Source organism: Saccopteryx leptura, chromosome X (genome assembly GCF_036850995.1).
Source record: "Saccopteryx leptura isolate mSacLep1 chromosome X, mSacLep1_pri_phased_curated, whole genome shotgun sequence".
Taxonomy (NCBI): domain Eukaryota; kingdom Metazoa; phylum Chordata; class Mammalia; order Chiroptera; family Emballonuridae; genus Saccopteryx; species Saccopteryx leptura.
In genome coordinates, this window is record NC_089516.1 from 62,168,137 (window position 1) to 62,240,225 (window position 72,089).

The following is a 72,089-nucleotide window of genomic DNA, read 5'->3' on the forward strand; positions in this document are numbered from 1 at the left end:
AAAAAATAAAAAATCGAAGAGTTGTTTTTTTTAAAAAAAATTAATAATGAAATAAAGAAAAATAAAATAAAATAAAAATTTTTAAAAAAAAGGAAATTATTCTCCCCCTCCTTTTTTCCTCTCCTCTCCTCTCCCCTCTTTCTTGAGAAAATCTTGTGGTGGACTGTGAATTATAACAAACAATGCCTGTGATGGAGGGCCTGAATTAGGGAAAAGTAATAAAGGGGAATAAAAAAAAAAAGAGCGTATGGACCCACAAAAAGCATATAAGGAAAAAATTTGGGTCAAGAATAAAATGATTTGCTTTTAGGTGTTGGTTGTCTAAGAGTTATGATGAGAGGATTAAGAGGAAAATGGAAAAATGGGGGAACAAATTAAAAAATTACTATTGTATTTAGTGGAACAAGAACTAGATAATATGGAGAGCCAGGGATGGGAGCACTGCTAGTGAGTTAAAAAGGTGAAGTAAAAACCCCCCAAAATGCCACAAACATAAGTTTGAGTCCCAGATAAGATAATTTGTTTGTTATTGAGGTTTGAATGAGAGGAGATGTAAAGGAGAAAGGAAGAAACTAATATAGAGGGAGAAAAGAAAGAGAGAGAGAGAAAAAAAAAGAGCGAACCACTAAAAGAAGAAAAAAGAAAGGAGAGAGAGAGAGAGAGAGTTAAGGGTTTTGGAGTGCAACCCTCATAGAGAGAAAGGAAGAGAAGAGAAAAGATAATGGAAGATGTAACACTTATGGGTAGTGTAGTTCAAGGAGAGGAGAGAGTAAGACTGGCAGAGAGTTAATCGGCCAAATTGGAGGAGGAAAAAAAAAGTATCAAGAATGAAGATAAGAGAAACAAACGAACAAATATAATAAAATGGGATAGGTTATAAAGTCTGCAGATTATTCTTGATTTTGAGAGGTTATCTTCTTGCTTTTTCTTTTCTCTCCCTCTTCCTGGTCGGTGACTCTGTACCCTGGGTTTTGCCCCTTTGGCACGCTCAGGTGGAGGTTTGCAGTTGATAAGTCTCTATGGCAATGTCATGTATTGTGCTTTAGTCTCATTGGCAGTCGAAGCTCATTAGCATTTATAGGCTCCGACAGTGAGAAAGTCCGTGTTCCTGGAGCCTTTCTCCTAATCTTTCCTTCCTCAATTAGTAGCCTGATAATCCAGCTATGGGGTTTCTGCTGCCTCTGCCTGGAAAGTAAGAGGCTCAAAGAGCTGGCAACTCCCCACTCTATTCCCACTCAGCACAGGGCTCTGGGTAAGGCTCAGTCAGTCAGAGTTGCTAGCATAATCAGGCGGGCTTTCCGCCCACTCAAAGACCTCTGGCTCTGCCACTCTGTCTGGTAACACAAGCAGGCGCCCACTTCCGGGGCGCTTGGAGGAAACTCTCACTCACTGTCTGCGACCAGGATATCCGGCCAGCAGTCTCACGCTCTGAGTGAAACCCCCAACCGCAGGGAAAAGTTGCAGCATTGGAATTGAGTCTCGCTCCGTCCCCGTGCACGGCTTTTGCAAGGCACTGGGGCGGCCCGAGATTCCGCTTTGGCCCACACAAAGGCCCCTGACTCTGCCCCTCTGTGCGATAACACGGGCGCACACTGCCGAGGCACTCGGAAGAATCGCTCACTCCTTATCTGCGTGCGCAAACCAGGATATGAGGCCGGCCGCGTTTCCCTCTGAGTGAAACACCCTCCAGCACGGAAAATCTCCACCATTGGAATTAGTTCTCGCTCTGTCCCGTGCACGTCTTTCCCAGGGCACTGGGTTGCCCAGAGACTCTGCCCTCGGCCCACAGAAAGGCCTCTGCCCCTGCCTCTCCGTGGGGCAACACGGGCACCCACTCTCGGGGCCTAGGAAGAAATTCTCACCCACTAACTGCGCACCGATCAGGAGACCAGGTAAAATGGCCGCGCCGCTTGTCTTTCTTTGTTTGGGTTTGGCGCGAGTGTTAGCTTGTATTGCCCAGGTTGCCACAGGATCAGATTTTCCTCGGCTTGGATCTCCGTGCCACAGCCTGGTTCAGCCGTTTGTGTCGCGGCCTGGATGTATTCACCCCCTTTGCCCGCCTCAGTTTCTATATTCACAGTTACCAGAGAAAGCCGCCCTGTTTAGGTTAGTGAGGAAGGCAGAGCATTTCTTACTCCCTATTTCCTTTGGGGTTTGGTTATATTTTTAGCCAATTTTTTACTCAATCATACCTTTGGGTGTATTGCGAAGCATCTGGAAGCTCCAAGTATAGGTTTTTCTGTTTCTGGTTGAAGATCTTGTTGAGTTTTGGGGGAGATTTATCGGTATCACTTCCTACCCCGCCATTACTCTGACGTCCTGATGTCACCTTTTAATGAATAAATCACATCTAAGTTTGCTCACCTGTGTATTAATATTATCATTGACAAAAAATACTAGAATACATCATATCAATAATTTCAAGAAAAATACTGATGATTCAATTTGATAAACCTTTTAAAAAATATTTTATTCTTATACACACTTTAAATATGGATAAACAATATCCAAATTACCTGGCACACAAGATAATATGAATTATCATTTTAAACATCCCATTCAATGAAATTTCAAAGTCAGTTATTAAATGTCTACAAAGGACAGAAACAGAAGTAAAGAGTAGTTCTTGACAATCAAAGCACTGTAGAAGTTCATACTTCATGGTAAGGTTGCTCAGAAAAACTTATTACACTTAAAAAACACTCAGATCCAGAGGTTAAACCATTGAACTTTCTCTAGTTATCAAGTGAAACAACAGAAGGCTTACTTTCCAAGAAGAAGTTTAATTCATTATCAAAATAGAAAAATAATGTAATATGGAATTTACATATCTAATAGTCATTTGTTAAGTTGAGAAAATGTCTTTCCATTGATATCCTAAAGTATTAAGAAAGGTTTTATTGGTTGCTATAAACTTAGGATTATCTATCTGGAGACTAAGCATGAGCATTCTCTAGGGAACAATGAATAAACAGTCATTGGATAAAAAAAGGATTAATATAATCTACTTGTACTATGAAAATCTGAGGCAGTCATTTGGGTTGGAAGGAATAGATTGTGACTTAAAATCAATCAACTGATAATAATCTTCAAAAGTTTCTAATTTGGTGCATGCATTTTAAAACAGTTGAATTTATTTTATTTTTAAAATTTATATAATAAAAAAGAGAAAGTGTACAGCTTTGCTACCCATTTTGTAAAAAAAAGTTTTCAAATATAAAACTGAAGCTTTGTAGGTCCTGACCAGTTAGCTCAGTTCGTTAGAGCATCTTCCCAAAAGGATGAGATTGTGGGTTCAATCCCTGGTCAGGGCATAAATGCGAAACAACCAATGAATGCAAAACTAAGTGGAAAAACAAATGAATGCTTCTATCTCTTTCTCACTCTCTTTCTTGCCAAAGCAATCAGTGATAAACAATAAAGCTTTGAAAACCCAAAAAAGAAACAACAGAAAATTCTCATTTGAAGCCAAATTCATCATATGCTAATTAAAATAAACAAGAGTTAAGTGCCTATGGCATCTCATCAATGTTATGATAAAACAGCACTGAACAAAATTAAGTTATTTGAGGACCTACTATATATGACAGTTTCTCATAACAGATATAGTTTTGGCCCTGGTCTGTTGGCTCAGTGATATAGTATCAGCTCAGCATGTGGAAATCTTGGGTTTGATTCCTGGTCAGAACCAGCAAGAAAAGCAATCATCTGCTTCTTCATCCCTCCCTCCCCTCTTCCCTTCCTACAGCCTTGGCTCAAATGAATAAGTTGGCTCTGGTTGCTGATCATGGTTTCATGGGCTTTCCTCAGGCACTAAAATAGTTTGGCTGCTGAGCAATGGAACAGCAGCCCGAGATGGGCAGAACATCAGCCCCGGATGGGGGTTGTCTGGTGGATCCCTGTTGGGGCGCATGCAGGAGTCTGTCTCTTCCCCTTCCTTACTCTCATTTGATTTAATAAAAATAATAGCTTCACCTTATTGACAAAAATAATACATAAAAAGTTCAAAATTTTACTTAATCTTATTGCAGGAACTCATACTTTTGATATCTAAAATGTCTTAATTTTGTAATTCTCCATTTATATTCAAGCAAATCATAGTTACTGTTTAATTTCCAAAGTAGTTAGTGGTACAATATAGGTTCCTAGAATGAAATGAGCACTATGATGACTTAGAAAAATACAATGTAATTTCATTTAGGTAAATGAAAGCACATCAATGTAATTTACTTGTCATGTTTGCATACTGTTTTTCCTTTAAAAATTCAGGCAAGTCAGCAAAATATTTCCATTTAAATTTACTTTAAAATTTGTATGCTGTGAATATGGGGGAGGGCCAAAATAGGTTTATAGTTGTAATAAAAATAAGTAGTACAGTAATTAATAAATAGTAATATAAAAATAAACTGTGTCTTGTGTACCCACAACTATAAAACTACTTTATCTATCCCTTGTATATACAGATATTAAATCATTATGTTGTACATCTGAAACTAAAGTGATAAAAATACACTTAAATATATCTAAAATACATTTATAAAGGTCAAAGATAATTATCTTTCTGATATGATTATTTGATTAACAATAAGCTATTAGAAATATTTAAATAGTTAATGCTGAAATGTGTCACCCCAAAATGTTTACTTTTGCATGTAGATTACTTTTATCTGAAGGCAATCAAGACCCAGCTTACTAAAGAAAAAATTTTACCTCTCCCTTTACTACCTAAAACAGTTTAGATAGGATGGCCCAGGAAGAAAGCTATTACCTGAGATAACTGAATGATCTATCTCAGGGAACGGGAACCAATGGCTCAGGAGCCAGATGTGGCTCTTTTGATGGCTGCATCTGGCTCATAAACAACTCTTTAATTAAAAAACTAATAACTTTTAAAAATACAAAACATTCTCATGTATTACAATCCATTCATTTCCTTCTGCTCATGTTCATGGTTTTGGGTGGCTGGAGCCAATCACAGCTGTCCTCTGGGACAACACCAAATTTTTATTGGATAATGCATAACATACATGGGTCATTGTATGGCTCTCACAGAATTACTTTTTTTTTGTGGCAGAGAGAGAGAGTCAGAGAGAGGGACAGATAGGGATAGACAGACAGGAAGGGAGATAAGAAACATCAATTCTTCGTTACGGCTCCTTAATTGTTTATTGATTGATTTCTCATATGTGCCTTGACCGGGGGCTACAGCAGACCGAGTGACCCCTTGATCGGGCCAGCGACCTCTTGCTCAAGCTGGTGAGCCTTGCTCAAACCAGATGAGCCAGCGCTCAAGCTGGCGACCTCAGCGTCTCAAACCTGGGTCCTCTGCATCCCACTCCTATGCTCTATTCACTGTGCCACCACCTGGTCAGGCTCACAGAATTACATTTTAAAATATGTGGTATTCATGGCTCTCTCAGCCAAAAAGTTTCCCGACCCTTGAATTCTATCTGTACGGAAGAGCAAATATCTAATTATCAAATATCTGCTGTTCTTATACTATATCTTTCTTTTCTCTTCTTGGTTGCTTGAGTCTCTTTTTCCATTCTTTAGCTCAGGGTGGTGTATAAGTCTCAATTTCCTGGTTGCCTTTGGAGCACATATATTTGTGGGTCTCTTTGACATACAAAATTATTTTTTTTCTCCTCTTAATCTGTCATATGTTGATTTAATTATTAGGCCATCCAAAGAACATATAAGTGTAGAAAGAAAAATTTCTCTCTCCTATAATGCTTATTAGTCTCATTCAAAAAAAGACTACTTCACAATTTCTGTTGGAAATTTTAAAGTAAAAAGCATCCATTTAAGAGTAATATTTTGATCTTTTCTAACTTTGAAATCTAATGCAGTCTCCAAGAAGTATTTATCTCTCATTATCAATGTGTGAATGTACAATTATAAAAAAAAATCTGAAATCCAACTGAGTAATTTATACTAACTTGAATGAGGTTATAAAAGAAAACATGATTCAATTTGGAGGTAGTATGGACAAAAAAAAGGGGGGGACATATACTAAACCTGACAAGCTCAGGGAGACCTGCATGGCAGACCTTGCAAACTCAGAGACCTATAGAACCACATAGTGAGAGGAGGAACTCTAGAGTTGAAATTTTAGCTTGAGTACTTGTGGCTTTGGTCATGGCCAATGGACATAATGGTTAATGGAAGTGAAAGCTTTGTTCTAGGAACTGAGATATCTGAACAGACCAACAGGACTTAAGGAGTTGGGCTAGTGATCCACCTGTGCCCCAAAAAGAGTGCAAATGATACCTGTAAGGTCAGTGGATAGAGGGATGGTCACGTGGGGAACCCAGACCCGGGAACTTTGGCTAGGACCGCCCACAGCAAGCGTGCCAAAAGAAACTTCCTAGGAGTCCTTGGAAACAAAAGCGATTGACTGTCAGCCAGTAAGATTTCTCTACGTCATATTAGCCCAGCTGCCCTAGAGGAACCCCTTTTTTTAAATATACCCGCGAGGTCTCTCCGGCCGCGATTTTTCCTGACCTCCATCTTGCAGGCCAGTGAGTCTCGTCCGGGGAACGCTTTGTACTGAATAAAGCCTTTTGAACTTACCACACTTGGTGGCTCCGAGACCTCTTCCTTCCTTCTCCGCGGGGAAAAATACCTTACAATACCCTTTTCTTTAAACAATCCATCTTTGTGGCCCAGGTGACTGCAAGCAAAACTTTTGTACTCCAAGGATGAAATTCTTTCTGACTACAATCTAATTAACTTTGACTATGATCTGATTAGCTCTCCCTTTAAATCCCAAACCTCCCCACCTACCCCTTTTTTCTTTTTCCTAATGAAAAGGATGGCTAGGGAAAAGGAGTGGAGATGATTTGAGAATGTAAACCCTGTTTCCCCAGATTGCTAGTTGTTGGTCAAATAAGTTTGTAAATATGATATAGGTAAGGTCAGTGGAAATGGGGGATGGTCACGTGAGGAACTCAGACCCGGGAACTTTGGCTAGGACTGCCCACAACCACGTGCGCCAAAAGAAACTTCCCAGGAGCCCTTTGGAAAAGAGCAACTGTCTGTCAGCCAGTGAGATTTCACTACGTCATATTAGCTCGCCCACCCTAGGGACCCTTTAAATATCTCTTACAAGGTTTGATCCTTGTGACTTCCTTGGCCTCCATATTTCCTCAGGCCAGGGAACCTCGTCAGGTGGGATGCGTGCGCTGTACTAAATAAAGCCTTTTATTATTCCACACTTCATGGCTCTGGCCCCTTCCTTCTTTCTCGGTGGGGAAAAATACCTTACAATATATATGTTTGCTCGCTTATAGTTTGCATTGGGTGTGGGAGACAGGCTGTAAGCAGGCAGGGTCGTTATAGCCTAAGGCTTAGTTTTAAAACTAAGCCTTTCTCCACACCTTTGACTGTGGCATGATGTGGGGTGGTGCACTCTCATGAAGAATACCATTATGCCTCAGATAAGTGACTTTGTATCAGAGACTTCCCTGTTTGTATATTGGATTAAAGGTTTTGATTTCTATACTATAAAATGGAGCAGAGGAGCCCGTGCTGGAGGAAAGCAGGGAAAGGCCATGTGGAGGAGAGTAGAAGCAGCCAAGATGGCGGAGTGCTGAAGGAGAAGCCAGTTTGTGCAGAGTTTGTGCAGAGAGACGGAAATGGGGAACAAAGGTGAATAAGTCTGGTGAGGTAAAAACCTTTGATTCTAGGAAACTCAGAAAAGTCAGTGGATTTGGGAGCCCTGAATGGAAAGGGAAGTGTTTTCCCACTGTGTGTATTTCTTGCCCACCTGGTGCAAGCTAGGATTAAAGCTAATGGCCTACCCGTTCTTGGCTCTGTTGTTTCATTACCATCTGTCTGAATCTAATGCGAACCTGCATGGGCCAGGTGGCAGTGATGGTGGCCGCGGCTACTGGCCATACACTGGTTATCTGAATAAAGCACCCCTAAAAATCTAATCTCTGTCTCTGAATCGGTGAAAGGCAGCATAAACTCTGACATATTTTCTGGTTTCATTAAGTTAATCTTGTGGACACAAAAGGGGCCACATGTTGAACCTGATGAGCTAAGGGAAAGCCTGCGTGGTGGCCTTGTAAAATCAAAGACCTACAGTAACCACACAGGATGATCTGAAATTAAACTTTCTAACTAAAAGCAGTTCATGGTGAATAGTCATGTCCTAGGGAGGTATTTTTCTCTAACAAAGGTCAATGCTTACCTTAATTAGCCTGTATGTTGTCTTTTGCATATATAATTACTAATAACAAGGCCTTTGAAATATAAGGATAATCTTTTCCTGCCCCCCCTCAGGACAGGCATCCTACCAGAGCATAGACAAACAAACCCCCTCATTGTTATTATTATTATGTTAATTAACTATTAATTGTCATTTCTGCCTATGTAAAACAAGTTTCAATTTATACATTTTTACTTTTTATCCAACCAGAGATTTTCCCTCTTATGCTTTATCCTAAACTATGACCAGTCAATTTCATGTTACCACCTTCTATCTTTCCCTTTGATTTTGATGTATTAAATAAATGCTATAAGTGCCATTTTTTCAGAGTATTTCCTCAGTCCTTTGAGACTGCTTCCCAGCAATTGTCAACAGTTTAACTCAAATAAACTCATAAAAATTTCTTATAGGTTTGGATGTTTCTTATGTTGACAGTCTTAAATTAAAACTGTTAAGTTAAAAGCAAGTCATGGCAGTTATTCATATCTTAGTTCACTATATTCAGAGATAAATATAAATCTTTACCTTAACTGAGTTTGTCAATTGTCTTTTTAAAAAAAAATTATTGAATTTATTGCATCTGCAATAATGTAACTGTCGGGCAGATAAATTATATTTTGCTCTTCCTGTTAAGATGGCTGCTGCCCACTTGGGGTGGCTGATTATCTTCTTGCTGGAAGGGGTGTGGTTATGCTAATATTTTTATGGAGGATTTTCATGTCAAAAAATTTTAAAAGGTGGAGCCAAGAGGCCATTTTAGGAGGAGAGTGATCACATTCTTGTAGAGAGAAAGAGCCCATGGTGTATCAGGACAAAGAAGCCACATGTAGGAGGCAGCCAAAATGATGAAATGGAGGAAGGAGAAGCCATTTCATAGAGGAGAAGGAGATGAAGAGTAGAGGTGAATAAGACTGGTGAGGTAGAAGCCTTTGATTGTAGGAAAACTTGGATGAGTCAGTAGGTTTGTGAGCACTGAATTAGTAGGTTTTGGAACCCATCGTGTGTTTTTACTCACTTGCTGAGTGCGAGTCTAGAATAAAGGAAAATGGACCACCAGTTTCCGGCTCTGTTGATTCCTTACCATCGGTCTGAATCAAACCTGAACCTGCTTTGGCTAGGTGGCTGTGATGGTGGCCATGAATACTGGCTCTACAATAACTTTGGAATGTCAGGGTAATTTCCTTTTTTCTAGACCCTTCCCTACACCAGAACAGAGAATGCACAACCCTTCATTGTTATTTCTACTGTGTTCATTAACTGCCAACTATCGTTTTTGTTTTTGTTTTTGTTTTTTTTGCACAGACAGAAAGAGAGTCAGAGAGAGGGATAGATAGGGACAGACAGACAGGAACAGAGAGAGATGAGAAGCATCAATCATTCAGTTTTTCGATGTGACACCTTAGTTGTTCATTGATTGCTTTATCATATGTGCCTTGACCGTGGGACTACAACATAGCAAGTAACCCTTTGCTCAAGCCAGTGACCTTGGGCTCAAGCTGGTGAGCTTTGCTCAAATCAGATGAGCCCACCGTCAAGCTGGCGACCTCAGGGTCTCGAAACTGGGTCCTCTGCATCCCAGTCCAATGCTCTATCCACTGCACCATCGCCTGGTCAGGCAACTGCCAACTATCTTATACCCACAAATGTAAAAGAAGTATGTGTCTATTCATTTTACCTTTTATCTAACCCCAGAGATTTCCCCAATGTATCACCAATGGATTTCTTATCCCTTTCTCTCCTTTTTGATTGTAGGGTATAAAATGAGGTGCAAAACTGATAAGAGGAAGTCAAGAATTAAAATTTTAGCTTGGGTAATGGTGGATTTGGTTATAGTCAGTGGGCTTAATGGTTAATGCAAGTAAAAGCTTTGTTCCAGGAACTGAGGTACCTGGAGAGGCTCATAGGACTTAGGGAAATCTGCAAACAATACACTTTTGTGCCCCAGGAGATCTGTGAGTGATCCACCATTGTGCTTCAAGGGTTTGCAAGCAAAATCTTTGTGCTCCAACTATGGGATGCCCACTGACTATGGTCCAGTTAACATTGACCATGATCTGATTAACTCTGCCTTGAAATTCCAAAACGCTTGCCTACCCCCTTCTTCCCCTTATAAAAAGGTTGATTGGTGATACTAGTTGAGATAGCTTGGGAACATAACACCACCTCCTCAGATTGCTGGCTATTGAGCAGATAAGTTTTTTGGGGTTTCTTTGTTTGTTTTTTTACAGAGAGAGAGTCAGAGAGAGGGATAGATAGGAACAGACAGACAGGAACACAGAGAGATGAGAAGCATCAATCATTAGTTTTTCGTTGTGACACTTTAGTTGTTCATTGATTGCTTTCTCATATTGTTGCATCCACCGGGTACGAGAACAAACGTCGGAGACTTTCAGGAATTAAGATGTTACTTTATTGGCCAGTTTAACCTGCGCAGGGGCGAACTCCCGAGATGTCCAGAGACACCGTGCTCACAAGGAGCTGTAAATGGGAGCCGCAACTGGAGCTTACAGCCAGGCCCTTATATATCCTAAGTGAGCAAGAAGCAAATGTGGCAGTTTAGCTGTTGGCTAGGGAGGTCGCACGCAGCATAGCAACAGGGGCTGGCATAGCAACAGGGGCCGGTTTTAGCTTAGTGGCGAATTTCAAACCTAAACTTCTGATAAGGGTCTCTGACCTTCTTTGTTCCCAGCCTCACAGGAGCCATATCAGCACTTACTGTTCCTTCAATAGTTACACTCTTTGCAGCCCCAGTACTCCCTGAATCTAACATTCCCCCATCTCTTCTGGGCATAAATCAAACCCTTGATTCTTCATCAGTGGGGAGAATGGTATAAGGCTGGGGCTCATGAGAATTTTCCACTTTGCTGTAGCTATAAGCTAATTGGGTCTTATACACTGGCTAGTAATTAGCCTACTATGCCTCTTACAATGGTCAGCGATGAGCTCAGGGGGAGAGGGGTATTTATAGGCGAAACCTACAAAGTTACAATGTTTTCAGCACATTTGTACAATATCTTTGCAAAAGTACACAAGCACACACTGTTTTAAGATAATAAACTACTTTCCTGTAATATCTGCAGGGCTGATACACAAGGAATGTGTCTTGCCTTGTATTTTTATTCTCTGCACTAACTTCTTACAACTTGCACAAACCTTCTGCAACTTACATAAACCTTTAACTTTTATGTACTTTCTTATCTAGAAATAACTGGCCTTTATAACAACTTGCTTTTCCCTTTTCTTTTCAAAAGTACCTCTACACTTTATACTTTCTATTATTAAAACTATACAATTCCTTTCTTTTTTTTTTTTTTTTTTTTTTTTTGCATTTTTTTTTTTTTTTTTGCATTTTTCTGAAGCTGGAAACAGGGAGAGACAGTCAGACAGACTCCCGCATGCGCCCGACCGGGATCCACCCAGCACGCCCACCATGGGGCGACGCTCTGCCCACCAGGGGGCGATGCTCTGCCCATCCTGGGCATCGCCATGTTGCGACCAGAGCCACTCTAGCGCCTGAGGCAGAGGCCACAGAGCCATCCCCAGCGCCCGGGCCATCTCTGCTCCAATGGAGCCTTGGCTGCGGGAGGGGAAGAGAGAGACAGAGAGGAAGGTGCGGCGGAGGGGTAGAGAAGCAAATGGGCACTTCTCCTGTGTACCCTGGCCGGGAATCGAACCCGGGTCCTCCGCACGCTAGGCTGACGCTCTACCACTGAGCCAACCGGCCAGGGCTACAATTCCTTTCTAGTTAAAACTCTTGATTTAAAAATCTTTAACCTTTAGTGACAATTAAGTTGACTTTCTTTTTATCCTAGTTTCCCTTTTCCTAAAGCCTGATTAAAAGCGTCCTTAGTTAGTTCCTCTAGGTATTAGCCATGCATGGACCAGTTAACTTCTGGTTTGTGGCTAAAGCAGGGCATGCTGTACTTCTCAGGGTTAGCTTACAAGGGTTGGCGGGGTCAGTCTTCGCTGTCTACAAAGGTGTCTCTGCTGGGACTGCAAGCTTTAGCCGGCTGTGGTGGACCTAGGCGGGTATGCCTTCTACCTTGGCAGTAGTGGGGATGCTCAGGATCATGGTGTGTGGACCCTTCTACGTGGGAGTCAGTCCTTGGGTGGTGTACTGCTAGAAGTGCCTCTTGGACAGTCTTTGAACAGTTTGCTGAGTAACCTGTAAAACCTTCTCATGTCCCTCTTTCCTCAGCACAGACGTGTCCCTTGATGGGGCCAGGAAGCCAAGGCTTCAGTTTAATGACCTTTCTTTCTACTCTGGAACAGGGCCTGCAAGGACTTGAGGAAATTATGATTAGAAACCTCTAGTTCCCCTCTGGTCAATCGAGGTACAAGGGGCACAGGTTGCCCAAATAAGATTTCATAAGGGGTCTATTTATTGAGATATGGGGTACATCTAGTTCTAAAAAGGGTGAAAGGGAGGAGCTCAACCTAGTTTCCGCCGGTCTCCCCTCTCAGCTTAATTATAGTTTTCTTCAAAATCCTGTTCATTCTTTCTACCTGTGCTGAACTTTGGGGCCTATAAATGCAATGTAATTTCTAATTAATACCTAACTTAGTGGCTAATTCTTGAGATATCCTGGATATGAATGCAGGTCTATTGTCTGATCCTAGGGCTAGGGGAATGTTATATCTAGGTATGATTTCCCTTAATAAGACTTTGCAGACTGTGGAAGCAGCTTCTCCTCGTGTGGGGAATGCTTCCACCTATCCTGAGAAGGTGTCTAATAATACTAATAGATACTTATAAACTGACTTCCCAGGGGTCATCTCTCTGAAATCTATTTCCTACAGTTCTCTCAGAGCTTTCCCCTGATACCTTACAAAGGGGGGTAGCTTCTTATTCTGCGCATTTACTCTGGCACAGATGCTGCACCTCGAGACAATGGAATGGACAATATCCCTGATGTTGGGCCCTACATAATACTTTCTGATAAGTTGTTCTAGCTTGTTTTGTCCTAGATGGGTACTAGTATGAATATTTCCTACTACTTCTCTTACTATTCCCTGGGGTAAATAGAGCCGGGAGTCAGGAAGCTCTATCTATCCCTGCTGATTTTTCTCCCTTTCAACTGTATCCCTTCCTGCTCTTCTTCTGGGGAATATCTAGGATCCGGAGGTAGCATTGGCTTAGGCAGCAATAGCAGAAGGCTTTCTTGTGGCCTAGTGGCTGCCCCTCTCTGGTGTCCTTTGCAGTGGATGATGGCAACTTTGGTAGGTAGCCAAATGGCGTTTAGGAGGGCAAGAATTTCATTGTGATTTTTAATGTCTTTCCCCCCTGCTGTCAGTAAGCCTCTCTCCTTGTATATGGCTCTGTGGACATGGGCAGTGGCGAATGCATACCGGCTGTCAGTGTAGATGTTGGCAACTTTTCCCTCTGCTATCTGTAAGGCTCGGGTTAGTCCTATTAGCTCTGCCCTTTGTGCAGATGTTCCTGCGGGCAGTGATTTCTGCCACAGGACCTTATTTTCCGTGGCTACTGCTGCCCCTGCATGTCACTGTCTATCCTTAATAAAACTGTTCCCGTCTGTAAAGAGGGTCAGGTCTGCCTTCCCATATGCTTGGTCCCTTAAGTCCGGGTGGGAGCCAGTTACTGTGTCAAGGATTTGTTTGCAACTGTGGACTAAAGTGGAGTCGCTGGGTTCAGGGCAGCAGTTTTGAGGAACTGAACAGATGGAGGGTTCAGCAGCTGAGCCTGATACTGCATTAGCTGCACATTAGATAGCCACCTGTCAGGAGGTGCTCGCAGCACTTGCTCTACGTAGTGTTCCTCAATGACTTTGATGTCCTGCCCTAAAGTTAATTTACTAGCCTCCTTGACTAGTATGGAGGTGGCAGCAAGTGCCCTCAGACATGTTGGCCATCCCGAGGCTACAGGATCAAGTTTCTTGGACAGATAGGCAACAGGCCTCTTCTACTGCCCAAGTTCCTGGCTCAGTACCCCTAAGGCTACCCCTCCCTTTTCTGCTATAAATAGCTGAAAGGGTTTGGCCAGATCTGGCAGGGCCAAAGCCAGGGCAGTCACCAGGGCCTCTTTCAGTGCTTGGAATGCTTGCTTCTTCTTATCTGTTCATGTGAACTGCTCTTCCTTACCCCTGGATAGTTCGTGCAGGGGTTTAGCTAGTTCTGCAAAGCCTAATATCTACAGTCGGCAGTATCCTACTGCACCCAGGAATTCTCATACCTGTCTCTTGTTAGTAGGCTTGGGGATCTGCAAGACCATCTGAATTCACTGGCTAGACAATGTCCTTTGCCCTCCCTGTAAGTTATACCCCAAATAACTTACAGTTTGCATCACAATCTGGGCCTTCTTGGCAGAGACTCGATACCCCACTCGCCCGGGATCTTGTAGCAGGTCCGAGGTGGCTTCCTCATACTCTCCTTCGTCCTTGGCAGCTATGAGGATGTCATCCACATACTGGAGCAGTACGATCAATGGATAGGAGGAGCGGAAAGCCTGCAGATCTTTGCTGAGGGCTTTATTTAAAATGGTGGGGGAATTCTTAAACCCTTGTGGTAGTCTGGTCCAAGCGAACTGCCCTACCAGTCTATTATCTGGGTCATTCTATTCAAAGGCAAAGATCCCTTGGCTCTGAGGTGCCAGGGGAATACAAAAGAAGGCATCCTTCAAATCCAGGACAGAATAATAGGTATGGGTTGGGGCAATGAGCTCATTAAGGTATATGGATTGGGCACCGTGGGATGAATAGTCTCTACCTGCGCATTCACCTCCCGCAAGTCCTGGACTGGATGATAGTCTTGGCTCCCCGGTTTCTGGACGGGAAGCAGTTGGGTGTTCTAGGCTGATTGGCACCTGCGAAGGATGCCTGCCTCCAGCAGGCATTGCAAGTGCTGGGTGATTCCCTGTCTAGCTCGGGCTGGGACCGGGTACTGCCTGATCTTAACCGGTCTAGCAGTGCTAAGCAGTTGCACCAGGACAGGCGGTTGGTGAGCAGCCAAATCTGGGGGGTTGGTTTCTGCCCAAACCTCAGGTACCCAGGCATGCAGGGCATCTGGAACCCTTTCCTCAGCCTCCTTACCTTCTAGGATGGTGGCAAGTAAGTGTTCTTCAGACAGTGGGACACTTACTTCCATGCTGACCTCTGCCTCTTTGTTCCCCATAGGGCTTTCCTCCCGTCAGAAGGTTATGGTGGCCTGAAGTTTCTGCAATAAGTCCCTTCCAAGAAGTGGGTGATGGTGCCTCGACCTAAGTCAATAATTCTTGCGGTGGCCCATGGGTAGGCTTCTGCTTTGTCTATTGCCCCTATTATCTTAGTAGTTGTCTTCTGCATCTGGCCCTGTGGTTTCTTTAGGACTGAGTAGGTGGCTCCTGTGTCGACTAGGAAGTCTATTGGCTTTCCTTCGACTGTTAAGGTGACCATGGGCTCCTGGGAGCTGACGGGAATGGAGCCCTGGCCCTTTTGCTGTCCCCCTTTCCCTTTCGGAGGAGGTTTCTGGGCAGCAATCAGAATTTTGGCAACTTCCAATGCCCTGCCAACCTCTGGATCATCCCTATTGACATACACCTTCTGGGCTATCTCTAATAGCTTGCTTCTATTCTCTCCTTTAATTCCCTCTATCTTCTGAAGCTTTTTCCTAACGTCTGAAGCGGACTGAGTCACAAAGCCTATATTTACTAGTCTCCTGTTCTCTTCTGCCTCAGGATCTAGAGGGGTATATACTCTATAAGCCTCTATGAGTATCTCTAGAAAGGCTGCTAGGGATTCCTCTCTTCCCTGGATGACTTCACTTACCTTGCTAAAGTTGGTTGGCTATCTAGTTGCTGCCTTGAGCCCCCTCAACAGAGCTCAGCGATACTGGAGGAGCGCGTCCCTTCCCCCAGTGGTATTAGGGTCCCAGGTAGGAGGTTGAGATGGGAGAATATCTTCTATTTCCCTTCTTCCCTCCCGAGTTTCCTTTTCTTCTCCTAATACCGCCTTAGTAGCTTCTCTCATTATTCTGTCCCTTTCTTCAGAAGTGAAGAGGGTTTGTAAAATCTGCTGACAATCATCCTATGTGGGCTGATGGGTCCTAAAAATGGTCTCAAGGAGAGATATTAGTCCCTGAGGTTTCTCAGGAAATGGGGGATTTTGATGTTTCTAATTGTATAAATCACTAGTGGAAAAAGGCACATAGATGAGGTGAGGAGGTGCCCGTGGGCCAGCATCTGGTGCCGGCAGCACCTCCTGGAGAGGCAAAATGGCTGCGCCTCCCAGAGGAGGAGGCAAAATGGCTGTATCTACCTACACATCCATATACAGGTATTGGTCTGGGTGGGGAGCCCTATAGACCGTGGCTCTGACAGCAAACAAAATTGGAAGGTCAAAAGTGCCCTCTGTGGGCAGTCCTACATTAAATGTAGGCCATTCCAGCTGGCTCAAGGTCCGGAGGAAACCTGGACTCGGCTGCGGACTTCCGTACCCCTGAGCCCTCTTCTGGAAATCAGAAAAATTCTTCAACAGGCACTCAAGCAGGGATCCCAGCACAGACTCCTGTTGTCCCATCCTAGATGACTCAGGAATAATGAGAAAGGGTAGGATACAGGCAACACACACTATTAACACAAGGAACACACTTGTCTCTCTCACACTCAACTCAGTCATTTGAGCTCAGACAAAATGCAGTGCAGCACAGCGCAAAACAGATTCCTAATGTGACTGGTCACTCCAAAGTTAACAAATCCAAATATCCAAATTTCAGAGAGCGGCGTCCCGCTTCTGAAAGCCCTGGGTGGGTTACCGGCAGTGTCCCACCTACCACCTCAGGATTGTGTGCTCCAGAGCCCAAAAGCCAAACCAAATGAGGATCCTCCATGAATACTTACTCAGCTCGAGCTGTCCTTCCGGTCTCCGACCCAAAACTCCGCCAAGGGAGAATCCCGGGCGAGCTTCCAAAATGTTGCATCCACCGGGTACGAGAACAAACGTTGGAGACTTTCAGGAGTTAAGATGTTACTTTATTGGCCAGTTTAACCTGTGCATGGGGCGAACTCCCGAGATGTCCAGAGACACCGTGCTCACAGGAGCTGTAAATGGGAGCCGCACCTGGAGCTTACAGCCAGGCCCTTATATATCCTAAGTGAGCAAGAAGCAAATGTGGCAGTTTAGCTGTTGGCTAGGGAGGTCGCACGCAGCATAGCAACAGGGGCCGGCATAGCAACAGGGGCCGGTTTTAGCTTAGTGGCGAATTTCAAACCTAAACTTCTGATAAGGGTCTCTGACCTTCTTTGTTCCTAGCCTCACAGGAGCCATATCAGCACTTACTGTTCCTTCAATAGTTACACTCTTTGCAGCCCCAGTACTCCCTGAATCTAACAATATGTGCCTTGATAGTGGGCCTTCAGCAGACTGAGTAACCCCTTGCTCGAGCCAGAGACCTCAGGTCCAAGCTGGTGAGCTTTTGCTCAAACCAGATGAGCCCGTGCTCAAAATGGCGACCTCGGGGTCTCGAACCTGGGTCCTTGGCATCCCATTCCGACGCTCTCTCCACTGCACCACTGCCTGGTCAGGCCAGATAAGTTATTTTAAAGCTTACTCTGTTAAAGATGGCCACTGTTCTCACGTGGTGATGTTCTCAGGTGATACAGGTAATTGCCCTTTTTGCTTGAGAAGCGGTTTGGTTATGCTAATGTGTGTGGGAAGAAGGGGATGTCCTGGGAAAAAGTTTTAAAAGGAGGAGCTAGGAGAACATTTTGTTAGAAAGTAGCCATGTTCTTGTAGGGAGGAGGAGCCCATGCTGTAGCAGGGCAGGGAGGCCACATGGAGGAAGTAGCAAAAATGGTGGAATGGTGAAGGAGAAACCAGTTTGCAAAGAAGAAGGAGATGGGGAACAGAGGTGAATAAGACTGGTGAGGTAGAAACCTTTGATTCTAGGAAATTCGGATGAGTCAGCAGCTTTGGGAGCCCTGAATGGAAAGGGAAGTGTTTTTCACGTTGTATTTACTTGTTTGGCGGTGCGAGCTAGGATTAAAGGAAAATGGCCCACCAGTTTTTTGCTCCGCAGTTTCTTTAACATTTGTCCGGATCAAATGCAAGCCTGCAAGAGCCAGGTGGCTGTGATGGTGACCGCGACCATCTGAATAAAGCACCCATAAAGAATCAAGCCCTGTCTTTACTTATTTGTTGAAATGATGACAAGCTACATGAACTCAAATATTTCCAGTTTCAAAACTACCATTCTCTGGAGTATTTTCTCTATCCATTGAGATTTTGCTTTAGGCAATTATTGTCAGTTTGGCTCAAATAAACTTATAAAACTTCTCTACAAGTTTAACATATCTTACATTGACAGTGAAAAATTAAAATTGCAAGTACTTCAATTAGACACCAGAATGTACATTATGCCTCTCAAAAGTAGTGAAGGAAAACAGAATCTGTCAACCCAAATTATGTATCTTTGGCATAAAGATTATTTTAGACTGATTATTTTTACCAAAGAGTAGACACAGGAAAAGCTCTGAAAACTGAATAGAAGTTATTCTTTATAAGAGGCATTTACACATTTATAAGAGAAATTTTTATCTGTAAAGGTGTGGCCCTCTCTGTCTCAAGAAAAGAATGGCTAAATCTCTAGAAAATCTTATCAATGGAGAAGGCAACAGACTTAAATATCTATAACACTCATAATCTTGTCTAGTGTACTTAAACGGAAGTCCTGGAACCCCTACCCATCAACTATTATATTTAGCTGTAAACAGTATTTAAGGGCATGATTTAGGACATTTTGGAAATTTATTCTTTTCTTGGCTGTTTACCACATGTACAAGAGATATATTTGCTATAAAATTAACCCTCTATTATTAGGTCATAATTTGCTTTGATTTAAAATATACATGCTTTAAAATTTTTCTACATAGCCTGACCAGTGCAATGGATAGAGCATCAGCCTGGCATGCTGTGGACCCAGGCTTGAAACCCCGAGGTTGCTGGCTTGAATGTGGGCTCTCTGGCACGGGTGCGGACTCACCAGTTTGAGCATGGGGTGGCCTGCTTTAGTGTGGAATCATAGACATGATCCCATGGTTTGGGGCTTGAGACCAAGGGTCGCTGGCTTGAAGTCCAAATTCGCTGGCTTGAGTCCAAGGTTGCTATCTTGAGCAACAGATCTCTAGTTCTGTTGGATCCTTCCCACAACCACCCCAAGTTAAGGCATATATGAGAAAACAATCAATGAACAACTAAGGTCCTGCAAAGAACTGATGTTTCTCAGAGCCTGCCAACACTCACCCCAAATTAAGGCACATATGAGAAAACAATCAATGAACAACTAAGGTCCTGCAAAGAACTGATGTTTCTCATCTCTCTCTTTTCCTGTCTGTCTGTCCCTGTTTATCCTAGTTTCTTGTAAAAAAAAAAGGAATAATAATTAATAAAAGTAATTCCTACATATATAATGACATAAATTATGAAATGGTTATATAATTGACCCAGTTCTCATTTACTCTTTAACCACAGTACATCAGTTTAAAAGAATCTCATATGTTATTTTTAATAATATTATCTGTTTGGTCTAAATTACCACAGCCCTCCCAGTATCATATGATACGTATTGCCTAAAAATTGGAAATCAATCTTATTTTAGAGAATTTTCAAAATTTGTAATGTCTAGAGAGTTCAAATAATAATGAATTATGTACATAGAGAATATGAAAAAGTTGAGTCCAAAAATATGTACAGAATATTTTAAATATAAATTGAAGTTATTTTTCAACTATAACATAAATGGAAGAGAAATCTCTTGAGTCTCACTGCATTTGCAAGCCATTACCCTTGATAACAGTGCCATAAGAAATACTGGGTTCAGTTCTCAGGTCTATATACATAATAAAGATCAGTATCTCCCTGACTTCTTCTGTTATTCATTCTCAATTTCCGCTTAAACTACATAGTATGTTTTCCTCTATCAAAGTTAAGTATTATAATTAGTTAATATCAATATACTACCAATGAATGCATATATATATATAACATTATAAAAAATAGAGCTACAATAATAACAACAAATAATATACAATAACTTGGAAACATACTAGGAATTAAATCTAAAAACAAAACAATGTATTAAGAAATATTTATATGAGTTACAAGAATTCTGTTGTAATACTGAAAAAATACACATTTTTAATATTTAAAAATATTTTATCATCATATCTCTAATACCTGTTTGCATATTTCTTTATATGTTTCTCTTTTTTTTTGTATTTTTCTGAAGCTGGAAACTGGGAGGCAGTCAGACAGACTCCTGCATGTGCCCCACTGGGATCCACCCGGCACGCCCACCAGGGGGCGATGCTCTGCCCATCTGGGGTGTTGCTCTGCCACGACCAGAGCCACTCTAGTACCTGGGGCAGAGGCCAAGGAGCCATCCCCAGTGCCCAGGCCATCTTTTTGCTCCAATGGAGCCTTGGCTGCAGGAGGAGAAGAGATAGACAGAGAGGAAGGAGAGGGGGAGGGGTGGAGAAGCAGATGGGCACTTCTCCTGTGTGCCCTGGCCGGGAATCAAACCCAGGACTTCCGCACGCAAGGCCGATGCTCTACCACTGAGCCAACTGGCCAGGGCCTCTTTATATGTTTCTCTCCTCCAATTAAATTGTAAATTTCTGGTTGGCAAGAACAGTTCATAATGTATGAATTTCAGTGCATCCTGCCTTGTACATAATCGATGGTCAGTCAGTTTTAGAAATAAATAAATGTCACTGCATTCACAGTGAAAATGAAAATAGCCCCCCAAACACTATATTTTCATTGTACTCTTTTTCTGACCACAATTAAACAAAACCTTGCCTGTATTTAATTTTAACTAATACTTACTTTTTTCTGATAATATTCTATCATCCCAGAAGATTATGTTTGTACTTCCAAGAGTACACTTAATTTATGTGATGAATATGTGTTTTATCAGCAGTTACTGAATTTTACCAATTTTACAGACCTACAACTGGGTCTCTTTCTTCCCTGAATCTGTTGACTCAGTGGCAATTCTAATATCGTATAATTTCATTTCACAGAAAGATATTGCAAAATATATGATAGCTTAAGCTGAGCAATAGTATGCACAGAGGTTAATAGTAACTAGAAATTAATAGTGAGGTACCCAGAGTGAAAAACATTGAAGTCAAATTGGGCCATAACTAAAGGGTACACTGAGGTATCTATGATGGCTTCTGTTTAACTCTCCAACCACTGATTTCAAATAAAAGTACTTTCAGGAATAGATAAAGTAAACCTGTTCTTTCCCAATTGTTTTACTTAATTTGAATTCCACCAGAAACAGTGTCTCTTAATCTAACAATTGGAAAGTAAATGATAATTGGTATGGATAAATGTTAACATCTTATTCATTTGATACACTGTTTTAAATGGAAGTTCTCTTTTTTTCTTTTATCAAAAAACTGAGAGAATTCATTAATAGAGTTGGAGCAATTCATGAGGTGAAGCTGCAGAAGAAAAAAATCTTAATAAATTTAAAGGTAATAATCAAAAAGAATTGTCTAAGATTTGAGTTTTAAAAAATGGTAATGAATTTGAGTTTTTCTGTTTCTGCTACAAATAAGTAGTAATTAAACTTAAGCCATTTTTCTCACATCTTTAATAGGTTAGTAATAACTACTAAACTAAGCATTTTTTATATAGAAAGGGAGGGCTTTATTGGTGAATTTGCTTTTTGTATTGTAGTAATTTAATTCACTATAAAATACATTCTTCAAGACACCTGAAGATGGCAGCAGAGTAGGCAGAAGCACAGACTCCCAGCTTATACAACCAAACTGGAATAAAAATTAATTTAGAAACAATCAGCATGAAAAACCAACTCTGGACTACAAGAACAGCTCTTAAAAACCAAGGAGCAAAGAAGAAGTCACAACAAACCTGGTAGGGAGCACCTGAATCTCCCCTGCTTACAGGAACAAAAGGGGGAGGTGAGGTTGAGAGCCAAGAAGGGCTCTCACTCCAAGGAAAAGAGCAGAAAATACTCCTCATGGCCATGTGCCTGGCGACCAGGGAAAGAGGTGTGTTTAAAGGGCCAGCTTCTCTTTCAAAAAAAAGGGGGAGAGAGAGAGACAGATGGTGAGGGGCAGAGGAATGCAGGGAAAACCTGAGAAGTTGACTTATCCAGTGCTGGAGGCGGCCATAGCTGGAGGAGGGGCTGATACTTCCACACAAAAAAAGACTAAAGTGCTTCCGGGTCACAGATCTTCAGACATCTCTCCAGCTCCAATCAGTGAAACAAGACACAGATAAAAACAAGAAGTTGAGAGGAGGGGCAGTAACTCAGGTCTACATAGAGATCTGAGATACACCTCCCCCTACTGAAGCTGAGAAAACACCCTGCCCCCAGAAAGAGTAACTGGCAGAAGAGGCCTTTAGAATCTCAGGTTACACCCACCGCATTCCTGGATACAGTTTCAAATAAGCCCTGGGTTGAGATCAGTAACCAAGACTATCACCTGTTAAGAAAACAAACAAATCAAGACTTCAAAGTGGCCCAAATCCAAAAGTGGATTACAAATAATAGCTGATGCCAACCCAAGAAGACCTAGAAATAACACAATTGAAAACTGGAGGCAGACAACACCAAGACTAGACTCAACCAGCTCTACAAACAAAACACCCAAACACACAGACATAATGAGAAGACAGAGAAGTGCAATCCAAATAAAACCACAAGAGAAACCTCCAGGAAATAAACTGAGTGATATGGAAATAACCAAACTTTTGGATGCGGAGTTCAAAATAATGATTGTAAGGATGCTTAGGGATCTTAGAACAAAAATGGATGGTCATTATGAACACCTAAATAAAGAAATCACAAGTATAAAAAAGGATATTGAAATATTAAAAAAGAATCAATCAGAGATGAGATGACAAATACAATATCAGAAATGAAGACCACAATGGAAGAAATTAAAAACAGGATGGATGAAGCTGAGGATCGAATCAGCAAGTTGGAGGACAAGTTGAATGAAGGAATGAAAGCAGAAAAGAAATAAGAAAGGAGACTCAAAAAGTCTGAGGAAACTCTTAGAGAGCTCTGTGACAACATAAAGAGAAATAATATCTGCATCATAGGGGTTCCTGAAGAAGAAGAGAAAGAACAAGGGATAGAGACTTTGATCAATCATATCATAGCTGAAAATTTCTCTAAATTAACGCAGGAGAATCTCTGACAAGTTCAAGAAGCACAGAGAATTCCATTAAAGAGAAACCTAAAGAAACCTACACCAAGACACATCATAATTAAAATACCAAAGCTAAGTGATAAAGAGAAAATATTAAAAGGTACTAGAGGAAAAAAGGCTATAACCTACAAAGGAGCCCCCATAAGGATGACATCAAACTTCCCAACAGAAATACTTGAGACCAGAAGGGAATGGCAGGAAATATTGAAAGTAATGCATAACAAGAACCTACAACCAAGACTACTTTATCCAGCAAGGCTATCATTTAAAATTGAAGGGGAAATAAAAAGCTTCTCAGACAAAAAAAAAAAACCCAAAAAAACAAAACAAAACAAAAAAACTCAAGGAATTCATTACAACCAAAGCATTGTTGCAGAAAATGTTAAGGGGCCTGTTATAAACAGATCAAAGTGGGAAAAGAATATAGCAAAACAGGAATACAGCTTTAAAAAATAAAATGGCAATAAAGACTACATATCAATAATAACCTTAAATGTAAATGGATTAAATGATCCAATCAAAAGACATAGAGTAGCAGCGTGGTTAAGAAAACAGGACCCATACATATGCTGTCTACAAGAGATACACCTTAAAAGAAAAGATGCACATAGACTGAAGGTAAAAGAATGGAAAAAACATTTCATGCAAATGGAAATGAAAAAAAAAAAAAGCTTTGGTAGCAATACTTATATCAGACAAAATGGATTTTAAAACAAAGAATATAGTAAGAGATAAAGAAGGCCACTACATAATGATAAAGGGAGCAATCCAACAGGAAGATATAACTATTATAAATATCTATGCACCTAATATAGGAGCACCTAAATATAGAAAGCAGACTTTGATGGTTATAAAGGGAGAGATCAACAGCAATACTATAATAGTAGGGGATTTCAATACCCCACTAACATTACTAGATAGATCCTCAAGAAAGAAAATTAACAAAGAAACAGAAGACTTAAAGGACACTTGATAAATTGAATTTAATGGATATCTTCAGAACTTTTCACCATAAAGCAGCAGAATATACATTCTTTTCAAGAGCTCATGGTACATTCTCTAGGATACACCACATGTTAGGGCACAAAAGTGGTCTCAACAAATTTAAGAAGTTTGAAATCATATCAAGCACTTTCTTCAGTCACAATGGCATGAAACTAGAAATCAACCACAACAGAAAAACTCAAAACTTCTCAAACAAATGGAAACTAAATAGCAGGTTGTTTAATAATGAATGGATTAAGAATAAGATCAAAGAAGAAATAAAAAAATTCCTAGAAATGAATGATAATGAGCATACAACAACTCAAAATTTATGGGACACAGCAAAAGCAGTATTGAGAGGGAAGTTGATACCACAACAGTTACACTTTTAAAAGCTAGAAAAAGCTCAAATACACAACTTAACCCTGCATCTAAAGGAACTAGGAAAAGAACAGCAAGTAAAGCCTGGAGCTAGTAGAAGGAAGGAAATAATCAAGATCAGAGCAGAAATAAATGACATAGAGGCTAAAGAAACAACACAGTGGATCAATGAAACTAGGAGCTGGTTCTTTGAAAAGGTAAAGAAGATCCATGAACCTTTAACTAGACTCATCAAAAAATAAAGAGAGAGGATTCAAATAAATAAAATTAGAAATGAGAGTAAAGAAATAACAACTGACACAACAGAAATACAAAATATTGTAAGAAAATACTATGAAGAACTGTATGCCAAAAAACTAGACAACCTAGATAAAATGGACAAATTTCCTGAAGCATACAATCTTTCAAAAATCAATCTGGAAGAATCAGAAAACCTAAACAGACCGATTAAACCAAATGAGATAGAAACAGTTATCAAAAAACTCCCAACAAAGAAAATCCTGGGTCTGATGGCTTCACAAGTGAATTCTATGAAATATTCAAAGAAGAACTATCTCCTATCCTTCTCAAGCTATTTCAAAATCAAGAGGAAGGAATACTTCCAAGCTCCTTTTATGAGGTGAGCATAATTCTGATTCCAAAACCAGGCAAAGACAACACAAAGAAAGAAAATTATAGGCCAATATCCCTGATGAATATAGATGCTAAAATCCTTAACAAAATATTAGCAAACCGGATCCAACAATATATGGAAAAATTCATACACCATGATCAAGTGGGATTTATTCTGGGGAGGCAAGGCTGGTACAATATTTGCAAATCAATCAATATGATTCATCACATAAACAAAAGGAAAAAGAAAAACCATCTGATTATTTCAATAGATGCAGAAAAAGCAGTTGATAAAATCTAGCACCAGTTCATGATCAAAACTCTCAGCAAAGTGGGAATACAGGGAACAAACCTCAACAGGGTAAAAGCCATCTATGACAAACCCACACTCAACATCATACTCAATGGGCAAAAATTACAAGCAGTCTCCTTAGGATCAGGAACAAGGCAGGGGTGCCCCCTTTCACAACTCTTATTCAACATAGTCCTGGAAGTCCTAGTCATAGCAATCAGACAAGAAGAAGAAATAAGAGGCATTTAAGTTGGAAAAGAAGAAGCAAAACGATCATTATTTGCAGATGATGTGATATTATATATAGAAAACTCGAAAGTCTCAGCCAAAAAACTACTGGATTTGATAAATGAATTCATCAAAGTGGCAGGATATAAAATTAATACTCAGAAATCAGAGGCATTTTTATACACTAACAATTAACAGTCAGAAAGAGAAATTAAGGAAACACTCCTTTTCACTATTACAACCAAAAAAAATTAAGTACCTAGGTATAAATTTAACCAAGGAGACTAAATACTTGTACTCAAAAAATTATAAAACATTGATAAAAGAAATCAAGGAAGATACAAACAAGTGGAAGCATAACCGCGCTCATGGTTAGGAAGAATAAACATCATTAAAATGTTTATATTATCCAAAGCAATTTATAAATTCAATGCAATACCAATTAAAATACCAATGACATACTTTAAAGATAGAGATCACATATTCCAAAAATTTATATGGAACCAAAAGAGAACACGAATAGCCTCAGCAATCTAAAGAAAGAAGAATAAAGGGGGAGGTATCACACTTCCGGATATCAAGTTATATTACAAGGCCATTGTACTCAAAACAGCCTGGTACTGGCATAAGAATAGGTATATAGATCAATGGAACAGAACAGAGAACCCAGAAATAAACCCGCAGCTCTATGGACAACTGATATTTGACAAAGGAGTTAACAGCATACAATGGAGTAAAGACAGTGTCTTTAATAAATGGTGTTGGGAAAATTGGACAGCTACCTGCAAAAAAATGAAACTGGACCACCAACATACACCATTCAGAAACAAACTCAAAATGGATAAGAGACTTAAATGTAAGCCATGAAACCATATGCATCTTAGAAGAAAACATTGGCAGTAAGCTCTCCGACATCTCTCGCAGCAATATATTTGCTGATTTATATCCACGGGCAAGTGAAATAAAAGACAGGATAAACAAATGGGACTATATCAAACTAAAAAGCTTTTGTACAGCTAAAGACAATAAGAACAGAATAAAAAGACAAACTACACAATGGGAGAACATATTTGACAATACGTCTGATAAGGGGTTAGTAACCAAAATTTATAAAGAACTTGTAAATCTCAACACCAGAAAGACATACAATCCAATCAAAAAATGGGCAAAAGAAATGAATGAACACTTCTTCAAAGAGGACATCCAGCTGGCCAATAGGCATATGAAAAAATGCTCAACATCACTAATCATAAGAGAAATGCAAATCAAAACCACAATGAGATATCACCTCACACCAGTCAGAATGGAGCTCACCAACAAAACAACACAGAATAAGTGCTGGCGAGGATGTGGAGAAAAGGGAACCCTCCTGCACTGCTGGAGGGAATGCAGACTGGTGCAGCCACTGTGGAAAACAGTATGGAGATTCCTCAAAAATTAAAATTCGAACTGCCTTTTGACCCAGCTATCCCACTTTTAGGAATATACCCTAAGAACACCATAGAACGGCTCCAAAAGGAGAAATGCACCCCCATGTTTGTGGCAGCATTGTTCACAATAGCAAAAATCTGGAAACAGCCCAAGTGCCCGTCAGAGGACAAGTGGATTAGAAAGCTTTGGTACATATATACTATGGAATACTACTCAGCCATAAGAAATGATGACATCGGATCATTTACAATAACATGGATGAACCTTAATAACAATATACGGAGTGAAATAAGTAAATCAGAAAAAACTAATAACTATATGAATCCATACATAGATGGGACATAAATATGAGACTCAGAGACATGGGCAAGAATGTTACGGTAACGAGGGGGAGGGTTGGGGGTGGGAAGGGTCACAAAGAAAAACAGAAAGTGACAGAAGACAATTTGACTTTGGGTGAGGGGTATGCAACATAATCAAATGTCAAAATAATCTGGAGATGTTTTCTCTGAACATATGTACCCTGATTTATCAATGTCACCACAATAAAATTAATAATAAACAAATAAATAAAATTAAAATAAATAAATAAAATATATTCTTCAAAACAGTTTAAAATTAAGGACTGGATTATTGTCTACTTACACAGGAATGCAACAAGAATTACTTATTATAACAACAACAAAATGACAGTGCTGCTTGTAAGAATCTTTTTTATTTATCTTATACACATTATCATATTTTTGTGATAACCCTCTGAAAGGAGATTCTGGTATTGATAGTCATTATTTCACTCTGTTACATGAGTCCTGGCTTAAAGGTATTTATTCATTAACATTCATCAACTACATATGAGTTTTTAAGACAGAGATTGACTGAGTTACATATCATCTTCTAGTAGTCATACTATATCAATGTAATTTGTAAATGAAGTAGATATGTAATATCGTTTCTTGCATTATAAAAATAATTCAAATCTCATCAGTGTCCCAAAATATAATTATAATCACTTCATATATTGGGTCTTCTTTTTACTATTACCCATATCCAGCTGATTGCCTTCCTTACATACCCAAAGAAAACTTTTATACTCAAGAGCCAGCAAGGAGGTAAAAATTTCCTACCATGTTTACAAGGTATACAAGTTAAAAATTTTATTTTAGTAAAAATTTGGTAAGAAATTTTTATTGTATCGATTACAATATAATATAATTTATATATTAGTAACAGGACAAATATATTTATTTTATATGCAAGAATTTACATGCTATGAAAAAGAAAATTTTGGCCTTACCCGGTTGTGGCACAATGGATAGAGTGTCGGAACGGGATGTAGAGGACCCAGTTTGGAAACCTCAAGGTCGCTGGCTTGAGCACCAGCTCATCCAGTTTGAGCACAGGGTTGTTGGCTTGAGCATGGGATCACAGACATGACCCTATGGTCCCTGGCTAAAGCTTAAAGTTTGCTGGCTTGAAGCCCAAGGATGCTGGCTTGAGCAAAGGCTCACTTGCTTCTTTGTAGCCCCTTTGTCAAGGCACGAATGAGAAAGCAATCAATGAATAGGTAAGGTGCAGCAAGGAAGAATACATGCTTCTCATCTCTCTCCTTTTTTGTCTGTCTGTCCCTATCTGTCCCTCTTTCTGTATCTCTCTCTGTCTCTGTCACACACACACACACACACACACACACAAAGAATTTTGTTTGCAGGATGAAGTGCTCTGAAGATGGATGGTGGAAGTGGCTGCCCCAAAATGTGCCTGTGCTTAATACCACTGAACTGTATATTTAATAATTATTAAGGAGGTATATTATATGTTATATGTATTTTACCACAATTTTATAAAATGTCAACAGTGGACTAACACAAATATTCAGAGAAGAGAGAGCCATATAAAATGGGGCCATTATAAAAAGAAAAACTAATACACCAGGGATTTTCATGAAGATAGGTAATGCAAAAAACCTATTGAGATTGATAAACATTGGTTTCCTTTAAGAACATAAAATAATACAACTGTGAAAAATAATCTCAGGTTTATAAAAGTTAAAAACTTGATGTCTTTTAGTAGCAGTTATAGAATAATCCTTTAAATAATTTGAAGGTAAAAAAATTAAAAAGTGAATGATTTGGGTATGTGTGTAAAGGAAAAACAGATATATAGACATTAGAATTTTTTGCTTATTATAAAAAATAATGAATTGATTATGCAAACCAAAGGGAAAAATGACTAAAAGATACAAAATATGGGAATTAAAAAAGATTCTATCTATCTATAGATATAGATATAGATATAGATATAGATATAGATATAGATTAGATATATAGATATATAGATATATATTTTGCTAAAGATAAGAACAAGAAAAGATAGTGAAAAGGAAGCTTTAATAATATTTTTTAAACGTAGAGGAAGGAAGGTAGAAAACACAGGGTAAATCATCTTACTCTCCTTTAAAATATAGTAGTTGAGGGTGAATTTCTCCTTTTGAAACAGTGCTATGGTGTTCTTGGGGAATATTCCTTAAAGTGGGATAGCTGGGTCAATAGGCAGTTCGATTTCTCATTTTTTGAGGAATCTCCATACTGTTTTCCACAGTGGCTGCACCAGTCTGCATTCCCACCAGCAGTGTAGGAAGGTTCCCTTTTCTCCACATCCTCGCTAGCACTTATTCTGTGTTGTTTTGTTGATGAGCGCCTTTCTGACCAGAGGAAATGAGGACAGAGGGAAAGGGGATGATAGGATAGGATAAACCTGAAGGGAAGGGGGGGAGGGCACTGTGGGTAGGGGAGCAAGGGAGATGTTAAGAGGAATAGGGGGGAGGAGGGATGCATTCAGGGCAACACTAGAATCTATGTAAACACAATAAATTAAAATCAATTTAAAAAATAAAAAAATAAAAAAAATATATTAGTTGAGATACTATCTAGCAAAAGTTGTAGTTAAGAGAATATCTGGCAAACTTTTAAGTGATATTGGGTAGGTCTAAGAGTTTGAAGAGACTGAAAAAATTGTGAGTCAGCTTCTGAAGATAATGTGATAAGAAATAATAAACAGATAATTAAAATAATGCCCAAAGGCACCAAGAGTTCTGAAAATTAGAAAGCATAACTTTGTACTGGCCCCAGTTACATCACATTTAAAGATTTATTTTCCAGCATTTCTTGAACATCTGAGAATAAAAAAGCAAAATGCTCACTTTTATATGATGCAGCTCATAAGTTTTAATATGAATGACATTTTGATGACCTAATAGAGACCTCACCGACCAAAATGGTGTTTAGAACATATATACAGAAAACAGATTTTTTTATTGATTTGTGATGCAACTTTTCAGAATTATGTATGATATAATAGAAGGCAATTTTTAAAAAGCTGGACAAAACAATTTTGATAATATTTAAAAAAAGAAAACTTGCCTGACCAGGCAGTGGCACAGTGGATAGAGCGTTGGACTGGGATGCAGAAGACTCAGGTTCGAGACCCTGAGGTCGCCAGTTTGAGCGCGGGCTCATCTGGTTTGAGCAAAAATTCACCAGCTTGGACCCAAGGTCGCTGGTTTGAGCAAGGGTTTACTCGGTCTACTGAAGGCCCACGGTCAAGGCACATATGAGGAAGCAATCAATGAACAACTAAGGTGTCGCAATGTCTGTCCCTATCTATCCCTCTCTCTAAATGAACTTTGCTTTAAACTAAAGTTTAAATTCAATGAGTTTGCTTTTATTTTACTGTATAAGAAATTGAATACAACAATCCAAGCTTTTCATTGTGTATATGTACCAAGGGACACATTTATACTTAATTAATGTGAGAAATCTGTTTAGATGTTTTAAGCTAATGTAGTACCCTATAAACTTTTAATTACAATTTGTTCTCACAGTGCTGTTTCTTTTTCAGTAATCAATAAGTTTAAATAATAAGATACCAAATTTGACTTCATTAGTGGTGATTACAAATAACCAATCCCTTCTAAACAAGTCAAAAGGTGGAGATAAATCACACATAAAGGAATGTATTCTTATCTTCCTTCGTTCCAAAACTAATCAAGTGAACACACTTTTTTCTACCAAAAAGACAGTAACAAAGAACACAAATGAGATGGGATGAAAAATAGTTATTCCTACTATTTTTAAAAAGCTGGACAAAACAATCTTGATAATATTTAAAAAAAGAAAACTTGCCTGACGAGGCAGTGGCACAGTGGATAGAGCATTGGACTGGGATGTGGAAGACCCAGGTTCAAGACCCCGAGGTCACTGAAGAAGATGTGACAATAAATTTCCAGGTAAAATGTACACTTTAGCTACTGCTTTTGAATGACAGCTTTATCAAATTTTTGTGTTGAAATAAAGTTCAGTAAAGCAAAGAATATGAAGTATATAACAGAAATATATGCATGCCTTACCAAAAGTATTAGAACAATTTTTTTTCAGAAAAGCCTGAAATATGTAAATCTAGGACCTAAAAGGATCGGTAATGACCAAAAATATAGATTTTTACTTTAAATGAATATACACTTTATATTTTCTGATCATAAAGCCTTGAAACTAGAATTCAACTGCAAAAAAGAGGAAAAAAATCCCAAAAAATGTGGAAACTAAACAACATACTTTTAAAAAATGAATGGGTCAAAGAAGAAATAAGTGCAGAGATCAAAAGATATATACAGACTAATGAAAATGACAATACGACATATCAGAATCTATGGGATGCAGCAAAAGCAGTGATAAGAGGGAAGTTCATATCACTTCAGGCATATATGAACAAACAAGAGAGAGCCCAAGTGAACCACTTAACTTCCCACCTTAAGGAACTAGAAAAAGAAGAACAAAGACAACCCAAAACCAGCCAAAGAAAGGAGATAATAAAAATCAGAGCAGAAATAAATGAATTAGAGAACAGAAAAACTATAGAAAAAATTAATAGAACAAGGAGCTGGTTCTTTGAAAAGATCAACAAAATTGACAAACCCTTGGCAAGACATACCAAGGAAAAAAGTGAAAGAACTCATATAAACAAAATCCAAAATGAAAGAGGAGAAATCACCACGGACACCGTAGATATACAAAGAATTATTGTAGAATACTATGAAAAACTTTATGCCACTAAATTCAACAACCTAGAAGAAATGGATAAATTCCTAGAAAAATACAACCTTCCTAGACTGAGTCAAGAAGAAGCAGAAAGCCTAAACAGACCTATCAGTAAAGAAGAAATAGAAAAAACTATTAAAAACCTCCCCAAAAATAAAAGTCCAGGCCCTGACGGCTATACCAGCGAATTTTATCAAACATTCAAAGAACACTTGGTTCCTATTCTACTCAAAGTCTTCCAAAAAATTGAAGAAGAAGCAATACTTCCAAACACATTTTATGAGGCCAACATAACCCTCATACCAAAACCAGGCAAGGATGGCACAAAAAAAGAAAACTACAGACCAATATCTCTAATGAATACAGATGCTAAAATACTAAACAAAATACTAGCAAATCGAATACAACAACATATTAAAAAAATAATACATCATGATCAAGTGGGATTCATCCCAGAATCTCAAGGATGGTTCAACATACGTAAAACGGTTAATGTAATACACCATATCAACAAAACAAAGAACAAAAACCACATGATCTTATCAATAGACGCAGAAAAGGCTTTCGATAAAATACAACACAATTTTATGTTTAAGACTCTCAACAAAATGGGTATAGAAGGAAAATATCTCAACATGATAAAGGCCATATATGATAAACCATCAGCTAACATCATATTAAATGGCACTAAACTGAAGGCTTTCCCCCTTAAATCAGGAACAAGACAGGGTTGTCCACTCTCTCCACTCTTATTTAATGTGGTACTAGAAGTTCTAGCCAGAGCAATCAGACAAGACAAAGAAATAAAAGGCATCCATATCGGAAAAGAAGAAGTAAAGGTATCACTTTTTGCAGATGATATGATACTATACATCGAAAACCCCAAATAATCCACAAAAAGACTACTAGAAACAATAAGCCAATACAGTAAGGTCGCAGGATACAAAATTAACATACAGAAGTCAATAGTTTTTCTATATGCCAACAATGAAACAACTGAGAAGGAACTCAAAAGAATAATCCCCTTCACCATTGCAACAAAAAAATAAAATACTTAGGAATAAACATAACAAAGAATGTAAAGGACTTATATAATGAAAACTATAAACCATTGTTAAGGGAAATCAAAAAAGATATAATGAGATGGAAGAATATACCTTGTTCTTGGCTAGGAAGAATAAATATAATCAAGATGGCTATATTACCCAAAGCAATATACAAATTTAATGCAATTCCCATCAAACTTCCAATGACATTTTTTAAAGAAATAGAGCAAAAAATCATCAGATTTATATGGAACTATAAAAAACCCCGAATAGCCAAAGCAATCCTAAAGAAAAAGAATGAAGCTGGGGGCATTTCAATACCTGACTTCAAACTCTATTATAGGGCCACGACAATCAAAACAGCATGGTATTGGCAGAAAAATAGACACTCAGACCAATGGAACAGAATAGAAAGTCCAGAAATAAAACCACATATATATAGTCAAATAATTTTTGATAAAGGGGCCAACAACACACAATGGAGAAAAGAAAACCTCTTCAATAAATGGTGCTGGGAAAACTGGAAAGCCACATGCAAAAGAATGAAACTGGACTACAGTCTCTCCCCCTGTACAAAAATTAACTCAAAATGGATCAAAGATCTAAACATAAGACCTGAAACAATTAAGTACATAGAAGAAGACATAGGTACTCAACTCAGGGACCTGGGTTTTAAAGAGCATTTTATGAATTTGACTCCAATGGCAAGAGAAGTGAAGGCAAAAATTAATGAATGGGACTACATCAGACTAAGAAGTTTTTGCTCAGCAAGAGAAACTGATAACAAAATAAACAGAAAGCCAACTAAATGGGAAATGATTTTTTCAAACAACAGCTCAGATAAGGGCCTAATATCCAAAATATACAAAGAACTCATAAAACTCAACAACAAACAAACAATCCAATAAAAAAATGGGAAGAGGATATGAATAGACACTTCTCCCAGGAAGAAATACAAATGGCCAACAGATATATGAAAAGATGCTCATCTTCTTTAGCTATTAGAGAAATGCAAATCAAAACGGCAATGAGATACCACCTCTCACCTGTTCGATTAGCTGTTATTAGCAAGTCAGGTAATAGCAAATGTTGGAGAGGCTGTGGAGAAAAAGGAACCCTCATACACTGTTGGTGGGAATGTAAAGTAGTACAACCATTATGGAAGAAAGTATGGTGGTTCCTCAAAAAACTGAAAATAGAACTACCTTATGACCCAGCAATCCCTCTACTGGGTATATATCCCAAAAACTCAGAAACATTGATACGTAAAGACACATGCAGCCCCATGTTTATTGCAGCATTGTTCACAGTGGCCAGGACATGGAAACAACCAAAAAGCCCATCAATAGATGACTGGATAAAGAAGATGTGGCACATATACACTATGGAATACTACTCAGCCATAAGAAATGATGACATCGGAACATTTACAGCAAAATGGTGGGATCTTGATAACATGATACGAAGCAAAATAAGTAAATCAGAAAAAAACAGGAACTGTATTATTCCATACGTAGGTGGGACATAATAGTGAAACTAAGAGACATTGATAAGAGTGCGGTGGTTACAGGGGGGGGAGGGGGGAATGGGAGAGGGATAGGGGGTGGGGAGGGGCACAAAGAAAACAAGATAGAAGGTGACAGAGGACAATCTGACTTTGGGTGGTGGGTATGCAACATAATTGAACGACAAGATAACCTGGACTTGTTATCTTTGAATATATGTATCCTGATTTATTGATGTCACCCCATTAAAAAAATAAAATTATTAAAAAAGAAAAATAAAATAAAATAAAATAAAAATAAAACATCATTCAGACTTAAATATAAATAAAAAAATAAATGAATATACACTTTAAATATCTTTACATTTTCAATAATATGAATATTATTTTTCTTATGCTATTTTTTTGTGTACAGTTTAAAATTATTTGTTGGATACATGAGTAAATATGTATATTAAGAGTATCTAGAATCTTTACTCCACAATTTCAATTATCGCCTCTAACCAATGATTTCCAAATATTTCCCTTCAGCCTAGTCAGATTTCTCTTCTGAGATTTAGCACTATGTTTTGTTTTTCCAACTATATACCGAAGAGCTCCAATTGACTGGTCATAAACATTTCAAAATCAACATAAAAAACAAAAATAGAATTTATATCGTCTTTGATCCATATTTCTCCTTTTACACTCTGTTTTACATCCTCTGTGGTCTTTTGACCTTTGCCACATATATAAAAATATCACCAATTCTTGTTTCATATTTTCTCTACCTGCACCAAATAACTCCCTTCCTCCTCCCTTCAGATTTCTTGCTTTATTCCTGCATTCACTACCTGTGATCAAAACTATCCGCAGGTTAAAAAAAGAAAAAATAAAATACATCCTTGGAAATGATCTTTTAACATACTCATTTCTCTTAAGTATTAAAAACAGGAAAAAAGAATGAAAATCTACAAACCAGAACAAACACATATAATTGTTATGGTCTCAAGACGTACATTTAAGTCTTTCATTCATTTTTAGTTTATTTTTGTGAATCATTTAAATCGGTGTTCAAGTTTCATTTTTTTGCATGTACCTATCCAATTTTCTCAACATCATTTTATTAAATAAACTGTCTTTACTCTATTGTATACTTTTGACTTCTTTGTTAAATATTACATGCCCATAAAAGCATAGGTTTATTTTTGGGTTCTCTGTTCAGTTCCATTGATCTGTATGCCTGTTCTTATGCCAGTACCAGGCTGTTTTTAGTACAATTGCCTTGTAGTATAACTTTATGTCAGGAAATGTGATACTTCCCATTTTGTTCTTTATTTTCAACATTGCTGAAATATTTGGAGGGATTTTTTTTTTTTTTGGTTCCATACAAATTTTTGGAATATTTTTTCTAGATCTATGAAGTACACTGTTGGTGTTTTAATAAGAATTTCATATATATATTGCTTTGGGTAGTATGTCCATTTTAATGATGTTAATTCTTCCTATCTATGAACACTGTATATGCTTCCACTTATTTGTATCTTCCTTGATTTTTTTAAATTTTATTTTCATCTTTTTTTTGACAGAGACAGAAGTGAGAGAGGGAGAGGTACAGATAGGGACAGATAGACAGGAAGGGAGAGAGATGAGAAGCATCAATTCTTCGTGGCAGCTCCTTAACTGTTCATTGATTGCTTTCTCATATGTGCCTTGACTGGGGGGCTACAGCACAGTGAGTGACCCCTTGCTCAAACCAGCATCATTGGGCTCAAACCAGAGACCTTGATCTTCAAGCTAGGGTTCTTTGGGCTCAACCCAGCAAACATGGTGTGATGTCTATGATCCCACACTCAAGCTTGCAGTGCCGTGCTCAAACTGGTGAGCCCATGCTCAAACCGGATGAGCCAGTGTTCAGGGTGGCGACCTTGGGGTTTCAAATGTGATCCTCTGCATCCCAGTCTAATGCTCTATCCACTGTGCCACTACCTAGTTAAGTGATTTCTTTTTTCAATGTATTGTAATTTTCCAAGCACAAGTCTTTTACCACCTTTCTAAAATTTATTCCTAGGTAATTTTTTTTTCCTTTTTTGTTGCAATATTAAATGGCATTGTTTTCTCAATTTCTCTTTCTGACATTTCATGATTGGTATATAAAAATTCCATTGATTTCTGAATATTAATTTTATATACTACCACTTAGCCAAATTCATTTATTTGTTCTATTAATTTTTTTATTAATACAGGTAATACAGGTTAACAAAGACACTTTGTTGTTATTTTTCCAAATTAGGTAACTAAGTTAAAGAATTACATCTTAAATTATAAGAGATAATGGCAAAGACAATATTAGAACATCAATATGTCTTTTAATTTATTTATTATTTTAAGAGTGTAACTGATCTTTAACTTTGGTAATCACATTCAACTACATTTTTAGAATGAAGCAAAGGAAACACCAGGAATTTTAATTAAAAGCATACATTTTATAATTTTAGAGAAATCTAACAGATGATACTTTCGATGATATATTCATCAAAAAACTAACTATTCTCTGCTGTGAATCAAAGTAAAATTTTTGTATTTTGTTCCAACCATGAGTCATAAATGTTTGGCACTAGGTATTTTGTGTATATTCCGTAAGAGCCACATTCCTTGTAAAGGGAAGCATTTTCTTCTGCCTTTTACAATGGCAATCTCTACTATGACCCCTGAATCATCCAGAGTGGGCAGGTTTGTAGAACTTCTTTGGATAAAGCAATTGTTATATAAATGACACTAATTCTAAGTAGATAACTAGGGGAATGACATGACCCAAGATCTTACTCTAATGATCAAAGAAATTCCCTAGTAAGATACCCTATGTCATATATATATTTTTTTATTCAGTGAGAACAGGGAGGGGAAGCAAAGATAGACTCCCACATGCACCCTGACAAGGATCTATGCGGCAGGCCCATTAGGAGGTGATGCTTTGCCCATATGGGGCATTCATTACTCTGTTGCTTAGCAATGGAACAGTTTTTAGGGCCTAAGGCATAGCCGTAGAGACATCATCAGCTCCTGAGTCCAACTTGCTCCAAGCAAGCCAAGGCTTGCAAAAGGGGAAGAGAGAGAGAGAGGGAAGTGAGGAGGAGGGTCCTTTGAGAAGCAGATAGGCACTTGTCCTGTGTGCTCTGACTGGGAAATAAACCTGAGACATTCACACACTGGGCCAACATTCTACCACTGACCAATTGGCCAGGTACCCTGTGTCATATTCTTTTGGTTGTTTTTTTTTCTGTGTCATATTCTTAATACTTTTAGTTATATTTACTCTATCAAGGCTGAAAGTCACATAGTAAGCTATTTTATTTTCTTACTCTGTGATTGTAGAAACAGTACCAAAATGGTAATACAGTAAACAAATGTCATTACCTCATTTATAAAAGGCACCCTTTCAAATCTTGTTTTCTACTTTCACTTATGTTATTATATATTCTTTTTTTTTTTTTTTTTTTGTATTTTTCCAAAGCTGGAAACGGGGAAAGACAGTCAGACAGACTCCCGCATGCGCCCGACCGGGATCCACCCGGCACGCCCACCAGGGGCGACGCTCTGCCCACCAGGGAGCGATGCTCTGCCCCTCCGGGGCTTTGCTCCGTTGCGACCAGAGCCACTCTAGTGCCTGGGGCAGAGGCCAAGGAGCCATCCCCAGCGCCCGGGCTATCTTTGCTCCAATGGAGCCTCGGCTGCGGGAGGGGAAGAGAGAGACAGAGAGGAAGGAGAGGGGGAAGGGTGGAGAAGCAGATGGGTGCTTCTCCTGTGTGCCCTGGCCGGGAATCGAACCCAGGACTTCTGCATGCCAGGCCGACGCTCTACTACTGAGCCAACCGGCCAGGGCCACTATTATATATTCTTGTTGCATTTATCTGTTTAATATACTGAAAGCAAGTACATGGATATTAAATTTTATTATTATAAAGTGATTTTAATCTAAATTTTGTTGTAACTACAGGGGAAATATTTTGAAGAATGAATGACTTAATAACTGTAAGCTTATAAACAGTTAATTTAATGTAACTTATATGACATATAATCAAATATATTAGAAATAAATTTGATAGTTTTTTCTTCTTTAAATAATTGAATATTAAGTGATTATACACTATATTTTTAGAGACATGAAAGTTTTTAATGTTGTTAATGGATTGTTTTCATAAAGCAATATAAGTTGTAGCTTCTTTTCTGGCAAAGAAATGCCAGTGTGTGAATAATGTAAATGAATTCTTAGTGCATCAGAGAAGAAGAGAAAAATTTTACAACTTTTGACTTGCTCTCCAAATTATCTCCTAGGTTTCCCTCTAGGGAACAAAAGTTGAAGCATTTATCGAGAGCACAATCCTGGTAGTTTAATGAAAAGAGACATCAGGAGCTACTCTTTCCTTCTGTATATGAATTGCTTGGCCAGCTGAAATATGGAGCTCTAGAAATAGCAACACTTGAGTGTATTTAAGGTAACATTTAAGGTTTTTTTTTTTTTCTGAATTCACACTAATAAAATAGAGTTTTGTGAAACAGTGTGTATTTTCACAGTCTCAAGTTCAAGTAGCACATTTCTTTGATGGCTGTAATCAATTAAAAATGTCAAAAAACATTGCAATATGAATCTATATTCTCCCCCATATCTTAAGTAAATCTGTAGGCTGATAATGCTTAATCATGACCAAACCAGAGCCAGATATAAAACATAAGATACCTATATAAATAAGATCATATACTATTTACAAAAATGCAAGGATTCTCAGAAATTTAAAATGATAATTTAAATTACAATTAACAAATGAGGAAACCATTCACAATGTCATGGTTTAATAAAACATTATGGTAATAAAACTTGACAGTGTATCTTTTTATTTGTAACCTCCAGATACAGTAAGAGGATTTTTGTTTGTTTTGTTTTTGCATTACTTTTAATAGAAGAGATTATCCATCAATAACCTTTTTCTTTATGATATGTAATTATTTTATTTTATCATATGTCAAAGGAGACAAAGATTTCAAGAATAACTGTTCATTTTAAAAAGTGAAATTGCCTGACCTGTGGTGGCGCAGTGCGATAAAGCGTCGACCTGGAACACTGAGGTCGCGGGTTCGAAAACTTGGGCTTGCCTGGTCAAGGCACATATGGGATTTGGTGCTTCCTGCTCCTCCCCCTTCTCTCTCTCTCACTCCTCTCTCTCTAAAAAATCAATAAATAAAATATTTTTTAAAAAGTGAAGTTAATAAAATTACTAATTAATTAGAACTCTAATTACAGACTAGCGTAAATAAGGACAATTTATTTCAATGTCTTTGATGTTTTTCACAACATCTTGTTGTTTCTCTTTCAGATTGAACTTCAGTGATATCCTGTACCCACATAAACCCATTGTCATGATTTTTCTGGTTGATGTCCTTTTTATCGAGGCTTTCAAAACTACCAAGTCGAATTCTTTTTTTTTTCCCCACTGAGTACCTTACTAATATTTGATGATTTTTTTAGTGCTTTTATCATAAACTCAGCTCATTTCTAACATTATTTTTCCTTGACTATATATGCCAGCAACAGCTCTTGCTTTAATTATGAAAAAAATCTTACACTGAATCCTTTATTCTAATATGCTTTGCAGGACATAGTTTATAATGAAGAGAGTTTAATGGACCAAAAAGTGCCTTACATTGTGAATTGAGAGAGGAACATTCCAGTTCCAGTTCTAGTTCATATGCATTGGGATAATCAAAACTCACTTGGCATCAGTTTTCTCATCTGTGAAGTGAAAGGGTTGGGTCACTGTATAATTACTTTTTAATTCTGTATTTCTAATTGCAAAATGTAGAAAATCTTCATGATAATAAAATTACTTTGTCCATTGTCAGGCAACTGGAATTAACTTTCTCTCCAATTGAAGGTGTGGTCAGGTAGTTGGATTGAGTTACTCCCCCCAATTTCCAGGCTATTTGAAAACAAAACAAGTTTTCATATGAACACTCTACGGCTCTTCCTTTTAATCTATGTGATGTTTTATAGGCAATGTCTAGGCATGGATAGATGATCTTAAAGAGCTGTATCATCTTTTCAGTAAGTCAGTAGTTGATGTGTCAGTAAATTAGGGTGAATGAACTTCTGTACCCAAAACCATGGTAGCTCCACTTCACTCAGATTTACTTGGATGAAATGGGGAACCACAGTGCAGAATTATTATGGCAGTTGAAGAGAAATGCATTTCACCTCGTAAAACTGTAACTTATGATACTTACAGTAAATGAGCATTCAGTGTTTCATCACTGTGTTAAAATATCTGGCCCAAGACCAGTGTACGTTATTTAAATGTAAAAGTTATACAATTAATATTACACTATAAATAACATTGATAGCACTTAAGATGAAATTGTGCATAGCATTGTTATAAATCTTAGAAAATTACTCAGTTTGAATTTTAAACTGATAAGAACAGATACTTCACATGATCTTAACCAAAAGGCCAAGACACAATTAGTTTGAATTTTAAAGATAGCTAACGAAATGAAGGAAAACCTACTATTAAGAGCACTTCAAAGATTTAGGTGAATAAAATATTTTATTAAAAGTGAATAGCATTAATTTACATGATGTTTAATTAGGTCATCCTTTATTTGAACTTAGTCTGAGTTGTTCCTTGGAAATTTATTGTGAAAACAAAGAAATTTGAAATTACATATTTGTGTGTGAACCAACACAGAAGAGCTTTGCAGGGGTAGAATTCAATTCAAAGGATTGTTGAAAGCAAGTGAATCTTGTGAAGTAAAGGTAATTTTAGTTCTTGAAATAGATATACCTGATTGGGGATTATTGTCACTTATCACTAAAGAACAATGGGCCTATGATCACAATAAATAAACATTGTGCTGAATAGAGGTTACTCAGAAGTTTGAAATCAACTCACAAGTTCTTTCTTACCCTTTGAATTGCAAAGTAGTCTATATAAGTTCAAAAACTGCCAGCAGTGAAATAGAAAACCTACATACAAAAACATGCCAATGTTCACTGTCTATCAGTGCACAAATATTTCATGACAAAGAAGAGAATAATGGATTGTACGGGTGGGATAGATGTTTTGATGTACAATAGCACAAAAATAAACATAACCACAGAATACATGGTCACAAGTCCACACTTTTTACACACATACTAAGACGCAATTCTGCTTCATTTATGCTCAAGTAAGAAATGTAAATCTACAAATATTTATATACAGTACAATTTTTTTTGTGAAGTAAGGAGATAGCAAATGTTTGTAGACATTAAGACAGTCATTATGTAAGCACATACATTATATATGTTGGCAAGATAGGGTGTGGTTTAAATTATTATACAATCTACTTTTTTATTATTATTATTCAGTGAGAACCAGGGAGGCAGAGAGATAGACTACTGCATGTGCCCTAACCAGGATCCACCCGGCAAGGCCCCCAGCAGGGTATTGCTCTGCCCATCTGGGTAGGTCTGTTGCTCCATTACTCAGCAACCAAGCTATTTTAGCACCTGAGGCAAGGCCATGGTGCCATTCTCAACACCCAGGGCTAACTTGCTGAATGAGCCATCACTGTAGGCGAAAGAGAGAGAGAAATTTAGACAGAGAGAGAAAAGAGAGGGTTGGAGAAGCAGATGGTCACTTCTCCTGTGTACCCTGACCAGGAATTGAACCTGGGACATTAATAGGCCAAGTTGATGCTCTACCCATAAGCCAACTGACCAGGGATATACAATCTATTCTTGAAACAACTATTAAATTTTTTATATAGTTAACTCAATCATTAACTAAAATCCATAAAAATTTTATTTATATATATTCAACAATTATTTATTCAACATTTACTGCATGCCATAAACTATTTTATGCACTGAAGATACATCATTTTAAAAACAGACAAAATTTTTGGTCTGATATAGTTAATAATCTAGTAGAAGGAGACAAATAATGAAGATGAATACATATTATTATGTCTACATCAGTATCAATATAGATATAAGTATACAAGGAACAGTGACAAACACTATGGAAAATAAAGAAGAAAAATCATGTAAGGATCATTTGGCAATGAAAGTTTAAAACAGAATTCACAAGACAGACTTTGCTAAAAATGCAACATTTTTGAGTATAGACCTGAAAGAGCTTAGAGTCGTCTATTAGTTCACATGGCTGTTGTAAAAAGAATGACCACAATCATGGTGGTTTAAAACAACACACATGTGTTACATTACAGTTCTTTTAGTCATAACTCTGACATAGGTTTCACTGCGCTTTGTTTTTTCCTGAAAACTCTGTGAGAGAATCATCTACTGACTGCACCAGTAAAACATTTTTTGCTTTTAATAAATCTAGATTTACCCAGCTAATCATGATAATCTCCCCATCTGAAAGCCCATTTCCTTAATCACATCTGCAAAGTCCATTTGCCATGAAAAATAACTTATTTATTGGTTCCAGTGATTAGAACTCAAACATATTGGAAGGTTCATTATTCTAACTATCATATGGGTATAGCCATGCACTGATCTGAGGGCAAAGTTCTCTGGAATAGTGAATACAGGGAACAACAGACCTAAAATTATAATGTGTGTGTTCTAAAAACAGCAAGCTAGTCAGCGAAGCGAGACCTGAGTAAGATCAGGAAAGAGTCATAAAAAGGATGTCATAGAAGTAAAGGAAATAAGAGGGTGCAAATTGTAGAAGGTTTTGTAGGTCCTGATAAAATGTTTCAGCTTTCTTTGAATGGAATGGAAAGCAATTGGTGGTTTGTGAAAAGAAGAGTTATGTGATCTGACTTTGGTTTTTAAAAGATGGCTTTGGTGGCTTTATTGAGAAATGAGTAGTAAAGAGTCAAGGTAGGAATCATTGAGATAACTCTTATGTAAATGTGAGCCAAAATATATGTACTTTTAGGTTAACAGGTAGATAGACTTCAAACAGGAAAGTATATTTTATTTTGCCCACTTGGAATATTTTTTAATTTAAATTTTCCTTAGATTGGTCATTAATTTCACAAAAAGTTAAGCATGAATTGTTAGAAATATTTAAGTAAAAAATAATTAGTTCTTTCCTCATAATTTATGAAATTAAAATATATCAATAATAAATTGTCATTATTAAAGCTATGTACTTCATCGAAGGGTTATTATACAAGTATGGATTGGGTTTAATCATCCAAAAAGATACAATAAGGTCCATTTCTTAAAGGTCTAGGTAAAAAGTTGTGATTCTGATGTCTTATGAGCTCTACCAGCTATAGCCACATGCACTAAATTGTATTTTTGCCCTAATCCCCATATATGTCAGATGCTTAGAGATCTTTTATTTATAGAATAAATCCTTTATTATACATGAACAATTCTGCATAAAATTTTGATGACTATCAAAAAGCCAATGGTGCTGACTGTGATCAGTGTCCTATACTTTGTCATTATCATTTAGTGATTTTGATTTTCGAGTTAAAAAAAATTCATAAATAAGTGGTGAAGTCAAATAGACCAAATTTAGAATCTTTCATCTGCTATTTACTAACTTAGCAGAGCCTTTGGCTTAAAATATTTAATATGTATTTTTATATTTTGTTTTAGTTTCTTTTTGATTTTGTAAAAATGCCAGGAACTGAGTCATTGGTCCCTGGTTAACCACTGCTTCTCCATCAGAGGTTGTCAGAGTAAAATGACAACACTGTTTCAATTCCATAAACAATCTCTTTGCTTGAACTTGAGGAATCTAGATAAGACTGGTGTTGAAATAAACAGATAAAAGTCAGAGTTTGGTAGGGGACAGTGGAAATTATAAATTTCCCTAAGAAGAAAGGCCCTGGCCTGTTGGCTCAATGGTAGAGCATCAGCCGCGTGTGTGGAAGTCCTAGGTTCGATTACCATTCAAGGCACACAGGAGAAGTGCCCATATGCTTCTCCACCCTTTCCCTTATCTTTTCTCTTTATCTCTATCTTCCCCTCCCGCAGCCAAGGCTCCAATGGAGCAAAGTTGGCCTGGGTGCTGATGATGGCTCCATGGCCTCCACCTCAGGCACTAGAATGGCTCCTGCAGCAATGGAGCATTGCCCTAGATGGGCAGAGCAGTTGGGTGCCTGCGGGAGTCTGTCTGATGGCTTCTTTGCTTCTAACCTCAGAAATATACAAAAAAAAAAAAGAAAAGAAGGAATATGTATTTTCAGTCTAATAAAAAAAACCGAGTTGGGTCTGACCAGGCAGTGGCGCAGTGGATAGAGTGTCAGACTGGTATGTGGAAGACCCAGGTTTGAGACCCCAAGGTCGCCAGCTTGAGTGCGGGCTCATCTAGTTTGAGCAAAAGCTCACCAGCTTGGACGCAAGGTCACTGACTTAAGCAAGGGGTTACTGGGTCTGCTGAAGGCCCATGGTCAAGGCATGTATGAGAAAGCAATCAGTGAACAACTAAGGTGTTGTAACACGCAATGTAAAACTAATGATTGATGCTTCTCATCTCTCCGTTCCTATGTATCTGTCCCTGTCTATCCCTCTCTCTGACTCTCTTTCTGTCTCTGAAAAAAACAAAAAAAACAACTGAATTGGAATCTCAAATACTTAACAAGCTATGTGACTGTAGGAAAGTATTTTGTACTCTTTAAGCCTATTTTCCTACTTTCTTAGGATACATATATATTTTTTAAATTTATATATTCATATTCTGAAGGGATTTTTGGTTTGTATGCTCTTAATTATAACTACATTTCTTAGAATGGTTCTTGAAACATACTAACATTATAAATGGCAGCTATACATATACATATTCAGATTACTCTATAATTATCTACAATTGTATACATTTACTCCCTGTTTAAGAGTTTTATGGAACCCTTAAAATGATCTTGCTGGAATCAAGACTGGTTATATCAATTAATCTCTAGGAATCTAAATACTCAGATTTAATTGATTCTTTCACTGTTAACTGGTAGGTTCACATATCAGTGAATATCTATTACACAATTTTTTTACATTCTGTTACATCTTTACATTTTCATGTCTTTTCTCTTAAGTGATTATGAACTTTACTCCAGCTGGAAGCTCCTCTTATTTAGCTCTGTATCTCCATGGCCAAGTACAGTTTATGCACTTAGGACATTCAATAAAAGGTTATTGAACAGTAAACGACCTATGAACATAAGCAGATTTTTTGCAGTGATATCACTGTCAGCAATGTAATACATATTTTCTCTGAAAAACTAATGACTGAAAACATAAGAATTCTAATAACATTCCAAAAAGAAAGCAAACTTAAATTTACTTATTCTCTACCACAAGCAAGGCACAAGGCTAGGTTCTTCATAGATAACTTGAGGAATTCATTAATATGCCAGAAGTAGTGCAAGGCATTGAAATCTTAAGGAACATGGTGAAAGCTTACCAGTTCACAAATGCAAATTCCCTACCTTAAGAGACAAAATATAGAAATTGCATCGTTCTGTGCACAGAAGCACCAAACTAGTGTTACAGGAAATATTCAAGAAACTTCTCCAAGAAGAAAAAAAGATAAAATACAAATAATAAAATGGTAATAACAACACATCTAGCAGCAGTTACTTTAAATGTAAATGAATTAAATGCTCCAATCAATAAACATAAGGTAGCTGAATGAATAAGAAAAAAACGAACCTTACATATGTTGTCTACAAGATTCACTTCAGTTAGAAGGACACGCACCGTCTGACCAGGCAGTGTGGCACAGTGGATAGAGCGTTGGACTAGGACGTGAAGGACCTAGTTTCAAAACCTGAGGTTACCGGCCTGAGCATGGGCTCATCTGGTTTGAGCAAGGCTCATCAGTTTGAGCCCAAGGTTGATGGCTTTAGCAAGGGGTCACTCTGTCTGCTATAGCCCCCCGGTCAAGGCACATATGAGAAAACAATCAATGAACAACTAAAGTGCTACAGCAAAAGAATTGATGTTTCTCAATTCTCTCACTTCCTGTCTGTCTGTCCCTATCTGTCTCTCTCTCTGTCCCTGTTACAAAAAACAAAAAACAATAAACAAACAAAAAAGACACGAACAGCCATAGTAAAGACATGGAAAATGATATTTTATAAAAATAGAAATAAAAAGAAAAAAGTTGGGGTAATAATACTTATACTAGACAAAGTAGACTTTAAAAACAAAAGCTATAACAAGGAAGAAAGAAGGAACCAGTAATTTCACTTCTGGCTATTTATCAAAAGAAACCCAAAATACTAATTCAAAAAAACATATACATCCAAATATTTATTACAGCATTATTTACAATATCCATGACCTGAACACAACTTAAATGTCCATCAGTAGATGAAGGAAGAAAGAAGAAGTGGTGTGTATATTCTGTGAAATATGACTTAGCCATAAAAAAAAAAGAATTAAATCTTGCCATCTGTGACAATACAGACTTAGAAGATATTATGCTGAGTAAAATAAGCCAAACAGAAAAAAAGAAGCCATATTATTTCATTCATATGTGGACTCCAAATAAATAAAATAAACAAAACAGCAACAAACTCCTAGTTACAAAGAACATTTTGATGGTTCCCAAATGAATGAGAGTGTGGATGGGGAGATGGGTGAAAAAAGAAAAGGGATTAGGAAGTACAAATTGGTAGTTACAAAATAATCATGGGGCTGTAAAGTATAATATAGAGAATATAGTAAAAAAATTTAATAACTATGCTATAGTGTGAAGTGAGTACTAGTGTTATCAGGGGATCACTTAGTAATTTATATAAGTGTCTAATCACTATGTTGTACACCTGAAACAAATGTAACATTGTATTTCAAATGTAACTGAAAAATTAAAAATTATTTTGAAAACAGATACATTGTTGAATCAAATTGAAAAGTTTCATATGTTATATATTTTGCTAATTGAAAGTTCAAAATGATGTAAAAATCGAAATACAATTAAAAAATGGAATATTTTCTTACATAGAAAGTAAGCCTTTTTAATATTTATTTTCAGAATCATGGAGTACTTTTTACTTGCTTTAATTAATGTTAACTACTTAAGCATTGCAACTAAATCTTGCAAATATCTTAAGATTCAATCTGATCATGACCTTAAGGGCAGCTTTGTTTTCAAATAATTTTGTGTGTACATGTTCTTGACAGATTGAACTGGAAAATAAATTTTCCCTAAATATAAGAAATAATATAAGAAAAGATTAAATGATTTTTTTCAATAATTATCATTATATATTTGTGACATATTTACATTACAATTTTCTTATAACTGTAATATAATGACCACAAAGTCACTAAGATAGTTTCCTCAGTCATTCTATGATTAGATACTACCTGATCAATGATTTATCAGCATACCACTACACTCATTATCTATCTATCACTGTACATAGATAGATAAACCTTCATAAGATACTAGCTGGAAATGATCTCCGTTGAATTAATGTTTCAGGCTAACCAGCAAAAATATATTTAAAGGAATTGTCTGCACAGTGTTCCCAGTAGATGCTTTCTGTTACTCATCTTAAGTGTGATTTTCACACAGTTTGGAAAACTCAAGAGTGTTGGCCTGCTCCATTAACAGATGGAGTGCTATTGATCTGATACTTGCAGATTAGAAAGGAGTTCATTTTCACTCTGAGGATTTGATACCATTGCATTGCTTCTAGACCAACAATGCATTGGAAAACATGCCTATGCATGCAAAGCCATTCAAAATGAATACATTTCGATTTCCTCCAAATGCCTTGATTTCTGCTTATTTTAAGACAACTTTTAGTTTGATTACTTTCAGTAATCAAAGCCTGAGCACATTAGCTTTAGATTCCTGATTAAAGATGCAAGTATAATTTAAACATAAGGCACTGCTTACAAGTGAACCAAATAGAAAAGCAATCTCTCATGTTGGATCAAGACTCACCAGAGGTCTGAAATTATGGATTTTGGTACTCATCTGAAATTGGAAGTATTTATTTTTATGCCTTGGCCTCTGAAAAGAATATTTTACATAGAATAGAGGTGGTTACACACACCTAATGTTGAGAAAATAATTTATTATCTTTAAGCTGAAAAAAAGGAGGATTTCATAGCATGTCAAGAAGAGACAGTGAATTTAGTCTTTTCCTTAACTGAAACTGATTGACACTAAGACACTAACCCTAAGAAACAAAACAAAGTAGTCTGAAAGCAAATGGTATTTGCAGAGCCTGAAATGCAAATACAAGCTTTCTAATGCAGTTGATTCTCAAAAGCACAAAGTTAAAATAGATTTCAAGTCCAATTTTCAATAGTGATCATTTGCAGGTTATTTATGAAGATAAATGACTGTAGGGTTTCTGTTACTAAAGATGTTAATACATATTACCTTGCTTAATTAAACAATATAGAAAAATCAAGCAGAATTTATAAATGTTAAATTAATATCAAAAGAGTGAATGAAACAGAAATTATTTAAACCATATTAGACAAATTGTCACGTGAAACTCCACAAGTGATCTGTGCTATGTAGCTACAACTTCTATTCAGAATGTGAAACCTGTTTCTTTGCCCACCTTCCTTCAGGAAAGACCTCAAAGTGAATTCTTTCAATATCTTTACTCATGTAGCTGCATGTGGCCTTATACAGAAATATTTACTTCAAGTGAATTTATGAATAGTGAAAAATTATTTCCAAAACAATCTTCAAAAATTAACATTTTTTAAAACATAATTCTTCAGTGCAAAATGCTTTCTCAAATAAGTATGGATAATTTAATCAATCCATAACTCATATACAGATTGCCAGCTGTATAAAATAAGCCATAAAAAAGCAAAAACAAAGGCTTTTTATGCAAAATTTTAGGATTTAAATTTCTTGTAATTCAAATTCTGCAAATGTATTATCCATTTAATCTTCACATAATACTGTTCATCAGGTGCTAGTATCATCATCCTCATTTTGCATACATGATATTCAATTACAGAACTTTTAAATAACTTAAAATTTTATGACTAATTCCTGTAAAGCTGGGCATTAAACTTTAGCAGTTTCAAACAAGAGAAAGGGCACAGAACTAATACTCTGTTGCCTCCCATGTAGAGGCTACATAGATGTTCTACCTTCCATATTTCTTCCTTATCCTAGGATTTAACATGAGGATATTTCTCATTAGCTAAATCCCTCTGCATGCCTAGACATAAACCAAAGTTGTTAAGTCTCAGTTGGTTTAACACAATCATTCTCAACTTTACGAGGCTTTAGAATAGCCTGTCCGCCTATTAAAACATTCATTATTGGAGCCCACTCCTGAAGTTTTTAATTCAGTTGGTCTAAGGTGGAGCCTGAGAATGTATATTTAGAACCAGTTCTTTTCATGAAATATTTTATTTTATTTTTATTTTTTATTATTTTTTTTAATGCTGCTATTGTTGCTGCTGCTGCTGGTCCAGGAACTATAGTTTGAGAACCATTGTTGTGCTAACCCAATCCGTTGTCGTTAGTAGACATAATATTTTGTGAAAGCACGTGATAAAGGTAAATTATAATTTAAAACTCCAGAACTGCTCAGGACATAATTTGTAAATAAAAGCCGATAATTTCCCTTACTGATTTACTTCTCTTCACTGACAGACGATGTGAATCAGGAGTGAATGTGAAAGCGGTACCTCAAAAAACAAAAAGACCTCATTAAAATATTAGATATCTTACATCTTATGATCTTCTTATAACATTTGTAACCTTTACATTCAAGATATAATTGTACATACACACTCACATGCACACCCCCAAGGGTTTAAGAAAATAAGACAATAGTACAACCTGCAGGTTTTTGTTAAGAGTGAAGCGGCCTTGTCATACCAATAAATAAATGCTTTAGTCAAAGTAATGAAATACTTATTAGAAAAGTATTTACTTGATTTTTAAAATTTTTTCTGTTTATATGTCTCATTACCTGAACATTAATGACATTTTCTTCACTGTAACTATATTAACAGGACTTTTTTTTTAAAGCAAGAGACAGAGAGAGGCACAGAAGAACAGGAAGGGAGAGAGGTGAGAAGCATCAACATGTAGTTATTGATGCTTTCTCATACGTGTGTTGACTGAGGGTGAGGTGGGTCGCTCCAGTTGAACCAGTAACTCCTTGCTTAAGCCAGTGACATTGGGCTTTAAGCCAAAAACCTTTGATCTCAAGCCAGTGACCATGGAGTCATATCTATGATCCCACGTTCAAGCAGGTGACCTCAGGGTTTCGAACCTGGGTACTCAGCATCCCAGGTTGATGCTCTATCCACTGCACCAACTCCTGGTCAGGCAACAGGCATTTTTGAAAAAAAAACAAAACCATTTATAATTGTAAACTTCCAATTCTGTATAAGTAAAATCTTAGATAAGGCATGCATTGCAATTATGATGTGTCAGATAACACCAGTTATCTATATACCTATTCATGGAATACTGAACTAAAGAAGGAGACACACAAAAGAAATGAAAAATAAGGTCTGTATTCATAATTGATTTAAGTTATTAATGTAATGTTGTAACCAAGAAGATTAATTTAGAAAAACTGAGCTCAACATGTTTGAGAAGTTGTATATCAAAGTCTGGGGATGAGCGACAGAAAATTAATAAGAAAAGGCTTTATAGAGGAGTTGGTTTTAAAACCAGGTTTTTAAGAAAGGCATAGATTGCTTAAGAAGGAAAAGAACAACTTGAATGATATATCACGCTAACACAGGCATCTAGGCAGCTAGCACACGATTGAGCATACTCTAGAAAATTTTAAAAGAGGACAAAGGAAAGAACAGACCATGAGCGACATAAAGATTGAAGAGGCATTTGATGACTATTGCTTGACAGATATTTAAGTCCTCCTAAGATACCAAATTATGAAGTTGATGATAATAATTTTTTAAAATTCAGCAGACTAGAATCATTTTTAAAAACACATATTAAAATGTTTAATTGGATATAATTGACATACAACAAACCTCACACATTTAAAGTTCAACAGCATAAGTTCTGTCATATGTGGACACTCAGCAAACCTACACTACAGTCAAGATGGTGAACATATATCCACAGCCTCAACAGTTTTCATTTGTCTCCTAACTCACCTCCCTCAGGAAAATACTAGTTGGCTTTCTGTCAAAATAGGTTAGTTTTTATTCTCAAGAGTTTCCCATGAATCATATGCACACTTTTGGATGGTATATTTCACTCAGGATAATTATTTGCAGTTCATGAACTTTACTGTACATATCAATGACACCTTACTAATTTACTGAGGACTAGAAGTTTATTGTACTCATTTGTCATAATTTGTTTATCCATTTTTTTCATTGATGGACACTGGAATGTTTCTAAGCTTTGGCTATTATAAATAACGCTATATGAACAGGACCACACAAGTCTTTTTATGAAACTACAGCTTAATTTCTCTTGAACAAATGACTAAAGTAGAATAACTAGGTCATATAAATTGTGTGTGTGTGTGTGTGTGTGTGTGTGTGTGTGTGTGATGCATATAAGAAATTATATAACTCAAGGTCAGAAAGTTCTTCTCACATGTTTTCTTGTGGAAGTTGTATAGTTTTAGGCTTTGCATTTAGATTGATGACCCATTTTGAGTTAAATTTTGTATATTGATATATTGTGTGACATATATTTAAAGTGCCCTTTTTCATATATGTATATCCAAATATTCCAGAACCACATATTGGCAAGACAATACTTTTTCCACTGAATTGTTTTTGTAACTTTGGTAAAAATCAGTTGTTTACGTATGTGTGAGTCTATTACTGAACTTTCTATTCTATTCCATAGATCAGCTTGTCTATTTTTTACCCTAAATACACACTATCTTGATTACTTTAGTATTATTAAGTCTTGAAGTTAGTCTTATAAATTTTCAGTATTGTTCCTTTTTAAAGTTGCTTATGCTGTTCTTGTTCTTTAGAATATTAAAGTCCTCTTATCAATGTCTCCAAAAGTAGAACTGACAGAAGTTTTATTGGGATTTGAGAGAAATGGTAAATCATTTGGGAAAAGCTATCATTCTATCAATGTTGAAATTTCAACACATGATTAGTACTTTAGTTAATCTTTGCTTGTATATAGAAATTTAATTGGGGCCTGACCTGTGGTGGCACAGTGGATAAAGCGTCGATCTGGAATGCTGAGGTCGCCAGTTCAAAACCCTGGGCTTGCCTGGTCAAGGCATATATGGGAGTTGATGCTTCCAGCTCCTCCCCCTGTTCTCTCTCTCTCTCTCTCTCTCTCCCCCCTCTCTAATAAAAATGAATAAATAAATAAAAGAAATTTAATTTGCATTTAAATATTTATTTTTTATTCCAAAATTTTGAGAAAGATATGTGTTAGTTCTAGCAGGTGTTATATTTTCTTTTTGTAGGACTTTCTATAGGATTTTGTTATATAGACAATCATGTGGTCTGTAAAAAAAAAGTTTTACTTCATTGCAATGTTATTTACTTTTTTTACTTTAGTATTTGTTAATACTCTGAGCACATGTTGAATAAAATTGTGAGAAGTGGTGAGAATTCTTGCTTTGTTCCTAATCCCAGGAAGAAACCAATCTTATGTTTCAGGGATAAGCCTCACTTGTTCATGGAAAATTATCTTTATATTATATTGTTGGATTTGATTCACTAAATTGTTGGTGAGAATTTTTGTATCTATGTTCATGAAGGATAATTGTGTGTACATTTTCTTCTTGTTTAATATCTGTTTATTTTTGTTTCTTTGTTGTTGTGTTGTTGTTTTTTTGTTGTTGTTGTTTTGCTCTTCATTTTTCTCAGAACTTGTATAGAATTAGTCACGTTCAGTTTTTAAATATAAGATAGAATTCCCTCGTGAAGGCATCCACGCTTGGAGTAATCTTTTTAAAGAGATTCTTTTAAGCCATAAATTCAAGGTATTTAATTGATAGAGAGGTATTCAAGTTTTTGTTTCATTCTGACTTAGCTTTGGTATAGTTTTCTAAGTAATTTATGTATTTCATCAAAGCTGAAAAGTATGTAGGTATTGATATTAATACACCCTTTTTGCAACTTTAAAGTTTGTAGAATTATAGTGATGTTGTTTCTCTTAATCCTAATATTAGGAAGTTTTGTCATCCCTTTTCTATTATTGGTTTGGCTAAAGTTTTATTGCTTTTATTAATCTTCTCAAAGAACCAGCTTTTTGTTTCATTGATTTTTTTCCATTGTTTTCTGTTTTTTATTTTGTTGATTTGTTTTCTAATTTTTATAATTTTCTTTCTTTTACTTACTTTTTTATTTGTTTCTTTTTCTCTTCTCTATTTTTTAGTGTGAAAGTTTAGTTAAAAACCTTTTGTTCTAAGAATTTTAAGCTATAAATTTTCCTTTAACATTGCTCTAGGACTCTAGTATTCTTGTAACTTTATGAATAATGTCTTGAAAACTATTGTGTCATACAGTTTTGATTTTTTTGTTGTTGTTTCAGGTAGCGGATAAACTCTCTCCTTGTTACTCAATTGTGGCAGAGGCAGAAGTCTCAAGTGATTTCATTAGTTGCTTTTATTTAAATATAATTATTCCCTTAAGTATCTCAGTTTCTGCAAAATTTTAAAATAAATCATTCTTATTAATGTATTTCATGACTCAGAATCATCTAAGGTATGTCTTAGAGATTTTTTATTTCTGAGAAAGAACTATTTACAGGCTTGATTTTATTTACATATTAATTATCAATATATTAGTTGTTCAAAAGAGCACTGTGTATTGAAGAAATTTACCTTAAGGAAGATTAAAATATATTTAGAATAGTAGTCTCACCATGTGTACTACTAATGTTAGGTGCATAGTACATGAAGAGTTTGAGATTCAACAATTAAATTCTTTGAAAGACACAATTAGAAACTGCTAAGACCCTAAGTGAAATAACACAATCAAGGGTTTCTTTTCAGAATGAAAATAATTAATTCTCACATAATAAACCTTATTTTCTCAAGTAAAAAAGAGCACATAGCAGCTTTGCAGGTAGTCCAAAATAAGCTTTTTATGAGTTCTTTCTTTTTTTTTTTTTTTTTTTTTTTGCATTTTTCTGAAGCTGGAAACAGGGAGAGACAGTCAGACAGACTCCCGCATGCGCCCGACCGGGATCCACCCGGCACGCCCACCAGGGGCGGTGCTCTGCCCCCCAGGGGGGGATGCTCTGCCCATCCTGGGCGTCGCCATATTGCGACCAGAGCCACTCTAGCGCCTGAGGCAGAGGCCACAGAGCCATGCCCAGCGCCCGGGCCATCTTTGCTCCAATGGAGCCTCGGCTGCGGGAGGGGAAGAGAGAGACAGAGAGGAAAGCGCGGCGGAGGGGTGGAGAAGCAAATGGGCGCTTCTCCTATGTGCCCTGGCCGGGAATCGAACCCGGGTCCTCCACACGCTAGGCCGACGCTCTACCACTGAGCCAACCAGCCAGGGCTTATAAGTTATTTCTAATAAACCCACTTAAAGCTTCATCATATAGCTCAACATGCAGTCACTTAGACTGCCCAAGTACAGATGAAAAATGAAAAAATTTCAATTGAGCACTACAAAACCACATACTATAATCCACATAAGATTTCTTACTATAGTTGCTTTTGAAACAATATAATTCAAACACTCAAAATGTTCAAGGGCTTCCAAGTTCATTGTTTGACCTTCTAATGCAAGATTTTCGGGTTTAATACTAATATATCTTATACTACACTATAATAACTTCCTGCTGATATGGCTTTTGAATGAATATAATTATGAGTTGAAGATGTATGGAATATGCATGCTAGTTTTTCAGAACATTAAAACAAATACTTAAGAAGTCTTATGAGGGAATTTGTACAAAAATGTTTTCAGTTTTTCACTACATTACATTTTCAAATCATGTGTTAAATTTTTTGCATTCTAATAATTTTCACAAATCTTTCTTATATTCTTCAAGGAGTTTCTGACTTTTAATATATTGTTATAAGTAATAATATCTTCATTAAAATGAAAAATATAAATAAGAGTTTTTGTGTTTTGGGGTAACCTTCTTGGAGGAAAAATGAGAAACATTTCTAAATGGCAATCAATTCACTAATCATTTTATTTTTCATTATAGAATAATAAACATTTATCAAAAATATTTAAATATTACATGTTATAAAATAAATATAATGAAGGCCACAAAATGTCCATATTTCTCATTTTAGCATATTTTTATTTTCTAATATTGGTGATAAAAATATTTGCTATAACCTTGATTTTTTTCTAGAATCTTACCATTCCACCATCAAACATGAAGTTTGTGTTCTTTCTTTTAAAAATTTTTTTTGAATTTATTGAGGTGACATTGGTTAATAAAATTATACAGGTTTCAGGTGTAAAATTCTATAATTCATTTTATATATATATATATTTTTTTCCCACTTTTTTAAATTGAATTTTATTGAGGTGACATTTGTTAACATAATTATACAGGTTTCAGGTACCCAATTCTACAACACATCTTTGTACACAGTATTGTGTGTTTAACATTCCCTCCCCACATCAAATCTTCATCCATCATCATGTATTCCATTTGAACCCTCTTCCACATCCCCTCAACCTTCCTTTCCTTGCACAATCTCAACACTGTTATTTGTGTCTGTAAGTTTTTTTTCTTAATCCTTTTACCTTTTTCACAGAGCCCCCCCCCAACTTTTATTCCCTATGACAACTGTGAGTCTGTTTCCCATAACCACGATTATGAGTGGGCTTTTGTGACTTCTTCCACTAACAGAATGAAGCAGAAATGATACTATATGAATGCCAGTATTAAGTCATAAAAATGTTTTCACTGGTTTCACTCTTGGATCCTTTAGCTTCTTGGAAGCAATCTGATTTCACAGGGGCTGTCATACCATAAGGAAGCTCAATCTACTCCACATGGAAAAACCTAAAATCTAGAGAAAGAAATAGCTGTCCTGCCAGCATAGAACTTTTTCAGCCACCTGCTTTTGCAGCTCTAGCCACATTCTAATTGCAATCACATGAGATTTCCTGAACCACAACTTTCCAATCCAGCCACGTCTGAATTCCTGATCCATAGATACTGTGAGACATAAAAAAATAAAAAATAATATAAAAATAATTGATGTTCTTTAAAGCCACTTAGTTTTGAAATGATTTGTTACTTAGAAACAGATAATCAGAATATTTATTCTTTAGATTTATTTTAAAACATTGATATTTGAAAGGAATTGCATGTTTTGCTATCATCAGTTATTAACACTGTCATATTGATTTTGCTGAAGAACAGATGCATATAGAGGGGAGTAACGGGGACAGGTCGGTTTTGATAAGGAATGGAGCTCAGAAAAAATTTGGAACAACTATGGTACAACATGAGGATAGGAGCTAGATTAATTGATGCATTAGAGACAGTGATAAGCTATGTCTGCTGAATCAAGTTGTTATTAAAGTGTAAGTCAGGCCTGTGCTGCTGACTCGGGTACTTGTCATAGATGGAAAGCTATCCTGGGCACAGTTATGATCTGCATCTTCTACAGCACAGGAAAGAAATTGGAACAATATAAGTACAATTGTGAAGTTTTTCTCTCATTTAAAATATAACGTCATTTAAAATCAATTTTACTACTTAAATAGAAAAGATAAATTTCCTAACATTTATTTGTGAAAATACTGTTTGCCTTGATGTTAGAATTATTTCACAAAGACTATCTTAATACAATTTTGATTCCCCTGAAGGTTACTCCTTTTTGAAATTTAAAATTTATATAAATTTTGTGATAAAAGTAAGAGTTGTTGGTCCATTATCTTTTTTTTTCTTTTGTTAAGGCAAGAGAATGTGTAGTATGAAAAAGAATGAGAATCGTATACTTTCCAAATTCTTAGCCATACAGAGTTGTTAAGTGTAAGAATGTACAACAGCATCCCTAATGATTGGTTGCTCAGCTTCTATCCTTCCTAACTGGAAATCTTTTATTTTTTAATTGTAATATGTTAATAATGGTGATAGTGATGAATAATATTATGTACTACATCATTACCTTTTCTTTTTTTTCATTGATTTTAATTTATTGTGTTTACATAGATTCTAGTGTTGCCCTGAATGACATCATTACCTTTTCTACATTAGAAACTTAATTTAGCAATAAATTTTATATAAACATTACTCAGGACAGTCTATCTTCTTGTTACCTAAAGGCAATGAAAGAAAAATAAAAGAATGTCACTGAGTTATTTCAATAACTCTACAGAGTACTGTTAAGTTCTAAAGCTATAAATGAAGGAAAATTTATCTGACTTATGAAGTTAGATTTTTTACTCTATTGATACTGCAAAAAAGCATTTCTAAGTTGATTTATAACTACTGTGGGCACCACCAAATTAATTTACTGCATTCCAACAACAGGCTGTCAGGTTTACACAAAAGACCATGTGCACTGAGATGGCCTCTCATGTGTGACATGAGTACTGGAGCTAACAGGGAAAAGCAGACATTGCTAACTTTAGCACAGCTTGTTAGAATCCTTAGCTGTATTAGAAGTCATATTCCTGCTCATCAAAAGATGTGTATGAGCATTTTTTTTGCTTCCACCTTCCATAAACCAGAATATTCCCTCTCTATAACTTGACCTTAAACCAACAACTTAAAAGAGAGACACATTTATCATTGTTCTCAAAAATATATACATATATATGTATGGCATGGAATATATAATCATGACCCAAAATAACTCTCTGGAATGTTGACAGAATTTCATTTTTAGCATAATTTATATTAGATTGGCCATAAATATATTATTACAGCCTGGAAATTGAAAAAATTATAAAATTGTTTTATTTCTGTTATGGAAATGAAGAGAAACTCATATATTTAAAGGAAATAAATTGGACACTTTTAGAAACAGGGTGAATCTAATGAAGTGTGTTAGAGTGTTATAGAGAACCTCCCTTCCACGGAGACATGTGTTTGTGTTCTGGGTAAAACAGAAGTCTCTGAACATTGAGAAAAATGGTATAGATTCCAAGATAAGCACAAAACCTTCTCCTATGAGCCCACCACACCACCAGTGAAAGCTAGAGTTAGAGTGGATTTGTGGATTTATTTCTTCCTTATTAATTTTATGATGTGAGATAAATAACAAATCCTATAATTACCCTTCTTTCTGGTCCTGGAACAGTTTGACTACCACCCTAAATAAACAGAATAACAACAAGGAAAAAAATCACAGCCTGATGGTTTTTCTGATTAGTGTTTATAGTGTATCATACTTTTAATTGAATCTATATAAGAAATCCTTATTTCTCCTTTAAAACAAAAGCTTTAATATTTCCTGTTCACATAGCATAGTGCTGGTATTAAATAGGACGAAATAAGCCTTTTTTCCCTTTTGAAACCTTTATGAAGTATTTGTTTATTACAATGCACTTGCTTGTTAATTGGTTAGTTTCTTGCTTAGGGAAGCAAATAACCTAGAAAGGATACTGTCATTACTCAGCAACTAAATGAAGTAGATGTAAACGTATCATCAGTTTCAAGTTAATAGTCTTTCCCAGTGGTGCCAATGAGAGCACAATATAAAACTGAAGAAACACAAGTTATTTGAGAAGCACCCATCTGCTTCTCCACCCCTCCCCCTCTCCTTGCTCTCTGTCTCTCTCTTCCCCTCCTGCAGCCGAGGCTCCATTGGAGCAAAGTTGGCCTGGGCGCTGAGGATGGCTCTGTGGCCTCAGCCTCAGGCACTAGAATGGCTCTGGTTGCAACAGAGCGATGCCCCAGATGGGCAGAGCATTGCCCCCTGGTGGGTGTGCCAGGTGGATCCCAGTCAGGCGCATGCGGAAGTCTGTCTGACTGCCTCCCCGTTTCCAACTTCAGAAAAATACAATAATAATAATAATAATAATAATAATAATAATAATAATAATATAGTTCTGGAATTTTAACCAAAGCTATTAGGCAAGAATAAGTTATAAAAGGCATCTATATTGGGAAAGAAGAGGTAAGGCTATCAGTTTTTACAGATGACCTGATCCTGTATAGAGAAAACCCCAAAGACTCCATCAAAAGCTTCTTTAAACAATAAATCAATACAGTAAAGTTGTAGGATACAAAATCAATATATAAGAGTCTATTGCTTTCTTATATGAAAACAATAAAACTTTGGAAATGAACTATAAAAAATTTTTACAATTTCAACAACAAATACCTAGAAATAAATTTAAGAAAGGATGTGAAAGACCTATATACTGAAAACTACAAAAAAATATTGAAATAAATTGAAAAAGACACAATGAAATTGAAAAATATTCTATGTTCATGAATTGGAATAATAAACTAAGTTAAAATGGCCATATTACTCAAAGCTATATAAATTTATGGCAATCCTCATTAAAACTCTAATGTCATTTTTTAAATACATAAAACAAAAAGTCACCAGGTTTGTATAAAGCCATAAAAAATCCTGAATGGCCAAAACAATTCTTAAGAAATAGAATAAAGCTGAAGGTATCACACTACCTGACTTCAAATTACATGACAGAGCTACAATAATAAAAACAGCATGATATTGGCATTAAAACAGACATACACACCAATGGAACCAAATCCAGAACCCAGAAATAAAACCAAATATATATGGAAAAGTAATCTTCAAAAATGGAGACACAAACACACAATGAAAAGAAGAAATCTTCAATAAATGGTGCTGAAAAAATCGGAAAGCCACATGCAAAACAATGAAATTTGACTACAGTTTTTCCCTTGCAAAAAAATTAATTCCCCTGTACAAAAATGAATCAAAGACCTAAATATAAAATTCAAAACATAAATTACATAGAACATAGGTAGTACACTCATGAACTTAGGCCATAAAGAACAATTTATGAATTTGACTCCAAAGGAAAGGGTATTAAAGGCAAAAATAAATAAATGAAGTTATATCAAATTTAAAAACTTCTTCACAGCAAAAGAAACTGACAATAAAACAAATAGGCAGCCAACTAAATGGGAGATGACATTTGCAAAAAACAGCTCTGATAAAGGGTTAATATGCAATATATATAAATAACTCACAAATCTCAGCAACAAACAAGCAAGCAATCTAATTGAAAAATGAGGAGAGGACATGAACAGATACTTGTTTTTAGAGGGTATACAAATAAGGAACAGATATATGAAAAGATGCTAGTCCTCACTAGCTACTCAAGAAATGAAAATCAAATTTACAATAAGATACCACCTCACACTTGTTAGATTGGCTATTATTAGACAGGTAATAACAAGTGTTAGAGAGGCTGTGGAGAAAAAGGAATCCTCATTCACTGCTGGTTGGAATTCAATTAGTACAACTATTATGGAGATAAGTCTAGGGGTTCCCAAAAAAATTAAGAATAGAACTACCATATGATCCAGCAATCCCTCTACTATGTATCTACCCCATAAATTTAAAAAAAAAAACAACATTGGTACATAAAGAGACATGTGCCCCCATATTTATCACAGCATTATTCACAGTGGCCAAGACATTGAAACAATCAAAGTGTCCCTCACAGGAGGATGGGATAAAGAAGTGATACATTTATACAATGGAATACTACTGAAACATAAGAAATGATGACATAGTGCCATTTACAACAATATTGATGGTCCTTGAAGACATTATACTGAGTGAAATAAATAAATCAGAAAAACCTAACAACTGTATGATTTCACATATAGGTGACATATAGAACTGACACTCATGGTCATAGATAAAAGTGAAGTGGTTACCAGGAAAAGGGCAATGTGGGGTAGGGGGTTGGAGGGAGGGTGTGGTGGAAAAAGTGTAAAAAGAAACAGATATAAGGTAATGGTAAATGATTTGACTTTGAGTGAAGGGTATAAAACATAAGCAACAGTTTAAAGGGTATAGAATTGTTTACCTAAAACCTGTATACTCATTGATTAATGTCACCTCGACAAATATAATTTTCTAAAAAAAATTTTTTAGAAAAAGAATTTAGTGTGTGTATGGCTAGTAGTCCCCACTGTTGTGTCCATGCACATGCAGGTTCACATTAGATTCAGGCAGATGGTAAAAGACAGTGGAGCCAAAAAATGGTGGGCCATCCCTTTATTAAAGTCTCACACTGGCCAGTGAGCAAACACACATGGAAAAAACACTTCCCTTTCACTCAGGGCTCTCAAAACCACCAACACATTCTCCGGTTCTAAAACCAGGACCATCCTCTCCAGTTTCTCCCAGAATCAAAGGCCCGATTCGTCTCAGAGGAGCTCACAAAAGTCCCTGTGGACAAGTCCTGCCAGGGGTGAGGATGACAGAGACACAGAGACCTGACTCTGGGGACCAGGTTCAGTGATCTAGATCCACTATATTCAAGAAGTAAACTAGCTAATATACATGGGTTCAGCCTATAGGGTGTTACAGTGTGTCCTTCATAGCCAATGGCTGAAAAGATCAGGGAGCTTCCTTGTTAGCACTGAGTCACTTCCTTACAGTGGGCAAGCTTCCTTCCTGGGTATGCCCAGGAGGCTTCTGGGAGCTGGAGTATTCTCACAGCATTGCATCAGCCACAGCTGCTAGGAATGAGCTCTGCATTCTACCCACATCTCCCTCTTCTCTTTTAATTAAGGCCAATTGGACTTGATGAATGACAGCTTGCTGTTGTAGCTTCTGAATGCTATGCATTATGCAACGGAACCCTAGTAGAACTAAAACAACTATAATACCTATTATACTATACGCTAATAGATTAGCTGGATTAAACAATGAGGCAAGCTTCTGTAATGTTTGACTAGTTAGGAAATAGAACAGGGGTCTTAAACAGGGGATTCCTCCTAGGGGTCGGGATGTCATTTCCCTCCCATTGTGTTACAGAGACCTTCTAGGTGCCATTAAACACAGTTTCATTTTGATTGTAAAAAATGGACGTAGGTTCACGCACACCCCTTTCCCACAAAGGTCCCAGCATCCAAACACGAAATGGATGGCTTGTCATGGGCTTCGTACTGCATATGGTTGCATTCTGCCTCTAAGCCTTCGATGCCAAACTCCGAGGTTGATGGTCTGTGCATCCAGGCCAGTGGCAATACAGCAGTCTCTCCAGGGAATTCCTTCTCTTGGGAGTGTTCTTAGATGTTCATCATACAGAAACAGGCAAAGAGGCGACCCTGGGAAGGCAAGGTTAGCAGGGCAGGCCCAGCTGTTGGTAGCTAAGGGGAGGATGGTTTGTAGGCCAAGTACTGAGCCTTGATTGGTAGTACCATTTTCAGCAAAGTCCCCCGTAGTATGATTTCAGTATGATTTCAAAGGAGGACCCATCCCTCTGAGGGGATGTTGTTATTATTCAGAGTAAACTTAAGTAGCATTGGGTCACTGAGGTTACCCTATATAGTGCCATTCCACTGTTGGGATTTTTGGCCACTATTGTCACAAGGGAGACTAAAGGAGCAGTTATTGGAATATACTGCTGGAAACTGTGGGCTATTAACTTCAAGAGGCATAATTATGCCAGGGTGGGGAACAGCCGCCCAGACGTGAGGATCTCCTTGCACCTGGGAGTTTGCCGGGATAATGGCACACATGAGGAGGAACAGAGTGCCAGGGCCTGGGGGCCCGCCAGGGGCCACTTTCTGGGCCCACCCCGCCAAAGCCTCCACATCCCCCCAGGTGATGGGGTGTGCATGCTGGCCGCAAGGTCTTCTTCTGGAGTGCTAAAAACCTCTTCTTCTCAGATGTAGTCGGTGTGGAGAAGGCCAGGGCTGTGGCTTTGGACAGGTGAAGACTGAATCAGTGGGTGCCCAAGAAACCCTGTCAAGCAGGTTGGGGGGTTCCTGATATTCAATTTGGCTGAAAAACACAAGTATAACCTCTCCCTTGTATTAGAAGAGGGTGTGATCCCCGCCACTGTGCCGTGGCTGGGTCATTCTAGCGTCATTTCAGAAAGAGGTGCGGGGGAGAGGGAGAGTGAGAGATACAAGACAGACAGAAAGAAAAAAGACACATGGTAGCGTATAGGCTGGCTCATGGGTCTGCAGCAGGAACATGTGTTGGAGTTAAAGTTGGGATAGAAAATGGATTCCGAGAGGCTGGGGAGGAGCATTGAGCCCTGGTAGGGAATGTGGAAGTAGCGACTTCCGCTTTTTCTGGCAGCAGAGCTGATGGCACAGTTAGCAATTCAGTTAGTTTTGTTTCTGTGTGCACGGCTGCAAGTCCATCAAACTCGGTGGCTCCCTTTTCTCCGCAGCCTCTCCAACATTTGCTATTACCCGTCTTGTTGATAATAGCTAATCTAACAGGGGTGATATATGTACCCTGATTTATTAATGTCATCCCATTACCATTAATAAAAATTTATTAAAAAAAAAAAGTCGGTGGCTCAACCCTTTTCTTCCTCTACAGGGGTAGTGAATACGAAGGTAGGGGTTCCTCTGAAAGAGTAGTAGCCTGTAGGACCTTAAGGACTGGCAGAAGGTCCCCAGCAGGAGCACTGGTCAACCAGGCGTGTATTGCTAATAAGGCAGGAGTGAGGGTGAGAGGGAAGGTTTTCCCCCCATGCACCTCAGCGGAATGAACGCATTGGAGAGCTCAAGCCCAAGTATCTGGGTCCCAGAGAAGCGTGTCCTCAATCCAGGATTTGAGACCAGAGAGAATCTCCCAGTAAGTTCAGAGATACTTTTCACAAACTTCAACTTGCCTACTCTGCAATAGGGCATGCAGGGCAAGAGCCTGTGGGGCTTGAGAGTGGGGGAGAAGGTTTCCCATTGCAGAGGATCACTCACCCATCCCTTGGATGCTGGTTAGGTTCCTGACCCACATTGGGCAAAAGTTATGGACAAGTCCTGCCAGGGGTGAGGACGACAGAGACGAAAAGACCCAACTCCGAGGACCAGGTTCAGTGACGCAGATCCACTTTATTCAGGAAGTAAATTAGCTTATATACATGGGTTCTTCCTATAGGGTGTTACAACGTGTCCTTCATAGCCAATGGCTGAAAAGATCAGGGAGCTGCTTGGTTAGCGCTGAGTCATTTCCTTATAGTGGGCAAGCTCCCTTCCTGGGTATGCCCAGGAGGCTTCTGGGAGCTGGAGTATTCTCACAGCATTGCATCAGCCACAACTGCTAGAAATACACTCTGTGCTCCACCCACAGTCCCTCACCTCTGGTTCCCCATCTGCACACCTTCTCCCTTCTGCACAAACTGGCTTCTTCTTCAGCACTCTGCATTCTTTCTCCTCTCACTCTGCAAACAAGACTACTTTCTCTGCCTCTTCTCCGTCTTCTCTGCTCTTTTCAAAACTTTCTGGTGCAAAAACCTTTTTCCCAGCAAACATTAGCATAACAATTGCCATTCCCATGCAGGAAGGCAATTTTCAATTTAACAGACCCACATATAACTGGCCATGTCCAGCCCCCAATGCAAACTGTAAGCAAGAAAACATAAAAATCACATTTTACAAACTTATTTGACCAAAATTCCATGCCTTTTGTGTGTTTTGCAAATCACACCACAGGCATTGCTGTGCAAGGAATGAGGTACATCACACAAACAAATTACAGTAACGACGCAAGTCATACAACTTCAACAATTACAAAAATGCCCTTCACAATGTTTCTCTTAGCACTTTTCCCAAAGCGCAAAATGTTCTTGCTTTTCTCCAACTGGATGATAAGCTTCCTGGTGTGGGAGTGCCTCCAGCAGACCATTCTCCCCACCAGCGGGATATCTCATACTATCCAAAAGCCACATGTCCATCCAACAAGGGAGTTGGTGGCCCCTATGATCACAGCCCAAGAGTCAATCCACACACATGGGGCCTCAGACCTCTCCCTCATCCCTGCCATCTTGACAGCTTTTAAGACACTGCCCCAAGAAGAAGCACATGGCAATGGTGGCCAATATTTTCACCTCTGCTCCAGAGAGCATGCTGCCATCCACCCCTTTGTCCCATAATTGCAGCAAACCTACCAAAGGCTTAGTAGGTACTCTTTGCCACTGGGGTTTACCTTCTGAAGTCTGTTTTTGGCAGCTTCAGCCCAAGTATCCTCATCCTCAGAAGAGAAGCTGGAAATGCCTGCTTCCACCTACTCAGAGCCACTCTGGCACAGCTGCATTAAAGGCTCCAGTGGCTGCTGGTTTTCATGAAGCTGAACCCACAGTTGTTCCTCCAACAAATGCTTCTGCTAAAGTTCAAGTTCCAGGACAAACTGCAACTCACAGACCCATGCACCCTCCTTCTCCAATACTTGCTCCAGTTCCAGGATCTGCATCTTTTTCCCCATGGCCATTCCAACTACTTCCATTGCTTCTGCTTGGTTTGCAGGCCTCGGACAGCCTCTTGCATAGTGCTCCTTGTTTCCTCTCACAGGGTTGTAAAAAACAAACAGCCCACAGTCCCCAAAAGGACAGCCATGGGTAGCCATAACAACAACCAGTCCTTTACCTCACCCTTCAAGGGTGGCTGCAGTTCCATACTGATCTGATCTGAATCCTGCCGCAAACTACCCCAGACTTATGGCCAGTATTTGCAGCTGACACGACCATTCACAAGCAAGTTCACAATAGATTCAGGTAGATGGTAAAGAAACAGTGGAGCCAAAAATAATAGGCCATCCTTTTAACAAAGTCTTGCACTGGCTGGTGAGCAAACACACAAGGAAAAAACACTTCCCTTTCACTCAGGGCTCCCAAAGCCACTGACACATTCTCCAGTTCCACAACCAGGACCATCTTCTCCAGTTTCTCTCAGAATCAAAGGCCCCAACATCTTCAGAGGAGCTCAGAAAAGCCCCTCCCCTCTGGTTCCCCATCTGCACACCTTCTTCCTTCTGCACAAACTGGCTTCTTCAGCATTCTGCATTCTTTCTCCTCTCACTCTGCAAACATGGTTTCTTTCTCTGCCTCTTCTCTTTCTTCTTTGCTCTCTTCAAAACTTTCTGGTGCAAAAACTTCTCCTCCAGCAAACATTAGCAAAACAATAGCCTTTCCCAAGCAGGAAAGTAATTTGCAATTTCACAGTTCCACATATACCTGGTGCTGCCCAGTCCCCAATGCAAACTATAAGCGAGAAAACATAAAAATCACATTTTACAAAATTATTTGACCAACAGTGGGCCATCTTTAGTTTTCTCTTCAAGTATTAGACATGTCCATCAATGCATTTCAGCTATGCAGTCAATTAATGTCAAATTTATGCATTTGGCCCTAACAAGTAAGTAGTCCTTGTTTCAGATAATGGAAGTGCTTCTGAAAATATTATGATAATTGATTAAAAACAGAATTACACATTATATCGCACCATTGAAAATCTCAATTTCAAGCAACTATCTTTCCTTAAAATGAAGTTTTATCTTTATGTTCATGTACTTAATTTTAATGCACATTATGATTTTCTTAAAACAGGGGTTCTACACAATGTTACAATTAGATTTGTTCTCTAATTAGTAATTATTCTTGATAATTATTTTTAGTAGATATAGCACTTCTGTGATGTAATCTCTCCTATGCCTGCTCCTCTGCCTAACCCATTATTCTCCACATCAACATCATCTCGAAGATTAAGTCAAATATCTAAGATCTATTTTTATTAAATTATTCATTGAATTTAGAGGGCAAGGGAGAGAAAGAGTAAGATAACAATTTGGTTTTTTTTTTTACTTAGTTATGCATTCATTGGTTGTGCCTTGTATATGCCATGACTGGAAGTTGAACTCACAACCTAGGCATATAGAGACAACGCTCTACCCAACTGAACTACATGGCCTGGGCTCTAAAATCTTTCTTGATTTTCTGCTTGCATATTTTTTTACATTTATTCTTTTCACTTTCTCCCTTGCATATGCACACACTTTTTTAAAGACTTTATTCATTTTAGAGAGAAGAGAAAGAGGAGTAGGGGGAGGAGCAGGAACATCAACTCCCATCTGTGCCTTGACCAGGGAAGCCCAAAGTTTTGAACTGGTGACCTCAGCATTCCAGGTCATATTTTATCTACTGCAACACAACAGGTCATACTGTATACACTTTTGACATATCAAGTTACTGCCCAATTTTTAAGCACTTTTCAAGTGGCTTTTTCATGCCTCTCTTTATTTGCACAAATTACCTTCCATGCTTAGAGACCCAGCTCAAATGTCATCTCCTTATTGAAAACTTTTCTAATCAATATCTGACTGAACTTTGCATAGAAAAGTACTTATTCTTCTTTCAGTTATTCTTGAAAATGTCCTGCAGGTCTCTGGTATTTTTACATTGTACTTTTAACTCAGCATCCCAAGGTAAAAGGTATATACTTTAAATTCCATGCAAGACATATATCTCAGTACTTTTTATCTTTTAATATGGCTAATACTGAACTAACACCTAGTAGAAGTTCATTGACTGATAGGCAGAATGAATGAACAATGTTACTTAATTCATTTTAACTATAAGAATATGCTAAGTTCCAGTGGTGCGGAATGAGTGAAGAGTTGCCTTTGAACATTTATAGCTGTTATTGGGTTTCATTTATCTGGTGGAAATAAGAAAGAGGAAAAAGAAAAGTGGAGTGCATTGGCAAAAAAGAAAAATATATACTCGTTTATCGACAAATGATATGTTCCATGACTCCAGAATAACTTCCTCACCATATGTCCAGGTTTATTTGGAAAATTATAGTGTTTATACCATAAACTAAATGTTTTCTAAATTTTCCACCAAATTTTAATCATCATATCTTAGATTTTGTCTCTGTTTCAGTTATATCTCAATCAAGGTTAATATCATTTTCTACATTTCCAGAGTAGTTTGGGATAGTTCTGCTATCTATTGTTCAAATTCACCTGTATATTAAAAATAACTCCCTCTTCTCCTCCATCACCCCATGAGGATGAGATCCTCTTGATGGCAGGGATTTAAAATTTTACTTTATAGTGCACAAGGGAGTGTGGGAGTCATCACATAAATGTTTAATCAAAATGAATTGTGTGATTTGGCAGTATGTTAATTAGCAGTCTTTTCAACCTATTTGTGCTAAATTTTACTTTGCTGTGCTACTAAGCAGGAAGATGAGAGACTGTTATGATGAACTTGAACTGTGGCTATGGGGACTACAATGGAACATCCTAATTAGGTAGACCAACAATATGGAACTATCTCCTTTGAGAGCAAGTGTATATAGAATACTATAAATGTATAAGACATTCAAATGCCACTCAAAACTAAGTAAACCAACACATCATTTTTCTCTGACCAGAATGATTAATACAGGAATAAGCACACATAACTTAGCTTCTGGCACAATCAAATGAATCTTGAAACATTTTCTGGGAATGCTTGTATAAAGACTTTGATCTTTCCTACTAGATAGCAACCTTGGGGTATGTAGATCTGAGAACTGTTAGAAGATAGTTAAAACCACCTGATAATAACATCAACACAGAAGTGAGTCAGGAAGCTTCCGATTTGGTAAACACACTGAGATTCTTGGAAAGTGGTATATCTGCAGAGGGCTTGGAAGGTCTGGCCCCTTTCCACGTACTTTGCCCCATGAGTCTCTCCCAAATGGCTGCTTCTAAATAGTATCCTTTTGTATAAACTGGTAATCAAATAAGTAAAATATTTTCTTAAGTTCAAAATGTTTTCCTGAGTTCTATATGCTGCTTTAGCAAATTAATTAAATCCAAAATAGAGGTTGTGGGAACCTCCAATCTGGAAATAGTTGGCTCAAAAATGAAATCATGAGTGGAGGAGGGGCATCTTGAAGTACTAAAACTTGAACTAGTGTAATATCATGCTATCTCTGAATAGATTGTGTCAGAATTGAGTTGAATTATAGGACACCTAGTTGGTGTCATGCAGATTTTGGTGCTATAACTCCTCCCCAGCAACACACACGTATTGCTAATTGGAACTAAGAACATGTATGTGTCTATTCTCATCACCCAATTGACTGAGATGGGCACTATTATTTTTCTCAAGAAAAATGGAAGCTCAGAGATTTTAAATGACTCGTCCAAGGTCACATAAATAGTGACAGATGAAAAATAGAAATAATGTCTGAGTACCCTTTATTAGAAAGCTATATTTATATTCAGGAAATTAGATTCCATGCCTGCATCCAGTTCTTATTAATTCTGCAACTTACTTTATTTATCTGAGCCCTACTTTCTTTATACTAAAATGTTGATAATAACTCAGTACATTCTGTACATTCCAGAGATGTTATGAGGTTCAAATAGAAAACTGGATATAAAAGCAAGGCATGATGTCCCATATAAATGTAAATTACTATGATTATTAAAATTCAATAATAAAAATGGTTTCTACAATCAGATTATTAAACATACTGAATCAAGAATTATATTTTAACAATGGCCTTTATTATTGTTTAGATACTATATGGCTAGAGTTTCAGTGTCAAAATTAGAAAGTCATATATCTTTCTTCCTAGTGTCATGTTATTTATTAATAAGGGACTCCCATTCAGTCACTTATATTATAGGTAATGTATACATATTTAAATTAGTTTTATTCAATCTTTAATTAAGAGGTGCTTTGCCATGTCTCTTAATGTCAATTATATTTGCTTTTTAAATATTTACTGCATAAGTTTCTTAGGATCATTGTAGTCACCAGGATATAATGTACTAGAGTCTAGAAGTAAAAATACTGTAAAGGAAATTTCAAAATTTCAGCCTGAGCTGAGTTACATCACTTAAAAACAGTTATTTTGTCACAAAATATCAATCAATAAAAATAAAGTATCAGTCTGTATTTATACTTTTAAATATAAAAATTAAAGATAATGTATAATGAGTAGAACCTATAGAGGTATTGCTATAAAAAATAAGTATAGTGATTATGAATATTCTCTGAAGAAATGAAATCCATTCTCAGAATCCTGTTTATGACTGTGGTACAGGCCAAAAACTTGGACAACTCCCAGCTTTCATGAGAAGAAGAAATGCAGGCCCTGGAATGCAATCCCTGGCCCGTTGGCTCAGTGGTAGAACTTTGGCCTAGCATGTAGAATTTCCCAGTTGGATTCCTGGGCAGGGCACACAGGAGAAGCAACCATCTGCTTCTCCACCCCTCCCCCTCTCTTTCTATCTCTCTATCTCTTCCTATCCCACAGCCATGGCAAGCTGGCTCCAGGTGCTGAGGATGGCTCCATGGCCTCGCCTCAGGCAATAAAACAGCTTCATTGTGAATCAGCAGAGCAGCTTCCCTAGATGGGCAGAACATCAGCCCCAGGTGAGAGTTACCAGGTGAATCCCAGTCAGGGAGCATGCAGAAGTTTGTCTCCACATCCCTGACTTTCACTTCATAAAAAAGAGAGAGAAAGAAGAAGGAATGCAGAAGGCCAGGTAGAATAAAATGGAGTAATAATTTTCCTGTGACAGGAATAGTCATCTGGACCACTACCTTCTTTTTAGGACAAACCATAGAGTTAGCAGCTTTGTAGAGTGACTGGTGAAAGAAAACTACTCAGTTTCTTGAGTAATTAATTACTTCTTAGAGCAGGAATACTGTGGGAACACACATCATCATGCACACCTAAATTATCTTGTCTCTCTTAAGCAATCCTTCATCCTTGGTCTAGGAAAAAAACATAAAATAGATCAATGGGGAAACTATAAACCAGACACGAGTAAGGTGGTAAACTAAATTGCTTATGGAGTAAGTTAGAAAGTAGCAGAAATCAAAACTTACTATTAAAATTATTCCTTTGGAAATGAACTAAAATTCCCTCAGCTATTCACAGAGCTCATTTACTCACCTTTATACCCAGCCTTTTTTCAAGTGTCACTTTATCAATGAGGGCTACCCTGATCACTTTATTAAAAAGTTCAACATTTCTGTCTATACCTTACCAATTTTCCACCTTTTCTTTACCCTGTTCTATTACATTTTTTCATTTCCATTACATTTATCACATTTTAATATACTGTATAATTTACTTAAAAGTTTGTTCTTTAATATAAAGGCAAATATACTGTCTTCTGCTTTGTTCATTTATATGTTTGTTCACTGATGCATCAAAATGTCTACTCACGAGGAAGAGACAAATAGTTTCTGACTTCCACAAGCTGGCCTGACAGTTATACCTAGACCATGGTGTTCTGTTGACCACAAATTCAAAGAATACCAACATCAAACAAGACCACTCAGGGACCATG

General features: G+C 37.4%; 1 non-coding gene and 1 pseudogene across 1 annotated transcript; both read right to left on the reverse strand.

The window, feature by feature from the left end:
• Positions 1-20,703: 20,703 nt before the first annotated feature.
• TRNAA-UGC (transfer RNA alanine (anticodon UGC)) lies at positions 20,704-20,779 on the reverse strand. Its single transcript has one exon. It is a non-coding gene; the product is annotated as a tRNA-Ala (tRNA).
• Positions 20,780-41,356: 20,577 nt separating this feature from the next.
• On the reverse strand, positions 41,357-41,464 carry LOC136386550 (U2 spliceosomal RNA; annotated as a pseudogene).
• Positions 41,465-72,089: the final 30,625 nt, after the last annotated feature.